The following is a 72,089-nucleotide window of genomic DNA, read 5'->3' as shown; positions in this document are numbered from 1 at the left end:
CTATTTATGATATGATCAGAGCTTGTGACACTGATAGAGCTTGTCTTCACTTGATATATGATACGTGGGATTCAGTGATTGTGAAAGTGAAGAAAGCTGTATACCATAAAGAGGGGAAGAGGATGGAAGAGAGCTCCTCTTTTTATGATGTGGTGCATCGCATTCTTGTGGATCGTTGGACAAAAAATTCAACTCCACTACACTGTTTGGCACATGCTTTGAATCCCAAGTAAGTTTTTAAATATGATTCAGTTTAAAATTAATACTCCTCATCACAGATAATTTGACAATTTTTTGATTTTTTTTTTTTTTTGGTTTCTCTTTTAGATACTATAGTCAACAATGGCTTCAGGAAGATTCTAGTCGAGTTCCTCCACACATGGATTTAGAGCTTACTCAAGAGCGACAAAAATGTTTAAGGAGATTCTTTCCTAGCATGGAGGACCGAAGCCGGATTAGTTTGGAGTATGCAGATTTTACTAGCAATAGTGGAACCTTTGGCGATTTTGATGCCATCAATACTCAATACACTATGGATCCGAAATCTTGGTGGCTACTTTATGGTACTTTTACACCGATGCTTCAAAAAATAGCATTGAGACTTGTGCAACAACCTTCGTCTTCATCATGTGCTGAACGCAATTGGAGTACTTATTCTTTTGTGCATTCCATCAAGAGGAATAAAATCACTCCAAAACGTGCTGAAGACTTGGTTTATGTGCATAGCAATCTTCGACTCTTATCAAGAAAGACTCCTAGTTATGCACAAGGACAAAATCAGATGTGGGATATTGCTGGAGATACATTCGATTCACTTGATGATGTTGGAGATCTTCAATTTGCTAGTCTTTCACTTGATGAGCCAGAGATAGAGGCCATGATTATTCAAGATGGAGATGAAAATAATTAAACTTGTGAGTGGTCTACACTCTACACATTACACTCTTGGGATGTTCTATTATTTTTGTTTCATATTTATGTTATAGAATTTGAATATTTGATTATTTATATGACTTATTATGAGTTGATATATGTATTAAATATAAACTATACTATATATATTAAAAATATTATTTAATATCAAAACGTGTCCCAACGTGTCGAAATTTAGCATTTTTTAGAATTAACGTGTCGGAGTGTCGTGTCGTGTCGTGTCCCGTGTCCCGTGTCGGTGTCGGTGCATCATTGACTTTACAACAATTATCGCAAGAAGCCAATTTATTTGAATAAGAAACAAATGGAAGCAAGCCTAAATAATTCCTGGAGGGATGCCCCAATCTTCGATGCCACACGTCAGAAGAAGACTCTCCATGAACTTTATTTGCAGAAATAATTTGTTGAAGCACATACACCCCTTCATGTTCAACACCCTTGCCAATCGTCTTCCTCGTCTGTAGGTCCTGTAATATACAAGTAGAATCAGTGAATAAAGCAATGCATTGGTTGCAGCGGATGAGTTGAGATATAGAGAGTAAATTGCATGTGAGAGATGGCACATATAAAACATTTGTAAGTAACAATGTAGAAGATAATCGCACGTCCCCACACTGGGTTGCTAGTGTACGAGTTCCATTTGGTAATCCGACGGAACAAGGGGAAATAACGTGAATATTATGAAAGAAGGAGATGGTGCCACTCATATGTTGTGAAGCGCCGTTGTCCAGAAGCCAGGGCTGTGTAGAAGGTACTATACCAGATAATTTTTCAGTTGTTTTGGAAGAAACAGCAAGAGACATCAGATGTTGAATCATGTCAGGAGTATAAAAAGGTGATTTGGGATCAGAAATTTTGAGGGTTTGGTTGTGAGAGGTCATGATGATGAAAAAAAAAAAATTCCACAAAGATCGTTAGGCTCTTGATACCATAAAGGAAGTTGCAATTGAATGAATAACTTGTTTCATTAATTTTGTACAAGTCTTTTAAATAGACCAAAGTTACGTACAAGAGAGGGCTAACAAACCTAAAAATAATGGATGTTACACTAGTAAACCCTAAAATAAAGGAAAACAAATAATACAAGTTTACATCGGAAAATAATAACAAACTAAAACAAACTAAGTTGTTTATTGTCATCCTAATAATTCCAATCGGTTCATTACTTTGCAACTAATCTGATTCGGGGTGGGTCCAGGATTAAAGCTTTAAACTCCTCGTAACTTTACTTTATTACTTTATTTATCCCGCACATAGCTAAGCCTGTCTTTAGGCCTAATAGAAAGCCCTTACCCGTACCAATACCAACAATATATTCAAATCACTGTCTCACTTCAAATAAAGGGGCCGCAATAACAGTAGATACTAATACCCACAACTGTTCACAAGTGGACAATGTGAATCAAAATTTGAAGTTGAACATGCAAGTGATGAAATTGTGTGGAATCATGCAGAGTTTTAACCTTTGCACTTGGACGTATAGAAACAACTCATATCATTTTTCTTGTTCAATAAGGAACCACATTCAGCAAGGATCATTGAGTTGGGCTCTTGTTGTGTATAAACAAACTCGGCAAGAAGGAATATACGATCCCGGTGTGGTCCCTCTGTTACTCAAGGCTTGCGATTCTCTTTCCTTCCTTCACTACGTGAAAGCCTTGCACGCAGAATCCATCAAGGTCGGTTCAGACAGTGACGTTTTCATTGGAACCGCATTGGTTGGCACTTATGCCAAATGCGGTGTCGTTTGGTATTCCCGCAAGCTGTTCGATACAATGCCTGAGAGAAATGCTGTGACGTGGAATGCCATGATCATGGGGTATTTGAGACATGGTGACACAGAATCTGCTTCACGTGTGTTTGAGGAGATGCCGGGGAAAACACGGGTAACTTGGAGTCAGATGATTGATGGGTTTGCCAGGAGTGGAGATATTATCGCTGCTAGGAGGTTGTTTGATAAGGTCCCCCATGAGTTGAAGGATGTGGTAACATGGACTGTGATGGTTGATGGGTATGCTAGAAAAGGGGAAATGGAAGCTGCTAGGGAGATCTTTGAGCTGATGCCTATAAGGAATTGCTTTGTGTGGTCATCTATGGTTTGTGGGTACTGCAAGAAGGGCAATGTCACACAGGCTGAGGCTATTTTCAACCGGATTCCAGTCCGGAATTTGGAGATTTGGAATTCAATGATTGCTGGCTATGTCAGGAATGGATATGGTGAGAAAGCACTGCAAGCTTTTGAGGAAATGGAAGCTGAAGGGTTTGAGCCAGATGAGTTCACTGTTGTTAGTGTTTTATCTGCTTGTGCTCAGCTGGGGGTCTTGGATGTTGGTAAGCAAATCCATCACATGATAGAACATAAAGGGATAACTGTGAACCCGTTTGTTTTGAGTGGACTGGTTGACATGTATGCAAAATGTGGGGACTTGGTCAATGCAAGGTTGATATTTGAAGGGTTCACTGAGAGGAACATCTTCTGCTGGAATAGCATGATTTCAGGTTTTGCCATCAACGGAAAATTCAGGGAGGTTCTTGAGTTTTTTGGCAGGATGGAGGATTCAGATATAAGACCTGATGCTATCACCTTTCTTACTGTACTCTCGGCTTGTGCTCATGGGGGTTTGATCAGTGAAGCTTTTGAAGTATTATCTAAAATGGAAGCATATGGAATTGAAATAGGCATCAAGCATTACGGTTGCATGGTTGACCTCCTGGGTAGAGCAGGGAGATTAAAGGAGGCTTTTGACTTAATAAAAAGAATGCCAATGACACCTAATGACACAGTTTTGGGAGCAATGCTTGGTGCATGCCGGATGCATTCAGATATGAAAATGGCAGAACAAGTAATGAAGTTGGTCGATACAGACTCTGTTATAGGTGCTAATTCTCACAATGTGCTCCTGTCAAATATCTATGCAGCTTCTGAAAAATGGGAGAAAGCTGAAAACATAAGGAGGATCATGGTAGATGGAGGGTCTGAAAAGACACCCGGGTGTAGTTCAATCATCTCTAGTGACTCTGTCGGAGATTTAAATGTGAGTAGAGAAACATAGCATCAAAAGGAATGGGCCAAGTGCAATTTACAAGGGAGAAATACCAAAATAAACACTGCTCTATACACGAAATATTCTACATAGGAAAAAGGTGAAAAGGCTTTATTAATCTTTGTCATAATGGTAATAACTCTGAGCCCCACTCCAAGACCAATCCGTGGTTGCTGCCTCCATTAGGGCTAATATTCCAATAGTTCTTAATTACTGAAGCTTTTAGATTTGTGGTGACTGATCAAGATGTTGCCTGAGTTGAGGGAAAGAGACACTGCGTGTTACGTCCCATCTAAACGTTAGACCCAAGAGGGTTAGTAAGCGGCCCACTTATCTGGACCAGTACCATTGTTAGGTGACTGAGCCCATCTAATCGTATTTTGACATTGTTGGTCTATGAAAGCTAATACATAAGCTCCACACGGAATAGTTACTGGAATTCAGTTAGGAAATTGTTAGAATGTATTAAAAACACAGATGGGAAAGGAAAATGGCATGAAAAGTTTGACAATCTCTTCCCTCTTCTGATCTCATCTCTCCTTTTTTCTCTCTCTTCTCTAAATCCTTACAATTTCAAGAATATTCGTAACAATTTGGTGCTTTCATTTCACTCACTTCCCTCCCGAAAATTCATGGCAAAAAACACCCGATTAAAAAATGTTTCAAATCGTATGGATAACCTGCAAATTGAGGTTAACCAACAAATTGATGAATTACAACACCGTCTGGAGATTTCTGAATCAATCCGTGAACAACAATTCCTCAACCTTCAAGAATCCCAATCACAAGTACAAGAAACCCTCACCCGTATTCTAGCCATTCAACAACAGAACTCGGGAAGCACCTCTTCTGCGAGCATTCTAGGAGCTGGACCACACAATCACAATCATCATTCGGGATCAGACACACACAGCTTCCATCAAATCAAGATTGAGTTTCCCAAATTCGCGTCTGGAGATCCTTCCTCTTGGATAACAGCAGCTGAGAGGTACTTTTGATTCTACAATATTCAAGAAAATGAACGGTTATTATTAGCTTCATTCACCTTGAAGATCCAGCAGCTTGTTGGTTTAATGGATTGTTTGATGATAGTAATTTACCTGCATGGCCTGCTTTGTGCATTGCATTACAATACCGTTTTGGTCCTTCAGAATTTGAAGACCAAACAGGTGCATTAGTGAAACTCCAACAAACAGGTTCAGTGAATGAGTATCAAGATCTTTTTGAAAGGCTTGCAAGCAAAGTTTCAGGGATCTCAGTTTCCTTGATGCGTAGCATTTTCATTTCTGGCCTTAAACCAAAGATCTGTCGCCTGGTGCTGACACACAGACCTCGTGATTTCCATGAAGCTTTTGCTCTAGCAAGAGTTTATGAGGATCAATTCACTGATGAAAGATCTCACAAACCATGGGTTACATCAACCAAAACACTATCGTCATCCACTACATTCACAGACCCCAAACCGCTTAGTAACCAACCAAAAACCATACACAATAAACCAATTCCTGCCTTACCTATCCGTCGATTATCTCCAGAAGAAATGCAAGCTAAAAGAGAGAAAAACCTGTGTTACAACTGTGATGAAAGATACGTTTTCGGTCATAAATGCAAAGGCCGAGCCACACTACTATATTTAGAGGGAATGGAAGAAGAACCTGACCCACCTGATGCTAGAGTCACAAATGAATTGCAACCAGAACTAGAGATAGCCCCGGAAATAAGTTTCAATCCTTATTTGGCACTCCCTCAGCCAGATCATTTCGTGTGCAAGGATTGATTGATGGACACTCAACATAGATTTTGATTGATGGAGGTAGTACTCACAATTTCATAACTCCGAGGATGGCTCGTTTCCTTAATTTGCTGCTGCTGTCTATTGTACCTTTCAAAGTACTGTAATGGTGATAATCTCATCTGCTCGGCCAAATACGGTAACACTCCAATATGGATCCAACACCACTTGTTCCACGTTGAATTATATGTTCTGGAACTTAAGGGAGCTGACATTGTCTTGGGAGTCCAATGGCTGGCCACCTTGGGTCCCATTGTCACGGACTATCAAGCTCTCACTATGACCTTCAACCACCAAACAGTTCCAATTACCTTGCATGGGGACAATCCATTCCAAGCCAATCATATTTCTCCTGCCCAACTACACAAACTAGCCACCCAAGATTCAATTGAAGCTTGTCTAATGTGCTTCAATACAGCAAATCAAACAGAACCACCCATACCTAAACCTATACACACGGCAGAAACCCAACAATTACTGTCCCAATTCCCTGACATCTTTGTTGAACCATCTGACTTGCCACCAGACAGAGCCAATAACCACCGTATTATTCTGGAACCTGACACCAAACCAATACAAGTCAGACCTAATCGTTACCCACATTACCAGAAAAATGAGATTGAAAAGTTGGTGCAAGAAATGTTACTTACCGGTGTTATCCATCCCAGCCAATCAGCTTTCAGCTCACTTGTTCTATTGGTTAAAAAGAAAGACGGTACTTGGCGATTTTGCGTTAACTATAGAGCACTAAATGCAGTCAAGGACAAATTCCCAATACCCACCATTGATGAACTCTTAGATGAATTACACGGAGCAATAGTATTTTACAAATTGGATTTGCGTTCGGGTTATCACCAAATCCGAATGGCACCTGAGGATATTCATAAAACAGCTTTCAGGACACAGCATGGCCACTATGAATTTATAGTGATGCCCTTTGGTCTCTCCAATGCTCCTTCCACTTTCCAGGCCACCATGAATGAGGTGTTTTCACCCTATCTTCGTTGTTTTGTGATTATTATTTTTTATGACATTTTGGTGTACAGTCATAACTTGCAGGATCACATCCAACACCTGTCAGTTGTTCTCACTACACTGTGCAGGCATTCTTTTTTTGCCAAGTTGTCAAAGTGCCTTTTTTGTCAGCAGACCATACAGTTCTTGGGGCATCTCATTTCGGGTAAGGGTGTGGCACCGGACCCCCAAAAAACTTCAAGCTATAGCAGAATGGCCTCCTCCAATTAATGCCACCCAAGTGCGTGCATTTTTGGGACTGTCCGGATACTACCGCAGATTCATTAAACATTATGCCCAAATAGCCAGCCCACTGACGGATTTACTGACCAAAGAAGGCTTCCATTGGTCTGCGGAAGCAGCAACAGCCTTTCAAAAACTTAAGAAACAGCTCACTTCAGCCCCAACTCTGGTCCTTCCTAACTTCAAGGAACCTTTTACCATTGAAACTGATGCCTCAGGTGTGGGCATAGGTGCTGTATTATTACAGAAGGGTCATCCCATAGCATTTTACAGCCGCAAATTATCTCCAACCATGCAGGGTAAATCCACTTACATCAGAGTGATGTTTGCAATCACATCCACGGTGGCTAAGTGGAGGCAATATCTTTTGGGAGTTCCCTTCACCATTTGTACTGACCACCAGAGCCTCCATAACTTGATGAATCAGGTTATACAGACACCTGAACAGCAGTAATTCCTCTCCAAACTACTGGGATTCAACTATAACACCATCCACAAGTCTGGCAGGTCCAACAAAGTGGCTGATGCTTTGTCCAGCCACCCCAACACCCAATCAAAGGCAAATTGTGTTCGCTTGGCAGCTTTCACAGCTCCCATCAATAGCTACTGTGAGCTGTTACAGGAAGAACTAAAAAAAGATCTGTATGTTGCCTCGATCTTACAGACCCTTAATCACAACCCAGCATCACTTCCTCAGTGGCATGTTAAAGACAACTTGATGTTTCATCATAGACGCCTCTTTTTACCAGCTGAATCACAGTTGATTCCTCATTTATTGCAAGATCTACACTCCTCTGTACAAGGTGGACACTCAGGTGTCAGAGGCACACTAGCAAGGATCAACCAGAACTTTACCTGGAAATCAATCAGAAAAGATGTTACGCACTTCGTGCAAAATTGCAAAATTTGTCAAAAGATTAAGCCACCCAACCATTACCCATTGAGATTGCTTCAACCCATTTCCCCACCAGACCAAATTTGGACAGATTTAGCAATGGATTTTATTACACACCTGCCTAGTTCATATGGATTCTCAGCAATACTGGTTGTAATTGATCGTTTCTCCAAAGGTGCCCACTTTGCTCCTCTACCGTCCCAGTACACAGCATACAAGGTAGCCCAAGTTTTCTGGAACACGGTTGGGAAGCTCCATAGGATTCCACACTCCATCATATCTGACCGTGATCCCATTTTTTTAAGTAATTTTTGGCGAACTCTTTTTCATCTGCAAGGAACCAGTCTAAAATTCAGCTCAGCATATCACCCACAAACAGACGGAGTCATAGAAAGGTTAAACAGAAGCTTGCAATTGTACCTTCGTGCCTTTGCACATGACTTTCCTGCGTCCTGGGTCAAGCATTTGGCATGGGCTGAGTACCATTACAACACCCCTACTCATAGCTCCACGAGTATGTCCCCTTACCACATCATATTTGGTAAACCTCCACCTAATATGCTGGCATACACATTAGGGTCTTCATAAAATGAGGCAGTAGATTCAGAGCTGACAACACGAGCAGACGTCCTCGCCGGAGTAAAAATTCATCTGATTAGGGCTCAGCAACATATGAAATCAGTTGCGGACAAAAAGAGAAAAGACATTACCTTTGAGGTGGGAGATCGAGTCCTGCTCCGTTTTCATCCATATCGCCAGTTGTCGGTGCAGAGAAGATCATCTCATAAACTGAGCTTGAGGTACTACGGACCCTTCAAAATCATGGAGCGGATAGGTCCAGTAGCATACCGGTTAGACCTCCCTACGTCCTCATGCATACATCCGGTTTTTCATATGGCTTTATTGAGACCCTTCCGTTCAAACCAGACACCTCATATTCATCCACTTCCACAGTTACCTACCGCATTCACACCAATCCATAGACCCAAGGTTGTAGTGGCATCTCGCACAATCCGGCGCAACGAGATACAGGTACCCCAACTCTTGATTCAGTGGGAGGGTCTACCACCAGAAGATTCCACATGGGAAGATGAACGAGAAGCCAGGGAAAACTCTTCCCTTCTGTCCGACATTATAGGCGTGATGGTTCTGCCGGAAAAAGGGCAAAGCTCGGAGCTTTCACCTTCCAAAACCCAAGCCATTCATCCACAGGACCCGAAAGCCACAAGCTCGCGATCTTCATCTTGTCCAGAAGTGCTGATTTCAAATTCCATAGTTGATTATGTCGCGTTGACAGACAACCAGTACCACAACCCTAACCTTCAATCAGAACCACACCCACCAATTTCAATCACGACCGTCAATCTCCCAACCGAACCCACTCATCCAATGGTTGTTAATAATCCCTTTACAGCTGGCCACCAACCCACCGACAAAGTCACACTTGTCACTGTTCTTGACCAAGACAACTCTTATCACAGCCACCTCAGGGACGAGGCGGATTTTCAACAGGGAGGGGATGTTACGGCCCATCTGAACGTTAGACCCAAGAGGGTTAGTAAGCGGCCCACTTATCTGGACCAGTACCATTGTTAGGTGACTGAGCCCATCTAATTGTATTTTGACATTTTTAGTCTATGAAAGCTAATACGTAAGCTCCACAGGGAATAGTTACTGGAATTGAGTTAGTAAATTGTTAGAATGTATTAAAAACACATATGGGAAAGGAAAATGGCATGAAAAGTTTGACAGTCTCTTCCTTCTTTTGATCTCATCTCTCCTTTTTTCTCTCTCTTCTCTAAATCCTTACAATTTCAAGAATATTCGTAACACTGCGCTTTGAAGCCACTTATAAAATGTTGAAAGCCAATGAAGGTTGACTCAATTATAAAGCGTTGAAAGCCAACGAAGGTTGACTCAATTATAAAGCGTTGAAAGCCAACGAAGGTTGACTCAATTGGTAGTATCCAATATCTCCAACAAAGAAGTCCTGAATTCAATTTTTGTTGGTGGTCCTTCATTTATAAGTCATTTGTAAGTAACCATTATAAGCTTTTATTGAGGCTTGTAGCAATGCTCGGACCTACGGATAGAACAATTTCTCCTTCACTTAAACGTTAAATTGTTGCAAATTATGTAACCAAGCTTCTTAATTACCACTGCTTTCATGATCAAGCCTGAAAGAAGAGCATTTGGTGTGTACTTAGAAGGTAGAACAGAAACTACCAAGCAATGTCAACTTCAGAACAGATTATTTACCTCCCACCGAGACTAAGCATAAAAATGTAACTAAACTGCATGGGTATATTGAAGGTACAAAGAATTTACATATATGATCTCTCAATTCACAGAAATCCCAATCAGACAAAGTAGTGGGAAACAACTTCTTTGTTATATAGTACATTACAGATACTGAAAGCTGCATACGTATGATCTCTCAATTCACAGATCATCCCAATTATACAACTCGAAAAGAGTCAGCTATCTTCTTCAAATCTTTGTAGTGTCTCTTCCACTGAAGGCCTGCAATTAAGACAACATTAGATTCTAATCTGTTAATTCTTGTATACTCTTTTTTATACTTTTTTTTTTTTATAGTACATTATATACTTTCTTTATGGTTGTTCAAAACTACTTAGAAGAGGAGAAATATCTATACCACTGCCGGTTACAGCAAACAAGTACAGGCGATTGCCAGCTGCAGTGGCAGTAATAAAAATATGAGGAGGCTCTAGCTCAAACTGGTAGTAAGTTCTTCCTTCATGTTCTGCAACACTTGCACTAAGAACCTTCCCTTCTACATTTTCCCCAATCACTTCTGGACCAAATGCATTGATCACTTTGTCTGGAAGTCCGATTTGTTCTATTTTAGCATCATCGCCAAGGTCTGTATAGTAAAAATGTTATTATCCAAAACTAGTAATACGTGGAAATTCTACCAAGCAGTTTCCATGTTCTTTCTTTATCAATTTTTTTTTTCCTTGTCTCCAGAAAACCAAAATGGATAAAGAAAATTAGGCAAACTCACTATCAGAGAATCTAAGAACAGGAGCAACAATGACAAACAGGCGTCCTTCTTTAGAGCTGGCAAATCTCAAATCTATCTCTGTGCCACCAAGATCCGCTATTGATACCGGTACCTGTTACACAGATGAATGGTGAGGTTTACAGAAGTAGCAAGCAGAAGAACAAAAGGCAGAGATTATGTCCTCCAGATGATCAAATGTTACAACAACATATCTTTCTGATAAAAATATAAGTAAATTGCTCACACAAAAAGAGAAGTAAGTTATTTCATATGCTCATTTAAGGAATTTCCAATGTATGCTTAAAACTTTTTAATACTTGGGACCAGTTGAGACAGAACAGAAATCTTATAGGATTATTTTCAAACTTTAAATAGAAGATATTATTAATCATCACCTCTTCCCATTCTGGAGGCACTGAGAAGGCATATGGGATAATAGGACTCCATCCAACACCATGTCCTCCTGACTTCTCATCTGGCCTACGATATGTCCTCCAACCTGTCTGATCAAATACTTGCCCACATTATGTCACTTATACAGTTATACTTAAAATCTATAACAGAAGAGACAATTGGAACTCGAATTTCAAAACTTGTAAAAGCACAACTTCAATCTAAAAATAAACTAATCCAAAGTACGCACCTAAACACCGCATGCCTTAAGCCTACAAATGGAAGGCAATTTTTATTTTTTATTTCCTAGAATGACCATTTGGTAATTGGTAGCTTGATGAAAAAAATTTACCCTCGTAAAGGGTATTAAGTATTAAACCACAATGTTCAACCAAATAACGAATTCTTTTAAACTAAACAACCATAAATTTTATATTGTAGTAGTATACAACAATTTTGACCATCTTTCATCATGCAACAATTCGCAAATTTCCTTTACCATGGCTTCCATTTGCAATTTATCTTTACTGTGGATTTTATCTTTTCTGTCATGTTAAAAATTCATTTGCTACAGAACAGACTACAGTTACGGACTAGAGAATAGAAATAAGGGTTTTATGTAATATAACATGGTGTCCACATGTTTTTCTTTCTCTTTTATCATTCCACTCTCTCTCTCACTTTTGATGTGAGAGTTGAAAACAACACTTACATCATGTTACACTAATAAAACCCTAGAAATAAATGGTAGAAGGGTTTGTCTCTCCAAATAAATATAATCTTTGATGATCCAAAATAAACGAACCTTGTTCATCTGGCTCGGAGAGACCAGGGATTCTCCCTGCTAGAGGACCTTGTTTTACCACTGCCAAACTCTCTCCCGGAAAACCCAATAAGGAAACCCCAGAAGCCAAAACTGTTCTTCTGTTCACCAACAAAGTGGAACAGTTCTCGCTTTCTCTAGAAATCAAACAACTGTCTTTCGAGACCGAAGCAGCTACAGTTCTTAGAACTCCATTTTGGAGTGAAAAGTGGCAAAGTGATTCTGAAGAGGGTGGCATATGCATGTGTTGCCGATTCCTCCAGCAAAAAACACTGGTTGTGGACAAGGCTGTTGCCATGTCCACGAAGATTTATGTGTTTATTGGTTAAGGATGCGAGAGAAAGGAAAAGAGAATTTGGTCAGCTCAGTGTACAAAACTGCGGAAAATCACATAAAAACTGGGGAAAACATTAATGTAGAAGTTGAGGTCCTGAGGCTAAGGTTACCGAGGTTAAGGATTTTTGTGGACACGGTGTTGTTATGTTTGTGAAGCTCGACTATTTTGTTCCATGTTTCTGCTAACATGTTGCAATTTCTGACCTAACACGTGTCAAATTCGTGCAATTTCTGGCCTTACACTTGCACCGAATACGTTTCTAAGAATAGAACTGATATTTGATCTTTCAAATATTTATGTTAATTATAGGTTAATGATTCAACTAAGAATTTGATCAACTCCATAATGATTTACAGCTCGAGGATTTTTCTACTTAACGAAGGATGTTTATGTAACTCTTTTGTTGTAAGATCGAGATTTATATAATAATCAATCTTTGAGAGTGTTTAAAGCCTACTAGACCAGTCTCTAAGTGATAAATCAATTGGAATATGTTTATCTATATAAAACATGTTTATGATTATTATGGTTTTAGTGCATACATTAGCAATGGTGAAATAACATTTATGTCCTTTGAGTTTCTAACTTGGAAATAAATGTGGTAATATGAGTTGAACTTGATGGATCAATCAGTCAAAACAAGATGGCTTGGGTTATATATCTCAAATTCAATCCATCAACCTGTCTCAACCCGCCCCGCTTAGTTCTAGGTCACAACGGGTTGGCAGCGAGTTTGGGGCTTTCGGTTGGTTGGCCCGCGGGTCATTCTTTTTTTAAACTATTAGGTAGTATTTTATTTGTCATTAAATTTTTATTATATAATTTTTTTATTTTAGTATTCCTCTAGAAAAAATAAAGAAAAAAATTATTTATGACAAAGATTATCCATATATGGAGACAAAATTAAGTTTCTAAAAAATGTCTGACTGAATATTAGCTTATATTTAGACTTGAGATTGGAAAAAAATTAAAGAGAGCGTGAAATAAAAATAAGTAATATTATAAAATTAATAAAATATAATTTATTTTTATTTTTTAAGAGGAGTGGCGGGGCGGGCCAACCCATTTTTAACGAGTTGACAGCGAGTAGGAACAGACTGACTCGTTTTGCCACCTCTACTTGAAACTTTAGCTATTTGCCCCTTAATTTTTTTAAAGTAGATAAAAATTTAAATTAGAGAAAAGTATGTTCATTCAAAGGTTAGAAAAAGTTGCTAACCTCATTGAGGATTTACAATAAAATTATAATATTATCTAGAGAAAAATTCGAAAAATTCCTATGATTTTGCTTCGAATTACTTATTTCCTATGTTTTTTCTTAATCATTTACCCCACTATTTTTATAAAGTTAAAATACTTACCGAAAAGATTAAAAGTACAAAAACAGATAAACAAAAAAATTATAAGAAAAAAAACAAATATGTCTAAATTAAAAAGAAGAAAATAGGTTTACGAAAAAAGAGAGAGAGAAGAAAATAGACCCGCGAGAAATAGAAGAAATTTGAAATTAACGAACACACAACGATTGAGTGTGTCCCTATACCATATCTGTACAAATAGAATATATCATTTATACAGAATGGTATGAGGAAAAAAGAAAAGAAAAAATAAGACCATATATGTTAAAAACTTACAATAGAAACAAAAAGATACTAAAAGTAAACAAATTAAAATAGTCTAAATCAAAAAGAAGAAAATAGACCAAAGATAAAAAATAAACAAGACTAAATATGTTTAAATAAAAAAAAGAATATAGTCTGAAAATAACAAAATAGAAGAAAAAAATAAGACTAAATATGTTAAAATTTTACAAAACTAATTTCTTTTTCTCCTATTTCGTTTTTGTTTAATTTTTTTCTATTACTTTTAACAATGATAGAAAATACTAAAAGTCAAAAAAAAATAAAAATAGAAGGAAAGAAAGACCAAATATATCTAAATAAAAAAAAACAAAATAGACCGGAGATAAAAAAAATGATAAGACCAAATATATCGGCAACTTACAGCACTAATTTTTTTTCTATTTCTTTTTTGTCTTGTTTTTTCTTTTATTTGTTTGTGTCTAGTCTATTTTTTTATTATGATTATTTTTATTTGTTTTATTTTTAGTCTTTTTGTCATTGTTGTAAGTTTCCAATATATTTGGCCTTATTTTTTCTTTTCTTTTTTATTCTCAATCTATTTTCTTCATTTCGATTTAGATATATTTGATTTTTTTTTCTATTTTCATTTTTTTTACTTGTAGTTTTATCGGTAAGTGTTGTAAGTTTTCAACATATTTGGTCTTGTTTTTTAAGTGATTAACAAAGAAAAAACAAATGGAGGTAAATGATTCAAAGCAAAATTATAGGAAAGTTTTTTTTAAAAATTTCCTATTAGTTATTAAAGAAAGAAGGGGATAATTATGTTTACAAACTCTTACAAACTACATTATGTACCTGGGGAGTACACTCATTAGTAATGTATTCGCCAGAGTACAAAATGTAGTATATAAGAGTTTGTAAACAAAAAGTTAATAAATATTACATATTCCAAGAAAGAAACTTAAAAATTGAACTCAACAAGCGAATGACTTATGCTTGTTGAGAATGGTATGGGGGAGCCCAAAATCCTTTGCAAAGGATTCCTCCACCAATGAGTCAAATGACAAACCATAATAACTGGGTCGACACCATATCTCAACTCAAAACCTTAAGGCTATAGGTTTATGGATCTTTTGCACTTATATAGTCCTCATTTGATTTATGTCTAACCAATGTAGAAATTCACACCACTACTCACACTTGAATATTTTCAACATCATTCCCTCAAGTGTGAGGCCCAACATCTTGGTCCCCCTTGGGGACAACTTCTACGAAAATATTTTCTTTTCAAGTATTAGAGTAACACTAGCCTTCTACGGAGGCCCAACAAAACCGTTGCTCTAATACCAATGTTGAGAATGGTATGGGAGAGCCCTAAATCCTTTGCAAATGATTCCTCCACCAATGGATCAAATGACAAACAACAATAAGTGGACCGACACCACATCTCAACTCAAAACCTTAAGATTATAGATTTATGGGTCTTTTACACTTATATGATTCTCACTTGATCTATGTCTAGCCAATATGAAACTTTACACTACATACTCACACTTTAATATTTCCAACAATACTTTTGTTGTTTTAAATTCTTGCAATATCTATACGTTAGTTAGTCATGGCAGTTCATTAATTTCTCAAATTTATAATTTTATATTATAAAGCTATTTGGTATGCTTGACACTTAGACATCCAGTAGGTAATTGATTATTTTGGCAATATGCGAGTGGGATGATATGTCATTGAAACCTTATGGATTGTGAACTATATCCAGTGTTTTAAAACCTCACCCCGTCCCCCGAGTTAACCCGGGTCAACCTTGACCTCTTTCTTATGTAGGTTGGGGTCACAAGTTGGACCTATATGCTCATCGACCCCTCCGACCCCTAAAACCCGGCCGGGTTTCAGTGACTCCCGGATCACAGGGGTCAAAGGGGGTCACTGTATGTTTTTTTTAAAAAAAAAATTCCATGAAACAACTTCGTTTTATTAAAATAAATAAATAAAAATGCTTGCAAACTTAAATCTAATCGTTCTCTTCTCTCCCAGCGACCTATATGTCTTCAATCTTCACCTCGCAGACGTGAATCTTCTAGAAAATGTAAGAATTTTATCTATTCAAATGAAACCCCTACGGTTGTCGATGGAAAACAAAAACTCATTCTTACTTTCTTTACATTTTCCTTTGTCAGGGACCTTCTCCAAAGAGGCAGAACCGGGTCAGCGTATTGATCCATTAGAATATGAGTTTTGTACTTTGGTATCTTGATACTTTAATTAGGTTGTGTAATATTGACTTGTGATTGTAATTAGTGAATTATGTTAAGTATATTTTGAATGTTTGATGATTGGTGGTTTGTTTTTTAATATTTTTATATATGATATATATATATATATATATATATATATATATATATATATATTTTTTAATATATAAAACCGGGTCAGCATAGTGACCCCGTGACCCCCCGGTTAAACACGTGACTTCATGACCCCTGACCTCGGCCGGGTCGATGGTCGGGCCGGGTTTTTAAACACGGACTATATCTGAGATTATAATTATTTTTAGTGGCGGGTTAAAAATTAAAGATTGATTCTTCGTCGTTATAATATGTAACATGAAATTATTCTTTTCTAAATGTATAGACATAGCTCGGGTTTCTACTTTACCAACATGCAAAGAAGTTCAGATGTGTTCTGTCTTGGTCTTGGTGATAGAGATGTCCAGCCGATAGTTGGTATATTTATGTTGGATCTGAATGTCTTCTCTCAAGTATCTATGAGGAAGATACCTCAAATAATCATTGTATACTATTATAGACAGCCAAAGAGTGGGGTGTATGCACAGTGACAATTAAAAGAGAGTTTAGAATGTGTGTACTTGACTGGCTTAACTCTTTATTTATAGGATTTATCTATGGATAGTGGATTTCTGGACCTTTGCAGGCTTTTTTGAAGATCCATGTCCATATTCATAGCTGTCGCATTAGGATTAGCATTTTATTTATCTTATTTTTCTCTTTCAGATGCCCTTTCTTAGGCCTTCCAGAATGTAGACCTCTCACATAGGCCCATAACAAGATGTATAAGAAAAATCCATAAGCCAATGCTTATAGGCAATGTTATTAAACTCGGCCCTGTTATTGATCCGGTCAAGGTACTGGGTCACTGAGTCACCGATTCAATCAGTGGGTCACTGGTTCAACCGCATGACCTAGTAAGTATATGTAAATCTACAATTTATATTAAAAAAACGATAAATATACTTAAATACTTGTAAAAAATATACCAATTTCAAATATTTAATATGAAAATAATAAATTACACATCATTGTCCAACAGAAGATCAATCAAACATATAATATTTGTGATACTAGTGTTTTAGGTTCAGTAAACGATATCTCTAACTATAAATCAAATCAAAATTCCCTGCATATTGCATAATCAAGATAATATTAGTGTTGTAGGTACATAATCTATGTAATTTAATAAGCTACAAATCACTCAAATATTTTCAAAAGAAAACAAACCATTTGTGTTTGAGAATAAAAAAAAGATATTAATTTATGAAAATAAATTAGTTTTTTTTATAGACCGAGCCGGGTCACCGATTTTTACGAAAATCGGTCGGGTCGCACCGGTTCTGTAACATGGCCGGTCCAATATGAAAACCGGACCGGTTCACCGATTTCCGGGTCGACCCGGCCGGGTCGGTCCGATTTTTATAACATTAATTATAGGACTCATCTGAATCTTCAAAAATCTTCATCATGTTAGGAATGTGACTTCCATACTCAAGAGGGGGGTGAATTGAATATTATAATATTTTCACAAAAGCCCCCTTCAAGTTTCTAAATAATCATTTCAAGCAAACTTTGATATGTGAAAAGCTAATCAATACATTCAAATAATCCATAATATACAATATATCATAATTATAGAACTTGTACTAATACATATAAGATATCAAAGAAGCAATTAAAGTGCTAGAAATAAAGAGTTTAGAGTTTAGAGAATTGCAAATATCCTGGTTCGGTCACCACTACTTGTGACCTACGTCAGACTGAAGCCGCTTGATCAACACTTTTACTAATGGTCAAGCTTCACGGGTGTTTGACAAACCTTTACAATCTTCCAAGACTTCGGATTCTTGGATACCTTACAATCTCCAAGTTTACGAGTACTTGGCAACCTTATAATTCACTCCAAATTTAAGGAGGGAAATATTTGAAAATGAATATACACTCTCAAAGTGTGGATATACAACTTGAAGCACAATGGGTATATGGATTTTCAAGATATGAGCTCAAATATGTTTGATCTTTGAAAGATATGAAAAAATATGCAAATGATAGTGTAGAAGCTCTCAAATCATCCTTAAGATGTGTAGGAATAGTGATCAATGCATTTTAGGGTCATAAGGAATGTATTTATAGGGTCATTTTTCTCAAATGATAGTGTAGAAGCTCTCAAATCATCCTTAAGATGTGTAGGAATAGTGATCAATGCATTTTAGGGTCATAAGGAATGTATTTATAGTGATTTTTCTCAAAACTAGTCATTTATAGTCGTTATAGACTTTTTGTCGCAGGGGGAATCCATTCTCATACTTAGGTAATCGATTCTCAACCTTTCCAGGAAGAGGGAATAGATTCCCACATGGTGGTAATCGATTTCCTAGTGAGGAAATCGATTCTCAACCTGTTGGAAGGCTGGAAATTCGACAATAATAACATTATTTCGTATTTTGGGCATAACTTGAGCTATTCTTGTCAGATTGATGTGATCTTAGTCTCGTTGGAAAGATAAATGAAAGATCCACAACTTATATGAAGAACACAAGTGGCTTATTCGGTCCAATTTTAACAAGTGGCTCTTCCATTATTATTTTTACAAAACAAAAACTAATAAATCATTACATGCATATCAAACACAAATAAAGAAAGTGTTATGACAACCAAATACATATATCTATGATCATTGAACAAATGAAATTATAACAAAGTTGTTTGTCATCTTGAGAAAGAGAATGGTTAATACAAGCATGATTTCTATTCCATTTGTTGATAACCCAAATAGTGTAGGTCTCTTGTACATGTACCCTCACCCTTCATGAACAACTGTTATTATGATTTTGACATATTACAATCAATTTAGTAGGGTCACATTTTTAGACAAGGATTGTTTGATATATCTTCATTCAATATTGTTTTATCGCTCTTTGCACATTATACCTGGACTCAAACTCTTAATTTTGATATAACTCTTATTCTAATTGCCAATTGCCCTAATGTTCTCCCTCAAAGCCAAGCCTATCTTGATCTAGGTAAACCCAATTAATATATGTATAACGTACATTATCGGTCGAAAATGAAATATTACTATGACCTACACATTCACATACAGCAGTAAGATGCATAAACTAAATAATACAATTAGGTTCAATAAATGATACATTTCGTACATTTACCTTCCACATGATGTTGATATCCACACACAACACATGGTGATGGAACTTGAGGACATATCACAACATTTATCGGCACATTAGGCATACATGGTTTAACATCAAAATCACCCTTCATGTCGGTATCTGATGAGTCACTAACTGAAATTAGACTTTCATCAGCTTTATCCTCATTCCTGTTTGTGGACCAAGTAAGGTTGAAATTGTCTTTCTCGACTATCATTTGACTTAAAGTTGGTGGAGGTGAAGGTGGAAGTAGAGGGAACATACCTTTGTTAATTTTCATGATATTGAATTGGTTCATTCTCAAGAACTAAAAAATAAACCGATTTTGTCAAATATTATTTTTATCAATTTCTGTTCTTCGAGAATAAAAATTGAAAAAAAATTAATTCTGATAAATTTGCCATGCATGCTTGTCCTGTGTTTGGCATGAAAAAGTGTCTTTTGGTAAACTTAATAACAAGATTTTATATTTAACAAATTAGAAAATAATTTGAAAACGTAACATTTTAATATTTTTTTTTTAATAAATATAACATTTTAATATTTACTTTTGCAAAACATGTTATAATGTTCGGAATCCCTATATGTTACCCAAAGATGAATGATAATAAGAAGTTAAATATAAATAAAAAAGGATAAGCTATACTTATTACCATATTTTCTTATTATCTTTTATTATCGTTAGATCAAAATAAAATTAATAATTATAAAATAATATCGAGTTAGAATTATTGATTTGATTTTGATATATTAATAATAAAATTGGTAGTAAGGAATAAGGATAGTAAAAATATGATAGTAAATATAACTTCCTCGATACAAAAATATTGTAGAAGTATAATTTTTCAATGCAAAATTCTATCCGAACATGTTTTATTTATTTTGGTTTTTGGTAGGAGGTTTTATATTTCCTAGCATTATCATCATAGGTTCAATTTTCTTTTAAATACTTCTGAGCAGTGTTATTAAAATCGAACCGATCTGGCCGGGTCGACCCGTGAACCGGTAAACCGGTCATATAATCGGTTCGGTTCAAGCAACGGATCGGCCATGCATCAAAACCGATGCGACCCGGTCGGTTAACCGGTGACCCGGCCCAATCCCAAAAAAATTCCAAATTTTTTTTCAAAATAAATAAATCATAATAGACATATTTAAATATATTTATTTCTTATTAACTTACATAAGCTATGTACCTACAGCACTAATATTATCTTAATTATGCACAATGCAGAAAATTTCGATTTGATTTATAGTTAGAGATGTCATTTTCTGAACCTAAAGTCCCGTATCACGATCATTATATTTTTATTTGATCCTTTATTGTATAATAATATGTGATTTATTCTTTTTTATATTAAAATATTTGAATTTTTTGTCATTTTTGCTTAAATATTTGAGTATGTTTATAATTTTTTAATACAAATTATAAAATTACATATAATTAACAGATCATTCGGTTGAACTAGTAATTAGTGAAGGAGTGACAATTGACCTAGTACCTCCACCGATCAATCACCGGCCGGTTTTAATTACATTGCTTCTAAGCTTACACGCCGACAAATTGATGGGGGTTAAAAGAGGCAAACGAATTGGATTAGGAAAATTAATACAACCCAAGTCGTCGTCTCTTTTTCTTGTAATTTTACAGTTCATACCATTTTATCTATTCAATCATCTTATTTAATTAATTGGATTTTTACGGCCTTCATTGCTATTTGCTGTCACCATAAAATCTCTTCTAGGCTGCTGGCACGCGCGCATAGCAGCAGCGCTCACATCAGAAGCTTAGGGTTTTCGCCATGAGTCACCGAGGAATGGACCGCGACGACGAGGAGGACGAGGAGTACGAGGAGGATGAGCAGGTTGCCGATTTCGACGAGGATGAAGCGGAGGAGGAGGAGGAAGAAGAGGAGAGAGGAGGCGGCAGGAAGCGTAGGAGATCTAGCTTCATCGACGACGATGCCGAGGAGGTCGACGAGGATGAGGACGAGGAGGACGATGACGAGGATTTCGACGGTCGTGGAAGTGGCCGGAAGCGCCAGCAGTACAGGAAGATGGATGCTAAACATTTTCTCGACATGGAGGCCATGGTCGATTCCGACGATGAAGAGGAAGAGGAAGAAGGCGAGGATGGTGCGTTTTTCCTCCCCCCCCCCCCCCCCTTTTGCTTTTCTCTAATTAGAGGAAAACCAATCCAATTAGATATGAAAGGGAGAGAAATTAGGGTTTCTCCTTCTCAAGTGTCTGTTTTCTTCGTCATTTAGGTTCATTTTTGTTTGAAAATCATCTCGTAGTGTTGGTTATATGAGATGATCCTTTTTTGGTAGGAGATTTGTAATTTGGGGCATACTGTTTTGTGTTAACAGGGGATTGAAATTCACCATTGCTTATAAGTCTTGAAAGTTAGAAATGCTATTTAATCCTGAACTCGCACCGTTTCTTGCTTTTTAATGTAGATGCATTGTCATGTATGTTATTATTGGTGTTTGGATGCAATTATGCAAAATCGGTTGTCGTTCTCAGTTTTTTTTTTTTTGTAAAAAGCCAGGTTCTTATACATTTTCATGTTACTTTTTCAGATGATTCTGCTTGGTTATGGGGGCTTGTTGTAGTTGAGTTTTTATTGATTTGGAGTTTGAAGTGCTACTCTTTGTGAAAATAAAAGGTTGTCAAAACAGAAAAAAAATTATGTGGTAGTCAGTAAATCAATTATGTGAATATAGCTCAAAATCTTTTTCATATAGTTTCTATAATTGTAATTGGTAAGTTAAATTCTTTCCTCCCCTCACCTTCTATAGATTTCAGTTGTTTTATGTCATGAACCTAAACTATGATATATTGAGAGTATCTTAAAACACTAGTTGTTTACAAAGACAGTGTTTATAACCATCCGGAGTTTAATAATAAACAGTAAAATAAGTGTCTCCTTTGCATTCCCTATTTTTTGTTTTTATGTTTGAAGATATCTGAAATTGGTATCTAGTGACTCGAATTGTAGAGTTTTCGTGAATACATCAATTCAGAATACATCGGTTGCTGCAAATCTTCTTTATCTCTGCCTTTTAACATGTTTGTTATGCATGTACATTGTGTTATGATGCTGTATTTTTTACTTTTGTGTGAGACTCAATGCTGGGGAAGGATTGAATTTTCTGTTTTTCTACTGTTTTGCACATGATTGATCAGTTGTCAGAAAATTGTTATGTCTCAGGCTCTCAGGTACTTTGTTTAAAATATGTCAATTATCTATGTGGATAAGTTAACAACCGTCTGAAACATGCAGACTTCATTGTTGAGGGTGGAGCTGATCTGCCTGATGAAGATGATGGTAGAAGAATGCGTGGTAGAAGTATGCTGCCACATCACCAAGACGATCATGACGATCTTGAAGCTGTGGCAAGAGGCATAAAGGAACGATATGGAAGGCGTGTGTCAGATTATGATGAAGAAACCACAGATGTAGAACAACAAGCTCTTTTGCCATCTGTGAGAGATCCAAAGCTGTGGATGGTCAAATGTGCGGTATGATCCTATCAATTTTGTTATAATTTCCTGATTTTGGCAAGGATATAGAAGCATGTCATATCCTTTGGTTTATGTTTCATTAGATTGGTCGAGAACGAGAAACAGCTGTATGCCTTATGCAAAAGTATATAGATAAGGGGTCTGAATTACAAATCAGGTCAGCTATTGCTCTTGATCATCTCAAAAACTATATATATGTGGAAGCGGATAAAGAAGCCCATGTCAGAGAGGTATTGCATTCTAAAATGTCTGTTGTTCATCACACATATCTTTATGGATAAAATTGTGAAGCTTTTTTATTTTGCATATGTTTCAGGCTTGCAAAGGTCTACGCAACATTTTTGGACAAAAAATAACACTTGTTCCAATCAGAGAAATGACTGATGTTCTGTCTGTTGAAAGCAAAGCGATTGATCTTGCCAGAGATACTTGGGTGAGAATGAAGATTGGGACTTATAAAGGGGACCTTGCCAAAGTATGCATCACATTCTAGAAAACTCATGATACCATTCCATTTGCTTTCTTTATTCACCATCAAACATCTCTTCTGTAGGTAGTGGATGTCGATAATGTGCGGCAGAGGGTTACTGTGAAATTAATTCCAAGGATAGACCTACAGGGCCTTGCAAACAAATTGGTATGTAATGTTTCAGTGTCTTGTTCATTATGCTTTATATTTGTCCAGCAGTAGCTTTCTTGAAAGTTAAAATAGCTCGAGTCCCTAATTTTGTGCAAAACACATGTATCATGCAGGAAGGTAGAGAAGTTGCGAAAAAGAAGGCATTTGTTCCTCCTCCTCGTTTTTTGAATGTCGATGAAGCTAGGTAGTTATGATTCTCTCCTTTCTATTATTGAATGTCTTCTATTTCTTGGAAACTTTCCAGTTCCTGGTCTGATAGAATTTATGCTTTCTATTCAGAGAACTGCATATTCACGTGGAGCATAGACGTGATGCATATGGGGAACGATTTGATGCCATCGGAGGCATGATGTTCAAAGATGGATTCTTATATAAAACTGTATCAATAAAATCCATTACTGCTCAGAACATCAAACCTAGTTTTGATGAGCTTGAAAAATTTCGTAAACCGGGTGAGAGTGGAGATAGTGATGTTGCAAGTCTGTCAACTTTGTTTGCGAACAGAAAGAAAGGGCATTTTATGAAAGGAGATGCTGTAATTGTTGTCAAGGGCGATTTAAAGAACCTGAAGGGGTGGGTGGAGAAAGTTGATGAAGATAATGTTCATATAAGACCAGAGATTAAGGGTCTCCCGGTAAGTATGATTTGATTGATAATAGACTGGTTTCCTTCCCTGGAAAATCTTCCAGTTTCGCATGTTGATGATTAGTAATAAATTGTTTTAATGATCTAATTATCTTTCTTTTTTTCCCTCTCATTTTCTAGAAAACTCTAGCTGTAAATGAAAAGGAACTTTGTAAGTATTTTGAGCCTGGAAATCATGTTAAGGTTGTTTCCGGTGCACAAGAGGGTGCTACTGGTATGGTTGTGAAAGTCGAGCAGCATGTTCTGATCTTAATATCTGATACAACAAAAGAACATGTGAGTTAATTTTCCCTTTATTTACTTGGTGAAAGACCTGTGAATTTCTACTTATTTTTAGTGCAGAAATGACATAAAAATATCCTTTCTTCAGATCCGTGTTTTTGCCGATGATGTAGTTGAAAGTTCCGAAGTGACCACTGGAGTCACAAGGATTGGGGATTATGAACTTCGTGATCTTGTATTGCTAGAGTAAGCCTTATGTTGTTTTTGAGATTAGGCATAGCACCTTGCCGTATGCTGTAGTTCAAACTTATCTCACTTCATTGTAACATGGTGCAGTAATTTGAGCTTTGGTGTGATAATACGTGTAGAAAGTGAGGCATTTCAGGTTAGTATCTTAATGAATCAAAATTTTAAGACCTTTTAATTAAAATTTTGAGACCTTTGTTATTATATTTACATCTGTTGCCTTTTTCTAGGTTCTTAAGGGGGTTCCTGACAGACCCGAGGTTGTGCTTGTTAAATTAAGAGAGATCAAGTGTAAGATAGAGAAGAAAATAAGTGTGCAGGATAGGTTTAAGAATACAATATCATCAAAGGATGTTGTGCGGATTGTTGAGGGTTCCTGCAAAGTGAGATTCTGACTTTTGGCTAGATTTATTTCTTTGAAGTTAATATTGTTCTGATTTTGGCTTTCTTATTTTGGGTAGGGCAAACAAGGTCCTGTGGAGCACATATATAGAGGAATCTTGTTCATCTTTGATCGTCATCACCTTGAACATGCAGGCTTTATATGTACTAAGGCCCAATCATGTGTTGTTGTAGGAGGTTCACGCTCCAATGGTGACAGAAATGTAACAATTTTTCCTATTTTAATTCTTTTTTATTTATTGTTTTATCGTTGTGATAGTTTTGTGCTTACATATATTTCTTTTCTTCTCTAGGGTGACGCCTACTCAAGATTCCCGAGCCTTAGAGCTCCTCCTCGTATTCCACAGTCTCCAAGGAGGTTTCCTCGAGGAGGGCCTCCAATTGACTGTATGCTTAAACCTTTTCTTATATTATATGCTGGAACATTGAATCAGTCAATCATTTTAATTTACCACCTTATTTTCTTTTAAGAAAACTGTCTAATGTAATTTATTTGGATGTGGTATAGCTGGAGGAAGGCATAGGGGTGGTAGAGGTCACGATGGTTTGGCAGGTGCAACTGTTAAAGTACGCCAGGGTCCCTATAAAGGTTATCGTGGGCGTGTCATAGAAGTTAAAGGCACATTAGTTCGGGTTGAATTGGAGTCCCAAATGAAGGTTGTGACAGGTAGGTCTTCTAATTTTGGCAAGCCTGAACTGCATGTATTGTTGTACTTGTCTGGTCTCTGACTTGGGTGTTTGCAGTTGACCGCAACCATATATCTGACAATGTAGCTGCAACCCCATCTCGGTAAGTTATATATACATATAATTTGTGATCCTTGTGTGCATCGCAAGGTATTCAACCATCTGATTCTCATGTTTTCTGCTAGTGATACATCTCGATATGGGATGGGAAGTGAAACCCCAATGCATCCTTCTCGAACTCCCTTACATCCATATATGACTCCTATGAGAGATCCTGGAGGTTTGTTTGATTTTATTTTTATAGGATTTTATTTTTATAGGGCTGTCACTTGAGTCTCATTTGACTGAATAGGCATAATTGCTAATATTTGTCAAATGTAATGCTATTTGTAGCAACGCCTATTCATGATGGAATGAGGACACCTATGCGTGACAGAGCATGGAATCCTTATACGCCAATGAGTCCTCCAAGGTTTGTCATAACATCCCCTCTGAGCTAATATATACTGCTCTCTGATTTGGTTTATTTTTCTTAATTTTCTGTTTTAATAGTTGGACTTCTTCCTTCTGATCTGTATGCCTTGCCTTTTATTAGATTTCTTCTTTTATCCAACAGAAAAGGGAAAAGATAGGATAAGATCTAGTTGATCAACTTTTTAATAGGTATCGATGTCCTAAGAAAAGCTAGTAGAGAAAAATGGTTATAAGGAACTTGGTAGTAAAAATCATTTTTACCAGTTTACATTCTGCAGCACTATCAAGTTAGTACCAGTATGTGATATGTGTTTTATGAATTTTGATGGTGAAAATAAAATCAGGGATAACTGGGAAGATGGAAATCCAGGCTCTTGGGGAGCCAGTCCACAGTACCAGGTCAGGAGTTTTAGCCAACTTGAGAATAGTCTGCTGCAACTGCAATTTATCTGAGGAGGAATCATACTGATCTTTCATTGTCTTTTTCTGTCTTTTTAATCTTTTCAGCCAGGAAGCCCTCCTTCGCGGCCATATGAAGCTCCAACTCCGGGTGCAGGTTGGGCTAGCACTCCCGGTGGCAATTATAGTGAGGCCGGGACACCACGGGACATTTCTGCCTATGGTAGCACCACCTCTTACTTGCCTCTTGAAATCAATAGTATATCTGCCGTTTTTATTTTTATGCTAATATTCATTCTATTTTGGGGATGGGGGCTATGTTGCAGCCAATGCTCCAAGCCCATATTTACCATCAACACCTGGTGGACAGCCTATGACACCAAATTCAGCATCTTATCTTCCTGGCACCCCTGGTGGACAGCCTATGACTCCAGGAACTGGTGGTCTGGACATGATGTCCCCAGTTTTAGGTATGCTTTTGTATTTTGTTAATCTGACAGTCAGTGTTAGTATGTTCAATTTCTTGTTTTTGCAGCATGTCTTTATGGTTACATTTATATCATCACATTGCAAATAACAAAGTTATCAAATGTGGATTGCGGCATGTCGCGGCCAACCCTGAAAAACGCTTTAGTGGGTTGCGGTTGCGGAAATAGCGAAATAGATATATGATAGAAATAATGACAAAAAGAAATATTTTTTAAAGGTAGAGATAGCAGAAGTGATAGAGAGACTAAAAAACCCTTAAATATTTTTCGGTTAACGCATTTAAGTTTAGGACAAAATTGAAATTTTGCCTTATGACAGCAATATGGCCGAAATGCAATAGCAATGACCGCTATTGCGATCCGGTGCGGCGCGGTGCTATTGCGGCGCAATTAACTAATATGTGATGTACCTAATTCTCTTCATCTATGATAGCAATTAACTTATGACAAGCATGGTATCTGAAATGGATTAGGGCTAGTGGTAGGCTTACTAGAGATGTATCTCATTGATTGATGTTGTTGATATTATATACCTATTATGGTGCATTTAACACAAAGATGATTAGTACTCCGCACATAGTATTTGGTTTGCCACTTGAATATTTCTGTCTCATTTGAGTACAGGCAACCAGTCAAACATGGTCAAGAATGTAGTGGTTATTATAGTCCGAACACCATCCTATTAATATTTACAAATCTATTAGGATGGTTTTACTTCATAAATTTAGTAAGATGGTTTTACTTTATTAATTTGCAAATCTGAGGATAGTTATAGTTCAAACACCGTATCTCTTGTCTCATATGCAACTATGATGTTGCAAAAGCCCCCCAAAAGACATCCTCATAAGCACAATTGTTTACCTCCATTTCTGTCTAAAGTAGTCTAAGATTTTGTGCTGTTAAGTTGAAGTTTACCAAGCATTTCCTGCATCTATTACTTGGATTACTTATTTGATTGGATCATCAGCAAAGATTTAAAATGGCATTGTGTTTTTTAGTAAGTTTGCTAATTTGGTGTTTTTTTGTTGTAGGTGGGGACCACGAAGGGCCATGGTTTATGCCAGACATATTAGTTAATGTACACAGGCCAGGAGAGGAATCTGTTGGAGTTATAAGAGAGGCTCTTCCGGTACGTTGACCTAGAAGCTTTCTTACATTATGCATGTTTGGTGCTTCAGATTTGTATGCTGGGGATCTTCAAGTCGGGACAAATTATGCCATACTTTTTAATTGGGAATTGTTGGCTTGTTCTTTTTCTTTTTGATCCTTTGTCCTTTTTTTTTTTTTGGGGTGTGGGGAACTGTAGTTATATGCTCTATTTACATTGATTCTGCATGTAGTGTCTTTTCTCATAACTAGCCATTGATATTATTGACATTGGCATTTTTGTTTCTCCAGGATGGCTCTTTCAAGGTAGCTCTTGGTTCCAGTGGGAATGGGGAGACGATAACAGCACTTCCTACTGAAATGGAGGCTGTGGTACCAAGAAAATCAGATAAGATAAAGATTATGGGTGGGGCATTGCGTGGTGCCACGGGTAAATTGATTGGTGTCGATGGCACCGATGGTATTGTAAAGGTAGATGATACATTGGATGTGAAGATCTTAGACTTGGTTATTTTGGCAAAATTAGCTCAACCATGATAAGCTTCTTGTAGGGAAATTACTTATGCATAATTTTATTCTCATCTGTTGCGAGCTCGTTTTCCTCTTTATCGGTCTTTGATATACGTCTCCTGCACCTTTGCCCGCCCAACTTGTTAATTGTAGTTGAATGAGTAAGTTCCAACCATAGATGAATTTTTGCATACACATCCGAAAGAGAGAAAGGAATAAAGAGGGTGGATGTAATTCAAGAACGTAACATAGAAAAGCATCCTTTTGCCTTTAGTGCTGGGTAGGAGCAGCATAGCGCATACGAAGTACCACCTCAATCATTGCTTTCCTTAGAATAAGGTGACCGAAAGAACAGGGATAAAAATCTTTAGGTATCATTATCGAGTATCGATGTATCAATGGTCTTTGAAAATTAAGTTGGAAACTTTGAGAAAATAATGTAGCTCCAGCCAGGGACTCGCGAGGTCTTTTCATTTAAGTTTATGTTAGTTTAATAATGATAAAAAGATTATGAATTATATTTTGATGTTTTTATAATTTCTTTTAAAACATAGTTTTGTGTGTTACTTATAACTTCAGATTTATAATTTGTGTATATGAAGATCTTAATGTTTTACATTAAGGTAAAAAATTTCCGCAAAATGTTTTGAAATTTGTTTAATAAATATTGACTTATATTTATCATAAATGCGCCCTCTTCTCTTGATATTGTCTTTTCATTAATTAGGTCTTTTCATTTATTTCCGCAAAAATAAAACCCTAATCATAATATTCCTTTAATAGTTGTTCAACTAACATAAAGTTAGACTAGCTCATATTAATGTCTAATACTAATTGTAACATTCCGCATACATCCAGTTTGTTATCTCTTTCGTGACAAAACCTAAGTGTTTTCAAGTCTTATGCAAAAGTGGGTATTTCCAAACTTTGGCAACAATGGTGCTCGGCCAAGAGGAAAGAAAGAACACGATGAAGATCATGGAAAAAGAGAAAGGCTAAGTGTTTAAGTCACTTAAACAAAGTTTGACTTTGGTCAAACTTTTCAACATGATTAACTACTCAAATACCCTTCTTGTTAAATCCTTTCAATCCAATAACTTAAAACCTCCAGCATGTGTTTTAAACTCTTACAATTCATGAAATCATACTTCACTACATCATTTTTAAGTTTAAGGTAATTTTTGCAAAATTATATTTTTACCCCAAAACTTTCACTATTTATACTTTTGTTCCGAAAAATGAATTAATTTGCATAATTGAATTCTTCATCTAATTATCTTATTTTACTCCCTAATTAATTCCCAATCACTCAATTTAATCTTCTTGTCAGAGAGATATAAATGATACAAAATAATTAAATAAGTCTCACCTAATACTTTAAGATTTTGGGTTAAAATGATTTTTATCATGGTATTAAAGCTGGAGTGTCATGAGTTGATTCTCATTGCCCACACTATCAGGTAGAATTAAGAAAAGCACAAGGTAAACCAAAAAATGGGTCTATGCAACACAAGGTAGACAAAAAAAATGGGTCTATGTGTTTGAAGCCCAAATGGCTCTTGTGAGAGAGTGTGTTAAAGAGATGCAAAAGATACAAAGTAATTTAATCTTATATAATCCTTAAGGTTTTAAGTTGAAATGACGCTTATGTGTGTTAAGAGATACAAAATAATTAATATATCTTCACCCAATACCTTAAAATTTTTGGTTGAAGTGACGCTTATCATGGTATTAGAGTTAGAATGATCAGGAGATCATGAGTTTGATCTTCACCACCCCCACTTTCAGGTGAAATTAAAAAAAACACAAGATAAACCAAAAAATGGGTCTATGCAGCATAAGGTAGACCAAAAAAAAGGTTGTGTCACATCCACGTTTCAAGCTCAGAGAGATCTTGTTCGAGGGGATGTGTTAGAGAGTTACAAAGGATACAAAATAATTAATTAAGTCTCACCTAATACCTTAAGGTGTTGGGTTGAAATAGTTCTTATCACTTTTAGGTTATTACAATGGCCGGGATGGTGGCAATGTTGGCGACCTATGTTGCACCGACACAGACACGAGACACGACACTACATGATAGGCTAACACGTTAATTTTAAAAAATGTCATATTTTGACACATTGGACACACTTTCATATTAAATAATATTTTTAATATATATATAATATAATTTATATTTAATACATATAACAGCCCATAATAAGTCATATAACCAATAAAATATTCAAATTTCAAAATAAATATAAACAAAAATAATTTTTTGTACCTTGTTAATTTTTCATATCAAATTTCATAACAAAAAAAATTAATTTTTAAATTAATTTTCATATTTAGTTAATAAAATAAAATTTAGACATTAAAAAAAAAGTGTCGGATGCGTGTCGGAGTGTTGACCGCATGTCGGAAAAGCGTGTCAAAATGTGTCAGAATGTTAATCACGTGTCCCAAAATATTGACCACGTGTCAGAACGTGTCGATGTCCGATACGCATCTTTCAAAAAAAATTTGCGTGTCCTTGCTATATAGTTGGTGACCATAGTACTGATAATATAATTGGTTGAGGTTAATATAAATTTAGATTTTAAAAAAAATATTTAACTTTTAATTTCTTTTTTTTAATAAGTTGAAAATTTTATTTTATTTTATTAAAAAGACAGTAGGATTTTGAATTTTTCTCGTGACTTCGATTTTTTAAAAGCTAACACCCAAATACATTTTTATAGCGAATTTTTGTTTTTTAAAAAAAGCTCTTGAAAAAAAATAAAAACTCATCCAAACTTTCTCACAATATCAATTTGGAAATGCATTTCATAAATGCATTCGGAGACGTGATCTTCACCCATCTTCACCGTTCAATTGACCATGAAATTCTTTTCTAATTAAAATGAAGATGTTATGGTCAAAATAGAAAATGCTGAAGCACGCAGCATGTGGAGAACGTAAATGACAAAAAGTATAAGAATTTCCTATTTATAGTAGGGGCAGATTATGTTAGAAATTTTGCTTTTAAAGGTGGGCAATATTAATTAATTAGTTTTCTTGTTTTAAAATTAATCGGGTTAATGGATATTCCAATTGTATTATTTTGATAAGCCCGTTGTGATTATGTTGAGTTGAGCTTTTGGCATCTGTTGGTATTGGGCATAGTTGGGCAGCACAGTCTAAGCATTAATGTTTGATTGAGTTTCTGTAATGGGTAGACCCATTATTAGACACACTATTGATTAGGGTTTTGCTAGGTCCTCTCTCGCCTATTTATGAGATTAAGTCCCATGAGCCGTTATGCTCATCGCTAAAGGATACCATTTTCAGAATAGGTCATAGAGAGGAAGATCTGTAGTTATCCATTAAGGTACGCACAATTCCAAATTAGATTTCATATAATTTGGTGTTTTATAATCATATACGTGATCCAGGATTAAAATAAATCTTACATTTGGTATCAGAACTTTGTGTGTATGATTATAGAATCCATGTTCTTGATGGGAATTAAGAAATTGGGATTTTCTTTTTTTTATAAAGGTTGTTTGTAAATTATCGGGTAATCCGTTCTTTTTAGTTAAATTGTATTTCCATCTATTTTTTTTTTTTTTTTTTGATAACATTAAGGGGCGAAGCCCCAAACAAAAACAAACTAACAACCAGAAACAAAAAATAACTATCCAGGGTCTATATCCCTACAAGAGGAGATTCTCTGAAGATCGTGATCAAATAACTGAGCAAGGTGAAACGGCATAACTCTATGACTCCAGAATCCAGTATCTTTGTGAAGAGCAGACTTGGCTAACCAATCAGCACAGGAATTAGCTTCTCTTGGAATATGAGAAAGCGTTACCTCCCAATCTTGACCGATGAGTGCTTGTATCTTAGCCACTATACGAGGCTGACAAGTTGCATTGCAATCAGCAAGCAAAGAGAATACTTCAGAAGCATCTCCTTCTAGTTTCACCTTCTTAAATCCCAGTTGCCAAACCAATTCCAGACCTTTTAGAGTTCCCCAAAGCTCCGCCATTAAAGGAGTGCAAGCACCAATATGATACTCAAAGCCTCCCAACCAAGAGCCATCATCAGATCTGATAATTCCACCACAAGCAGCCACCTCAATTCCATCTATGTTTTCATTCTGAACGTGAATGAAAGAGGTAATTGGACGTTTGTATGTGTTGATGATGGAAACCCAATTGAGATTATTTATCGTGGACCGGTACCATCATTTTTTAGGTGGTCCTTTAGTGTAAATAGAAGGGTAAAATTGAAAAAGAAAAAAAATAAGAGATAAAAAAAAGAAAAAATTAATAAGATAAGAGAGAGCACCAAAAGATTCAATGATCCTAGAACATATTAAATATTTCCAAGCCAATGACACATAATTACAATTTTTATTGGAATTGGTGTGGATTGCTTTTATTTCAATGTTGATGATTGGTTATTCACATCTCGATTTCTGTGAATTTTTATTCAACCTTTGTGGTCTTTGGATTTATGAGTTTTTTGAACATTCCACATTGTTTACCTTGTTTGTGTATCTAAATTTTATTTCTACCATCGAATGCCAACAAGGTCAAATATAAAGCTTTTATGCAAGAATCGTAGGATCTAAAAAGATGCCTGCACCAAGGGAGCATGGAGCGGTTCATAACTGGTTTTGGCAAAATTCAAACTGAACCGGTTTGAAATGGTTTGGTTTTCAAACCAAACCAGTTTTTTTTTATAAAAAAACCGGTTTTTATTATCAAAACCAGTTTGAAACCGGTTTATGGTTCATAACCGGTTTTGATTTAAAACCGGTTTTAATTCAAAACTGGTTTTAAATCAAAACCGGTTATGAACCATAAACCGGTTATCAAGTTCAAAACCAGTTTTCTAACAAATTCAAAATTGATTTTTGATGGATTGTGCTATTTTTATAAGTAGTCGTTTGTTTCTCCTGGTTATAGGTAGTTGACCAACTATTTCTGGCAAGAATCTTCATTGTTTCGGAACTCTAAGGACAAAATGATTCTTATAGAAATTGTTTCACGTTATTTTTATGGAAAACATTTCCATCAAAAAAAACTTTGTCGAATTTTTTTACGGAATATAAATTTAGTCAAAATATTTCCCTCAAAATATCTCACAAAAAAACATATTCATCAAAATTTTTGACGGAAAATATTTCTATCAAAATTTTTCACGAAACACATTTCCGTCGAAAACTTTTGACGGAAAATAATTTCATCAAAATTCTTTATAGAATTCAAATTCCGTCAAAAGTTTTCGACGAAAACATTTTCGTTAAACTTTTTGACAAAAAAATTTCCGTCAAAATTTTTAACGAAACACATTTCCATCGAAAATTTTCGACGAAAAATATTTCCGTCAAGGTTTTTTCATAAAAAACATTTCCGTCAAAATTTTTCAACGAAACACATTTCTATGAAAAATTTTCGTTGACGAACAATATTTCGATAAAAATTTTGACAAAAATGTTTTTCGTCAAAATGCTTTATAAAAATATTTTTCATCAAAAAATTTGAGGGAAATGATTGGACGGAATTTAGATTCCGTAAAGAACTTTGACAAAAAAAATTTCGTCGGAATTTTTTATAGAAATATTTTTCGTCAAAATTTTTTACGTAAATACTTTTGGTCAAAATTTTCGCTGTAAATGTGTTTTGTTGAAAATTTTGCTGAAAATATTTTTCGTCAATTTTTTTTACGTAAATAATTTTGGTCAAAATTATCGCTGTAAATGCGTTTTATTGAAAATTTTGCTGAAAATATTTTTCGTCAAAATTTTTTACGTAAATATTTTTGGTCAAAATTTTCGCTGTAAATGCGTTTGATGAAAATTTTTCTGGAAATATTTTTCGTCGAAAATTTGGACGGAAATATTTTTTGTAAAAAAATTTGACGAAATTATTTTCTGTCTATTTTTTGTTGGAAATGTGTTTCGTCAAATTTTTTTACAGAATTATTTTTCGTTGAAAAGTTTGACAGAATTGTTTCTGTTGAAAGTTTCGACGGAATTTAGATTCTATCAAGAATTTTGACTGAAATATTTTGTCCCTAAAAAATTTATGTCAGTGATTATGACAAAATCTTGTTTTGTCTCTAGTTTCAACGAAAAAAAGTTTCGTCTCTATTTTTTACGTAATATGATTTTTGTCAAATTTTCGATTATTAAATTAAATATATAATGTGAAATTTTGTAGCCATGTGACCATTAGATTAACGAACAAACATTATATTAAGTTTGTGAATTAATTAAAAAAATAAATAATAAATAAATAAATAAAACATTGGCATCCGAGACATGTATATATCTTCCATCTTCTTTTATGTGTTACTGTTTCACAATTTTGAAAATTGTCTCGTGAAACGTGCCATGACTATTAATGATTTTGTTTTTATTTACTGTTGTTATTGCTTGAACATTTGTTTTTCGTTTTGACCGTGGTTTCATATTCAGATTTTAGAGAATTACTTTTCTTACGTTACATAAAAAAATTATTATTTCTTACACTCATATTTTTTAAATGAGTCACGTAAATTTTTTTTTCTCTCATCTTCAACTTTTTTCTCTCTCCTATTTATTGTTTGGGCATGAGATAATACTTCTCTTATACAACATAAGAGAAGTATTACCCCAGATTTTATTACTATGCATTAGGTTGTTCACTGTTAGGGCTTGTTTGGTGTGACGTATAACGTCTGATAGTATAAGTTTATACTGTAGGTTATGATATTTTTCGTTGTTTGGCGTGACCATCATATAGTATAAGCTTATACAGCAGAATCCCTTAATACATCAAAACGACGTATAACTTAATCCGGCCTAAGGATGAGGGATAAGACCTGATAAAAGGTTGGTGTATTAACATTGTTGACCAGTGTAATGCTCAAAATTTAATATATTATTTTAATATTAATATGTTAAAATAAAAATTAATTTTTTAATATATTAATTTTTAAAATATTGAATATTTTTATTTTTATAAAAATTAATTTATGTTTTGGACATACTGATCAATAAATTTTTATAAAAATTAATATCATATGATATTTTTTGAAGAATTATATAAATTCTTTATTAAAGGATATTTTTACTAAAAATATTTATTTTTATTCTATATAGTATTATACAGTGCATTACCAAATACTAAATGATATTATCTTATATAATATATTATTTTATACAATACCGTACCAAACGCTGGATAGTATTAAAATTCAATCAGGTCTTATATTATCAGGCCTTATACTATCAGGTCTTATTCTATACTATACACCAAACATGTCCTTAGTGACGTGAATTACACTTTTGGTTTCACATTCGATTTTTCACCGCTAGTGAAACGGTAGTTGCAGTTTTTTTTACTGTTATCTTGATTAAAATTCACATCCTTAATGCTTGAGCACATTTTCATTTTATTTTGACTTTTGTTAAATGTGCCTAATTGTGACTTTATTAGAGAAAATTTCTGATTTCACTTTATTGAGTGCATTACTGTTATATTATTATTGTTTTTGTACAATTATGAGTTGATTTATTGTTTTCACACTTATTGTTGCATGGGCAACTAAGCATGGGGCTTAGTGTTCTGATATTTTGGACCTCATTTTCGGATATTGGCATTTTTTTTAGTGTGAATTGGACTCCACTTTCGGTTTTACTTATTATTTTGAAATTATTCTGATGTTATGAATAACAATATTTCATGACTTTATTCACCTTAGTATGAATATTTATATTTATTTTTAAATCCCATAGATGAGTTAGTATTAACATTTATTACTTATTAGTATGTGGAAATTAAGTATCATATTTTGAATTTTATATTTACTGCACATGTGTCTGGAATTATTTATGTCACTTATATAAAATAGTTTTACATGAGTAGGTCCCACAATTCATAAACTTTGAATTTTTGAGGGCATTTTTCGACTGTGCATCTTTTGTGGAATACACTTTCAGAATTGTGTATTTTTAGAATCCTGGTGAATTATTTTATTCAATGCTAACGTGAATTATTTTCTTGGTTATGTTCACTGTTTAACCTAGCACGTAGTTGCTATTGTTTTCGAAAAATCAGTGGTGTTACTGGCAGGATTTATTAGTTTGTTTTGTCTGATTTCTATTTCCGAAATATTTTGGATTGTTAGTGTGAATTTATGGTATTCAGATTTGCGTATTACTATTTAGTGATTCTTGAAATCCATTAAGACTTTTAGTCATAGTTTCACATTTGGGTTTTTAGTGAAACACTTGATTTTGTGAAATCAGTGTATTATTGTTTTCCATTGGATTGAGCCTCTCCTTTTAATGTGGGTTGAAACTTTTGATTGGATCTCTACATTTTAGAATTTTTTGGACCTTAGTACTATTCATGTACTGTTTAAGTTTTGAAATTCCTAAAAATGCTACGGTTGTTGTTCCAACATTTAATTAGTTAACATGAATTCATCATTTTGGTTTTTATGGGAACTATGCAATTTTTGACTTTTGGATTATTTCACTTTTGTGGAATATTACTGATCTATGCTTTAATTTCTCTCATTTGGGATTGTGTAAACTAAATTTTGATTCAGATTTGGTGTTGTTATTAGTTTTGTTTATTGGACTATAATTTGGGCCTATAAATTATGGGTAATACTTCTCTTATGTTGCATAAGAGAAGTATTATCTCATGCTCAAACAATAGTTAGGAGAGAAAAAAAAATTGAAGGTGAGAGAAAAAAAATCTTGTGGGACCCATTTGAAAAATGTGAATGTAGGAGATAATAATTTTTTTATATAACATTAGAAAAGTAATTCCCATAAATTATTGGACATTTGATTTTGATTTTAGTGAAATAAGTGAAAACCGTTTGGACTTCTGCATAGTTTTATGAAATAAGTTCACATGGGGATGTCTCATAATTAATAAACTTTGTCCTTTTGGGGCATTTTACTGGTTATCATATTTCACATTTTGAATTTAGTGAAATTGGTTTGTTACTTCATTTGGCTCTATGATTCTTCAATATTTTATTTAATTGGCACATTTATGACTAGTTCACCGTCATTAGTTTTTGGAATCGCAAAAATGTTGTTGTCATGTTTTTAGTCTCATTGATTGTTGTGTATTGCATTGTGACTTGTGATTCACAATAGAAAAAAATGCAATAATCATATTTTGCATTGAGATTTTTTATTGTAGCTTAACATATAAAAATTAATATTTACTCCATTTGTCGGTGCTACTAAATCATTTTATTGAATAAAAGGGAGTAAAACTACTGTATAATTTGGCATTAATTGCATGATGCAGAAGGAAAGTAAATGGGTATAATGGATTCTGAACCCATAACTGAAGGTTAATATTTATGCACCGTGTGAATTAAATTAGGCAAGTTTTTATGTCATGTATTATAATGATTTGATTGTATGTATTAATTAAAGTTTCCCTATACATACAATATTGAAATGAATAATTTCAATATTTTGGTATTATTGCCTATGATTTGATGCAATAATTTGGGTTTGAAAATTAATGTCAAGTGATCCATATAATTTCATTTAATTTGGGATCAGCCTCAACACCCTTAATTATTTCAATTATATATTGAGAGTCTTTGGATCCCAAAAATGATGTGACATTAGTTGTAATTCATCATACAAATACAATAAAAATTCTTGTATGATTAGTTGTGGCAAAATTTGTTGAATTGACAAATGCAATATAATTTTTGGAAACACATGTTGTGAAGTGTTTCATGTTGTTGGAAACACATGTTGTGAAATGTTTCATGTTGTTGAAAACACATGTTGTTAAGTGTCTCATGTTGTTGGGCATTATTATTGATATATTATTTTGAATTATTATATGTTAATTACCTAACCAAAAGGGGTTGTTACATATAATAATTTGGGAAATTGCATGAAAAAATTATTGATTAGATTATGTGATTTAAAAGTATTTATCTGCCCAAAAGAGATAAACTATTTTTAAATTGCATGTGGTATTATAGAGAAATATGTATAATTTAAAATTTTGTCTACCCAAAGGGGATGTTTAGGGATGAATTTTTATAATTTTATGTAATTCTCCTTGTTGTTCAAATCTTCATGTGATAGAAAATATTTGTATATTCTCTACCCAAAGGGGGTTTATGGTATATAAATTATTTTGTTGTTGCCCAAATTTAATCTTATTGCATTGCGTATGTCAATCAGTTATTTTTTGCCATCAACAACAACATGCTACTGTTGAGTTATTTACTATTTCAAATTATAAGATATGGAGATGGATAATTTATAGAATGTTTTTATTTACTGAGTTGTATGCTTCCGCTTGAACTGTTTAAGTGTAAAACCTTTTTTAGAATTCTATTGTTTTTTAACTCATGATCAGTGAAGGTGTTACACCTTCTTTGGAATACATCATGATTTTGGGCAAAATTTGTAAGAGTTTCTGCGAATTACTATGGTATTACCACTAAAGTGGATTGATTTATTTGTCATGTAAATTTGAGTAATGATTTTGGTTATTTCATGCAATTTCCTACCCAAAGAGGATTATTGTGTGTTTTAATTAGAAGCTTTCCTGTAATAAAGTTATTGGGGGTGCATTGGTCTAGGTGATCTGTTTGCCAAAAGGGGACAGATCTCTGAAGCTATTGTATGCTCATTGATTGATTCATCTGAGGTTTTAACCTTGGTTTAAACCTTGGTATATGCATTTTGCCCAAAGAAAAATGTACTATTTTGTTGGCCTCGTTGTAGTGACTTGCTTTAATTGAAGTTGTATTCTGCCCTATAATTTATTTGGATGCATTCGTTTTGCCTTAACAGTGAATATGTTGGCCTCGTTGTATTTTGCTTAAATATATTTGACAAGTGCATCTACATGAAAGTAAGTAGGAGTAGATATATGTTCTTAGTACTTTATGTAGATGACATTTTAATTTTCAGTAAGATGATGATTTATTGAATGAAATAAAAGTTTTTTTATCTAAAAAGCTTTTATAGGAAATACCTTGAAGTAGCCTCCTTTGTATATATGAGTATTTTAAATTCTTTGATTTCCTTAATTAGTGGAGTTGTACTCGAGGTTTTCTTTTGAATATTTTAAATTCTTTTGATTCCCTTGATTAATGGGACTTATATTCAGTTTGCTTTTTTGGTCATGCAAACTGATGATGATTTTTGTGACTTTTGTTTGAATTTTATTGATGATCATGATTATTATTATTTCTCTTTCGACTGAGAAATATATGTATAAATGTTATCTTTAAGCAGGTTGTGAGCTTAAAGATTCACAAGTTTTGAGATCTCAAGTTGTACTGTAACATGTTGGTTTATTTAAACTAAGCAATTTCATGTTGTTTGGAAATTGCGTTAATTCAATTTCATGTTGTTAAGAAATTGGATTGAAAAGAGGCAATTTCATGTTGTTTAGAAATTGCGGTAATGTGATTTCATGTTGTTGCGGAATTGCATTATGGAGTGTAATTTCATGTTGCTTGAAAATTGCACTAACGTAATTTCATGTTGTTGAGAAATTACATTGAGGACCGATAAAAATTAGTTTGTTATATTGTTGATCACATTTTGACACTAATTTTTACTACACCACTAGGCCTTGATTCATAAAGATGTAATACTCTTTGTATATGATTATGGAAGGTCATATGCTATGATATTTTTGGTATATGATCGCCATATTCCTATGATGGGGTTATGTTGGATTGAATTGTGTTAAGATGCTGGTACTGGAATTGGAATATTATTTTTCAAAATTGTGGCCACGTAAAATGATTTTTTAGTTATTAACTCGATAAAGTCGTTTTCAAAATAAAATAATTTTCAAAATAATATGAAATTAATTGATATAGCCCAAGTGGGAGAATGTTAGAAATTTTCCTTTATGTGGGCAATATTAATTAATTACTTTTCTGTTTTAAAATTAATCGGGTTAATGGATATTCCAATTGTATTATTTTGATAAGCCAGTTGTGATCATGTTGAGTTGGGTTTTTAGCATCTGTTGATATTGGGCTTAGTTGGGCAGCACAATGTAGGCATTAGTGTTTGATTGGGCTTCTGTGATAGGTAGACCCATCAGACACACTGTTGATCAGGGTTTTGCTAGGTCCCCTCTCTAGCTTATTTATATTGGGATTAAGTCTCATGAGTTGTTATGCTTCCATCGCTAAAGGATGCCATTTTCGGAATAGGTCATAGAGAGGAAGATCTGGCATGTAGTTCTCTTCTTTCTTTCGCTTTGTGATGATCCATTAAGGTACGCACAACCCCAATTTAGATTTCATATAATTTGGTGTTTTATGATCATATACATGATCCAGGCTTAAAATAAATCTTATTTATATTTACAAATTTTTTTGTTTACAAACCACACTATCTTCTCCCGAGAGAACACTAGATTTCACTATGTTCTCCCGGGAGAAGTTGGTGTAATTTATAAAAATTTGTCAAAAAAATTTGTAAACGGATCCTTCCCCTTTATAGTATTATTTTTAGTTTTTTCAAACAAAAAATTAGTCAAACATATTTTTATAAAAACTCTTATTTAAATTTTTTTATTTATATTAAAGAAAAAACTAAAAGTTAAAAGCTCCGGAGCTTTTTTTAAGATATATGCCATATTTTTTTAACTTTTCATATTTATTTTACAATTTTACTGTTATTGTAAACTTATATTTATAAATTTTATCATTTAATCTAACTTGACTAGAAATGGAAGGAAGCTTCATGAAGACGACATAGAGGGAAGCTTAATGAAAATGACAGAGAGGGAAAGAATCATAAGCTGAAGGAAGCTTCTTGACTATTTTCTGATTCTAAGACTTAGCCATTAAGGGTGTGCATGACAACCTTATCGGAATTATTTTTTTTTTTAATTTCTGTTCCCGATAACAGAAATGGATAGAAAACTCGTTTGGTAAAATCGATTTATTTTTTTGTTCCCTGGATGAACCGCTTTAATTTTTGTGCTGGGAAATAGAGAAAAGAATCAAAAAAATTCTGTTTTTTTGTTCCCGGGCACAAAATGAGAAACACTTATCTCTCTCAATCACTCTCCACCTCGACCATCATCACCACCACTATCATCATCCCAACACGACCACTGCCACCATCGTCGCCGTACCACTAGTGCCTTCGTCACCACTCCCACCACCACGATCACCACCACCTCCACCTATCACTACCACCATGTCACTGCCACCACCACCACTATCACCGTCACCATCACCACCACCACCACCATTGCAACCACTGCTGTCACCGCCACCATTGCCACCACTACCACCACCACGACGCCACCGCTACCATCACCACCACTGTCACCAACCACCACTATCATTGTCACAGCCACTACTGTCACCACCACCAGCATCATTGCAACCACTGCCGTCACCGCCACCACCACCACCACCACGACGCCACCATTACCATCACCATCATTGTCACCAACCACCACTACCATTGTCGCAGCCACTACTGTCACCGCAGCCGCCGCAGCCACCACCACCACTACTACCACCATGCCATTGCCGCCACCAGCACCATCACCATCGTCATAGCCACTACTGTCACCACCACCACCATCGCTACCATTACAACACCCCCGCCACTACCATCACCATGTCATCGCCATCACCTACCACCACCGCCACCGTCGCAGCCACTGTCACCACCACCATGATGCCATCACAACCAGAACCACCATGCCACAACTACCATTGTCCAGGCCACCAACCACCATCTCCACCACCATTGTCGCAGCCACTGCCGTCACCTCCACCACTATCGTCGCCGCCGCCACCATTACCATCGCCATCGCCGTCATAACCACCACCACTATCATCACCACGTTACTGCCACCACCACTACAGTACCACTGTCGCCACCACTGCAACCGCACCATATGTAAAGGAAAATGATGATCCAAATTTTTTTTTTATTTAATAGGAATTATTTTTTATTATATTATTTGTTGTGTTATCAAACACAATTCTCATTCTTGGGATAAAAATAGAACGTGTTATCAAACACATTTTTTTCTCAGAAATTGTTTCAAGACACATAAATAGAAAAGAATTGTTTCTTTTCAGAAACAGTGCTAGGGAATAGAATGGTTGTCATGCAAACCCTAAGTCATAATTCCATGGAATCAATTCCACACATTTTTTTTTTTGGTAAACATTCCACACTCATTTTAATTACTAAATAATTTTCATTTATATAATTTAATTATTCGGGTTATTGTAGGAAGCAAGATTTATCGACAATGGCAGATGTGGTGGCGGTGATGGTGGAGAAGTTGGTTGAATTTAAGGTTGGGATTATAATGAATTTAAATTTTGAAAATAAATATTTGATTTTTAACTCGTGCTCTTTTTAAAAGTCAAAATTCTTAGCTTAACGAAAAAGGAATTTAATTTTTTTTATGACTTCTATGCCATCCCAACATCAATCAACCCCTATGTCGTTAACGTTGTTGTTGTCACCATCATTACCATCTCACCTTCACTTTCACCATCACCATAATTCCCACAACTACTACCGCCTTTACCCCACCACTACTATTGCTATTTCCATCTCTGCCATCACCATCACCTTGTCACCTCCATAGTTATTATTATCCCCAAATATTATTTTAATAATTTGTTTTTACATATTTTTTTAGTAATTTTATACATAAAAATTACTTTTAATTTTAATATTCAATTTTTTAATTAAAAAATACTTTTTATGTATTACATAAAAAAGCTAATTGAAGTTGTTTCCAAAACAACTAAAAGCTCAACTCGTCACGAGTCTATAGTAAAGTCTTTTCAAACTATTCTCAAGCCCTAACTTAGAGAATTTTTTAATATGCACTGGGACCACCGTGGTCCTTCCATTCAAAAATTGACATCTGTATTAATTTTCTTCTTCTTTTTTCTCTCTCTCCTCTCTTTTCAACTTTTCTCTATATCTCTCACCTCAGTCCCACCCAATTTTTTGAAGTCCCAGAGCATATTAACTTCACTCCTAACTTAGAAGCTGAAATCAATATTAGTTGAATACAAGATTGTTCATTATTTTGCAAATAACGCCTCAAATTAATGTTTATTGTCAATATTAATTCAACCTACTCAACTCGTTGTTCCTTTTTTTTACTGAAAATGTTAGAGGATATTTTGATGAGAAATGTTATATGTACATCCTGACCCTTTCTTAACTATTTAAAATATTTGTTTACCAAATAAAATAAAATAAAATAATTAATATTTTAGTCTTTAAGTAAATACAAAGACGTGTATTAAGTCTAATACAAACGATAATATTGAATAATTTTTTTAATTTTTTTTTGCCTATGGATTTTAATTTTAATTTATTGTATGTATAAATTTTACTCACATTATTATTCATTCATTTGTATGTTGTTATAATATCAAAAAAATTTAATAATAATATTCTTATAAAATAAAAATAAAAATTTTAAATCATAATAGCATATGATTAGAAATAAAAAAATTACACTAATACTAAGTCAAACTCTAAAAGTAAAATTGTATTTTTATAAATAATTTTACATTTCGTTTGAATACATTTTTAGATATATAATCAAACATGTAACCAAGAAAAAAAAATTAAACAATTAAAAGTACACAGAATCAAATTAAAAAAGAAAAGTAGTATCAGGCCATTTTAAAATCTTTCTACATTAAATCTAAATAAGTTATTTACAATCATTTCCAAAACAATATCGTTTTGGGTTAAAAAATTAAAAAATTATAATAAGAAAGACTATTATAATTTTGAAATAAATTTTAATTATAAACTATACTGTTTTCATCTCAAAATAATGTCATTTTGAATTCAATGTAGATAATTTATCTACATTAATAGCAGAAAAGCCAAACCCTTTTAAAAACGTTAAATTCCAAACTAAATATTATTGTGCAAATCACTTTACGTTCACTTTAAGTTAGCTTCTCCCCCGTCATCTCTTTCTCTTTAAACTCTTTTGTATAACTAAAGAAAAAGAAGATAATAATTTAACATAGTAATTACAGTCAAAGTCAATACTAAGGCCGACAACTCCCCTCCCATGATTTGATTTTCTGTGGTTGTTTTTCCGTCTAAAAAGTATCCGTTCAAAATTATAAATCAAATACTATGGTCCGTGACCGGTATAGTATAAAATAATTGAAATTAAATAATCATCTAATTTTTAATTTCTTACACCAAAATGAAAATAAAATAAAAATAAAAATAATCCTCTATTCTTTTTGTACATAATAATTTTGGTAGATAATAAAATCCCACTTTCTTTGTGAAGTTGTTAATTTACACTTTATTAGTTGTCAAAAAAAGAAATTTACACTTTATTTGAATGAGACACACCTAAATACAAATTTGTAAAATTCAAAATACTAATGACACAAATCTTTGCAAAAAAATAATTATTTATATAAAATGCTGATGGTTAAAGGTTGCAAACTGGGTTTGGCCCAGAGGGCCTGCCCGCCCCGACTGCCAACACATTTTTATAATTAAATTAAAATTTCACTATTCTTCTTTTATAATTAAATTCCTAATTCAGATTTCAATTTTTGTAAATATAAATTTATAAAATTCCAAATACTAACGACACAAATCCTGGCAATTTTTTTTTTATTTTGTAAATCTAATTGTAATAAATGAAAGTTCAACTATGAGATAAAATATAAAAATCTAGACGCAACTATAAGAGCCTTTTTTGTGTGGATAAACATAAATATCTATTGCATGATAATAGTTAGAGGTAGCAAACTAGGCTCGCCATCACATTTTTGTAAGTAAATTAAAATTTCATCCTTCTTCTTTTATAATTAAATTCCTAAATCTGATTTTAATTTTTGGAAATATAAATTTATAAAATTCAAAATACTAATGACACAAATCTTTGACAAAAAATAATTGTTTACATAAAATGCTGATGGTTAAAGGTTGCAAACAGGGTTTCGCCCAGAGGGCCTGCCTGTCCGGCCTGCCAACACATTTTTTTAATTAAATTAAAATTTCACTATTCTTCTTTTATATTTAAATTCCTAATTCAGTTTTCAATTTTTGTAAATACAAATTTATAAAATTCCAAATATTAACGACAGAAATTCTTACAAAAAAATAACTATTTATTATTATTTTGTAAATCTAATTGTAATAAATAAAAGTTCATCTCTGAGATAAAATATAAAAATCTAGACGCAACTATAAGAGCCTTTTTTGTGTGGATAAACATAAAAATCTATTACATGCTAATAGTTAGAGTTGACAAAACTGGGCTCGGTCTGGAGGGCCGACCCTACCAACACATTTTTATAAGTAAATTAAAATTTCATCCTTCTTCTTTTATAATTAAATTCCTAAATCTGATTTTAATTTTTGTAAATATAAATTTATAAAATTCAAAATAATAATGACACAAATATTTGCAAAAAAATAATTGTTTACATAAAATGCTGATGGATAAAGGTTGCAAACTGGGCTTGGCACAGAGGGCCTGCCCGCCCGGCTTGCCAACACATTTTTATAATTAAATTAAAGTTTCACTATTCTTCTTTTATAATTAAATTCCTAATTCAGATTTTAATTTTTGTAAATACAAATTTATAAAATTCTAAATATTAACGACAGAAATCTTTTCCAAAAAATAACTATTTATTATTATTTTATAAATCTAATTGTAATAAATGAAAATTCATCTCTGAGATAAAATATAAAAATCTAGACGCAACTATAAGAGCCTTTTTTATGTGGATAAACATAAAAATCTATGACATGCTAATAGTTAGAGGTGGCAAACTGGGCTAGGCCCGGAGGGCCGACCATACCAACACATTTTTATAAATAAATTAAAATTTCATCCTTCTTCTTTTATAATTAAATTCTTAAATCTGATTTTAATTTTTGTAAATATAAAAATGTAAAATTCAAAATACTAATGATACAAATCCTTGCAAGAAAATAATTATTTACATCAAATGCTGATGGTTAAAGGTTACAAACTGGGCTTGGCCCAGAGGGCCTGCCTTCCCCACCTGCCAATATATTTTTATAATTAAATTAAAATTTCACTATTTTTTTTTATAATTAAATTCCTAACTGAGATTTCAAATTTTGTAAATACAAATTTATAAAATTTTAAATATTAACAACACAAATCCTTACAAAAAAAATAACTATTTATTATTATTTTGTAAATATAATTACAATAAATGAAAGTTCTTCTCTGAGATAAAATATAAAAACATAGACGCAACTATGATAGCCTTTTTTGTGGATAAATATAAAAACATATTACATGCTAATAGTTAGAGGTGACAAACTGGGTTCGACCCGGATGGCCGGTCCACCAACACATTTTATAATTAAATTAAAATTTTATCTTTCTTCTTTTATAATTAAATTCCTAAAATAAAATTTCCTAAATATGATTTTAATTTTTGTAAATACAAATTTTTAAAATTTCAAATACAAACGACACAAATTATTGCAAAAAATAATTATTTATTATTATTTTTTAAATCTGATTGTAATGAAGGAAGGTCTATCTCTGATATAAAATATAAAAACCTAATTGTGACTATGGCGTATTTATTTTTTACATAACTCATCGAGTATATGACTATATTTGATTTCATAATATTGATCACTCCGGATAACAGATTTTTGTTTGTGGTTGATATTTGTAAAGTTCTTTGTCAATGCGGTAGTTTTTTCCACCTGAAATATAAAACACGATAAATATTTTATTTTTTTTCCAAGCATCTCAGGGGTAATTCACTAGTATATTATAAAGTTATACTATCACTTTATACATCACATCAAGGCCTATAATCTTTTAAAAAAACAACTTAATATCAAACCACTTGTAATTACGACTTGATGGCCATTGGCCACAGCGCTTAAAGAAAGTTCAAAACCGTCAAACACAACAGCGTGGCTGCGAGCAGTGAACCAAAGGCGCCGCTTGGAAATAAAACAACAGCGGTATCGAATCCTAAGTGGTATTGTCGAACGTTTCGAGAACCTTTGAGTGGTTTCGTTTTCCTGTGTCTGCCACTATATAAGTTAAGTCCACAAGGGCACCGTTTGTTTCACAGTACATTACCAACTCGATCATCAATTCTCAGTTGTCAGTCACAATCGTCATCTATTGATTCATCTTCGTTCTCAGTAACAGTAACTACTAAGCTATGTCGAGCACAGTTGGCAAGGTCATCAAGTGCAGAGGTGAGCCATGCAATCATCACCACTGATACAACCTTCACTGTCGTTTGTTTTGATCTGGCTTGGGTTTTCTCTGTTTTTGTTACCCTGATAAATTAATTGCGTGTTGTTTCTTACTGTTAACTGTAAATAGATTATTCTAGTCTTTTTTTTTTTTTTTCTTAATCTCTTTAGTTAATTGGGTATTAATTTATCGGATTTACATCATGATCAATATCTAATCTTGTTATGATCACTTCAAATTTTAGAAAGAAACCTGGGTCTTAACTTTAAACTTGTAGAATGTTTTGGTGGATTCTGTACCTGGAAATTATAATATTATTTTATTTTGTTATCATATATATTAATTGTTTATTTTTTCTTAATATAACGGATAAAAGTGATGTATACGTTTATGTTTATCTGAAAATTATAATGACTCTTTCTTTCTTCGGATCCTTCTGATGGCCAATTTTGGGTTGTTATTTTCTATTTAAATAAATGTTATTTGCGCACATTGACTAGTTATATTATTTTACAATGGTTAATGATATGCAAGCTTGTTTAAAAAACTAATAATAAATTTTTAACCGGTGTAAATCTGGTTTATCAATTTTGGTATGCATATATAAGAACTGTTTCTTATTTTTGAATATTGGATAAGAAGTCACGTTACTTTGTTGTTTTGTTTGTACGAGTGATAATGTGTATTACTAACTATATGCTTTGATTTGTACTTTGGAAATGTACTAGCTGCGGTTGCTTGGGAGGCAGGCAAACCGCTGGTAATGGAAGAAGTAGAGGTGGCTCCACCACAGGCTGGTGAAGTGCGTTTGAAGATCCTCTACACCTCCCTTTGCCATACTGATGTTTACTTCTGGGAGGCCAAGGTAACAATTTTTTTTATCTCATTTGCAATTTCCTCTATTACCCACCACAATTAATTTAAACTTAGCTGATGTACTTTGATTTGATTAAAAAAAAAAACACTCCCTGTTTAAACCCGACTACGAGGGTGGGGTGGAGGAAATCCTTGTACACAGTCTTACCCTTGCATAATTACAAAGAGGCTGTTTCCTGGATTCGAACCCATCATGAAGGAACAGTTTTACCACTGCTCCGGTTCGCCCTCTTTTAATGTACTTTGATTTGATTACATAAAAAAAATTGGAGTGGTTAGTTTCATACTCAAAATTTATTTTTCTGTAATGTCCTGTTGTTTTGCATCGCAATAATTTAATATGATTTTCTTTTTCCCCCCATTTCAGGGCCAGACTCCATTGTTTCCTCGTATATTTGGTCATGAAGCTGGAGGGTATGTTTCATTTCTAAACATTCTCCACAGAATCACATATTATGAATCTTTGTCTTATATATTTTGATATATTCTTTCATTTTTCTCAAGACTATTATTTGGTTTCTACGTAGACTACTATGGGTTAAATCTTCTGTTTTTCCTAGTATGTTCATTGAATACATGTTAAGGATAATGTTGGCATGATGTTATTCAGGATTGTGGAGAGTGTAGGCGAGGGTGTGACCCATCTGAAACCAGGGGACCATGCACTCCCTGTATTCACTGGGGAGTGCGGGGAATGCTCACATTGTAAGTCAGAAGAGAGCAACATGTGTGATCTGTTAAGGATCAACACTGATAGAGGTGTCATGATCAATGACAACCAGTCAAGATTCTCTATTAAGGGACAACCCGTATATCATTTTGTGGGCACCTCTACATTCAGTGAATACACTGTGTGCCATGCTGGATGTGTTGCAAAGGTCAACCCTGCTGCCCCACTTGACAAAATTTGTGTTCTCAGTTGCGGAATATGCACAGGTATGGAAGATCCTTACCTTTGAAATAGTAGTATATAATGTTAGAAAAAGCAGTTAAACTAGCCAGGTGATTCTATTTTCTCACAATTCAATTTCATTCATGCTTGTAGGTCTTGGTGCTACTATCAATGTTGCAAAACCAAAAGCTGGTTCTTCTGTTGCCATTTTTGGACTTGGTGCTGTTGGCCTTGCTGTATGTTACCCTTAAGCCCTTGTGTGTGTGTGTGTGTGAAGATTTTATAGAAACTGATAAAGGCCAAATTTAACTCCTGTTCTTCTCTTCAATCCAAATTTAGGCTGCTGAAGGGGCAAGAATTTCTGGTGCATCAAGAATCATTGGGATTGATTTAGTTTCCAGCCGATTTGAACAAGGTAAAATACCTTCTTCCATCAAATGTTGGAAGATTCAACTAAACATAAATTAAATGGTTGTTCACATATTGATGGTATTTCTGATTTTATTCTTGTTGGCAGCTAAGAAGTTTGGGGTCAATGAGTTTGTGAACCCAAAAGATCATGACAAACCCGTACAACAGGTTAGTTAGTGGACAATTTAGTATAGTCTATTATATTTCTATTTTCTTAAAGCTATGTTTTTTCAATTTTGAATTTTAAATTCTGATGCTATGAGTAAAAAATGCTGTGTCTTTTTTGGTGGTGTGAGAGATTGAGATGTGAATGTTGATGTACAGGTGATTGCTGAAATGACCAATGGAGGTGTGGATCGTGCTGTTGAATGTACTGGCAGCATCCAGGCCATGATCTCAGCATTCGAATGTGTCCACGATGTACGTAAATCAGAACTCATTTGCTCTACTTGTTGCTAAGAAGTTTATATAAAGCTTGCTAAGGCTGAACTTGATTTCTTATTCTCAGGGTTGGGGTGTTGCTGTACTTGTTGGAGTGCCAAGCAAAGATGATGCATTCAAAACTCATCCTATGAATTTCTTAAATGAGAGGACTCTTAAGGGTACCTTCTATGGTAACTACAAACCCCGCACTGATCTTCCTTCTGTTGTGGAGAAATACATGGCAGGGGTAAGCTTATACGTTGAATTGTGCAGGCTTTTGGAAGAGTCATTGCAGGATGATATTTTATCTGTGTTGCTAATGTTATGTTATGGTGATACTGCAGGGGCTGGAACTGGATAAATTCATCACTCACACAGTTACATTCTCGGAGATTAACAAAGCTTTTGATTACATGCTGAAAGGGGAGTCCATCAGGTGTATCATCCGCATGGAGGAGTAATAATCTGAAACAATGATGCAATAGTCTCCATTGGGGGACAGAGTTCTCTTTCTGGTTGTGAAAAATAAATTTCATATGTAATCCTTTAGGATTATTGTATTTGTGAAGTTGAAGTTTTAATGTAGAGAATGATGGGGCCTTTACTACTGGGATTGTAAAATGTGGTTTTTATATATATATATGGAAAAATATCTATCCTTTTAAATGATATAAGTTTATATCTTTTTAGATCCTAACCGTTGATTTCCGTCCATCAACGGTTATAATCTATTGAGCCAAACTTAATGGGCCAAATTTATTATTAATTAATTAATAATTTTAATCTAATAAAGTATTACCGTTGATGGACGGAAATCAACGGTTATGATCTAAAATGATATAAGTTTATATCCTTTAAAAGGATAAATGTTATTCCCACACATATATATATATGTGTGTGTGTGTGGAAAAAAGAGTGTTCTTTTAACAGTTTTAACTATGTTTTTTGGGGAATGTATAGTTAAAACTCCTAAAAGGACATTTATTAAACCTATATAGAGAGAGAGATAGGATTCTTTGACACTAGTGTCAAATTTGAAATTTGACACCTCATCTGAGAGTTATTAGATCAAAAAACATCAATGGTGTTACATTCTTACAAATTAGAGTCGTTGATCTTTTTTGATATAATAGCTCTTAGATGAGGTGTCAAATTAAATTTGACACTGATGTCAAAGGATCTTACCTCATATATATATATATATCATTTCTCAAGCTGCCGAAGATAAAGTTATTTCCGGCTACTAAATCATAACCGTACAAAGATGGATCAATGGTGATAAAGGAAGATAGAGAAAAGGGAAATCATAACCATTTAAAGGTGAATCAATAAATATAAGGAAATAAATAATCAAAACGACGTAGTTTTGGTATGGTCAGAAATAAATTTATCTCAAGCAGTTTGAGAAATGTTTTTCTCATATATATATATATATATATATATATAGGGGAGGGATCTTTTGACTCTAGAGTAAGATTTACAACTCTTACTCTTCATCTCAACCGTTGATTTCTGTCCATCTAACTGTTATTATTTATTTGAATTTAATAATTAATTAATTGGTATAGATAACCGTTAGATTGACAGAAATAAACGGTTGAGATGAGGAGTAAGAGTTGTAAGTCTTACTCTAAAGTCCAAAGATCCCTCCCCATATATATATATATATATATATTATATATATATATATAAGTAATAAAGTAAGGGAAAATAATTTCTACCTTGGAGGCATATATATATATATATATATATATATATATTAGTGTACTTTTTTAAAGTAATAAAGTAAGGGAAAATAATTTCTACCTTGGTGGCAGACAATATTGCCATTGAGAGAAAAAAAATCATAATTACATGGGTTTTACTCTCTTTATCGGTTTCTCTCTCTGATTTTCTTTTAGTGGTAGATAAATGGGCAAAAACACCGTATTAAGGATGTTTTGGGAAAGATTTTTCTATTAAAAGCACATTTGATAAAAAAATATCAGAGTAATGCAGTCAAATATGTCAAAGAAAATTATGGGACCAATCTCGTAGGATATTGTTACGGTACCATTGGTGTACGAGATAGTTCTCGTAGGAGAAGTTGACGGCACCTAATCCCATTAGGGAGGAACTCTCACAACACTAACCCTTTCTGAAATATTGATGGCACTCCTATCTCATGTCAACTCATGTATTGGTCCCTTACTAATCCCGTCAAACACATTGATGACACTTCCACTATTTTCCTGCCTCTTTTCTATGTATGACCTTCCGTGTACGTAGATAATAGAAGTGAGCACTTTATGTGCCCAATGACTTTGTAATCGAGGATGGTCATACATAATAGAAGTTATGTGCCCAGTATTAAGAATTCTTGGTCCCATATTCATAATTATATCCAACTGCAAGTTTCAAGTTTAGCCATAAAAAGTGAGGCAATTATAATAGTCTGAATACAAAACGTATAAATTTTATGAATTAAGATTGTATATAATAGACAGAGTTTTCTTTCCAACTAAATGTATGATTGAACCACTAAAAATTTAATCGTGGGGACTAAAGAGCATAAGCATGTCCTAGGATGCTTGTTTCTAAATAAAGTTGATTCCAAAGACGGAAAGGTGAGAAAAAATACAGAGGTTTAACCTCAAAAAGCAAAGTTTACAAACAAATGTTTTTAACAGGGGATTAAATTTAAAAAAAAAAGCTTTTAGAGATAAGGAAAACTCAAATAAATCCAATATTTCCCTTTCCATTGCCATTTCAAATATTTTCTTTTTGGTTTCCCCCAAAATATACTTCTAATAATCATTTTCAGCTTGAGCCCTTTGTCCTCTGGATCATGGATGATTGTAAGTTACATAACCCATAGTGACTCACAGCATACGAAGTATAATAAACTGTCATGTTGATATAATTAGTAATATGTCGTGGTGCTTGCGATTTGCATATTTGTAGTACAAGAGTTCTTTATCCAAGTACATGGAAGGTCATACATAGAAAAAAAAAAGGGGGGCAAAGGAAAAATGAGTGTCGTCAATCTGTTTGACGAAATTAGTTGATACGAGTGAAGAAGGAAAGAGAAACAAGATTGAGAAGTGGCTCAATATGGTTTAAGGACTATGTCCAATAGGCCTAAGTGTCTTCTGTATACACTATTGGGTAGTCAATAAGTGTATTATGTATAGGCTATTGGGTAGTTAGTAAGGGTAGTGGGTTATTGGCCAGCGTGGCATGTAATGCAAATATAAGGAACTGATTGGTGTATTGTAAAGGATTTATTGCCTTGAAGAAATAAAACAACGCGTAGTTAGTCACTTTTGTTATAGATACTTCATCTGTATCATTGGTGCTTTCATTGCTGTGGACTCCATCGATCTTCGCGAGATGAAGATTCAAGAGCTTGCAGAAGAATTTCTACAATATCGCGAACAGAATAACCAGTATTTTGAACAGTTATTGGTAACCATGGAGTCTAGGTTCCAAGAATTCCAATCGAACATTCGAGAATTGATGATGCAGGCACCAAGGTCATCCTCAGAAACTTCTTCTCTGAATAATTTTCATCATTAACGCGAAGGTGAGTATTCGATGGGGAACCATGAAGATCCCAGAGCAGTTCTGAAATTTTTGAAGCCAGAAACACCTAAATTGGATGGGAAGGAGCCTAATACATGGATTTTCAAAACAGAGTTTTTTTTAAAATTCAACAAGTTCCAGAAAACTTCAAAGTTGAACTCGCAGGGTTGCGAATGGAAGGGGTGGCTGTAGATTGGTTCTAGTGGATCTTTACTGGTGGAACCATCATATCCTGGGAAACATTTGTGCGGGAAGTGTGTGAACATTTTGGGCCTTCAAATTACAAGGATATTCTAGGAGTATTAGCGAAGTTGATGCAAAAAGGATCATTGGCAGAGTATATGGCAGAGTTCCTGAAATTGATGAATCAAGTGACCAATGTAAGTGATGATATGTTAATGACATTTTTCATTGGTGGGTTGCAACCGGATCTACAAGGTGCTATATAGCTACGTTGGTTAACTTCATTGCATCAAGCTATGCAGTTAGCTATAGCATATGATAGCCATCATGGAGAGTTGCGGTTTTCCTTCACAAACCAGCCAAAGAAGTTCTTTTAGAAGACAAGTTTGGGGGGGGGGGGGGGGGTCTACAGACAAGGTAGGATCTAATGCAATATCAAATTCATCACAAAGTAATGCTAATTTTCCAACTGCAAATGCTTTATTACCTGTGAAGAAATTAACTTCTAAAGATTTACAAAAAAAGAGAGAGTTAGGATTGTGTTATACATGTGATGAAAAATGGGCAAATAAACATTGTTGCAAAGCCAAGATGTTGTTCGTGATTGTGGATGATGAGGAGCCATAAGGGGAATTGGAAGAAGAAATCCTTTGGCATCAGGATGATAACCAAGGGCAAAGGATAAATGCTTCCTTACATTCCTTCTCTAGGCCTGCAGATGCCCAGTCACTGATTTTAATAGCAACAGTAAGCAATCAAAAGGTTCAGGTTTTGATTGATTCTGGTAGTTCCCATAGTTTTATAAGGAGGGAATTGGCTAAGCAACTTCAATTACCAATGGTACGAATGATGAGTCTTCAATTTACTATGTATTAAGGGTCAATATGAGCATGAAATTAATTTAAAAGTAATTAAAAGTTATGAGAATTATAATTAAATTGTTATTTTATTTTCAATAATATTCTCATAAGATTTCTTATATTTTGCAGTAATTTCAGCTCAATAAAGAGATAAATTGAAGATATCAAGTAGAGTTGCTTTGAATTTTTGAATCATTGAAGATCTTATCAAATCTTCCTTTGAATATTTTTAAGGAAAATTTTCCATTAAATTAAAAAAGGGAAGATTAGATTACCAAAAAAGAGAGAGAAGATTTGAAGGATTGGATCAAAGATATGATAGGAGATTCTAGTGAAGATTCCAATGAAGATATTATGAGAAATTAAAAGATATGGTTTCATCCCTATAAAAAGGCAACTATTAGAAACACAGAGGACAATTCGACAGAGGCAACAATATTCAGAGGAGGAGACTCACGCTGGAGATCAAGATTCCGGAGAACTTGAAGATTGAAGACCATTGATCTTTCTTCTTCATTTTTTTCTTTTCTTTCTTTGTTTTGAATTCTTTTTACTATTTTGAATTGTTAAAGCCAGATATGTCTGGCTAATTTATTTTTGTAGTTGGGATCACGAACCCAATGTGAATCTTTTATATTTTCTATATATTTTTTTTAAATTAATTAGTTTAGTTAGTTTTATTCTGTCTGTGTTAATTTTTCCATATCCTTGATAGAATTGATCGCTCTATTATAGAGTTTTGAGGGTTAGGGCTCACAATAGACATATTGGGGTTTTAATATGGACAAGGGTAGAATAACAATCCATGTATGACCTAGATATAGGCTTACATAGATTGCAGACTTTTAATTCATTTGCTTAATGCTTAATTCAAAAGGAATTACTAGGACACTAGGATTCTAATTGGGTTAAAGAGTTGAAATCACTAAGACATTATGGTTTAATTATTTTATAAGGAATAATGAATTGTCTAAGCTAATAAATTAGTTAAATATAATTTAGGAATATAAGGGAGGATCGGAGGTGAAGTGCATCCTGACTGCAGTTGTTTTACAATTTTTAATCACTCTCATATTTTCTTGACGTTCTTCATTTTTTTGCATGCTTTTGAATTTTATTATTTTTAAATTACAATCATAAATATTTTCACAACCAACCGAATTCTTTTCTTCCAATTCAAATGGAATAGTTAAAATTAGTTATTGGTGCATTAATCCTCGTGAGACGATATCTTACTTATCATTTTATTACTTGAAACGAACGGTATACTTGCCGATTTCGCAACAACGAACCACCAAGATGAGAGTTTTCATGGGTAATGGAGAATTCTTATTATGTGAAAAGAAATGTCCTAAGGTGAAATTGTTGATTCAGGGGCACTGTTCTAAAACAAAATTATATGTGGTGGAGCTGTGTGATTTGAATATAGTGTTGGGAATGAAATGGTTGGTGACGTTGGGGAGAGTTACTCATCATTATGAGGAACTCCTGATGGAATTTACTTGCGGGGGAAGTTGATTACATTACATGGAGTGAAGACACATCAAGATAAGCAAATTAATGCAGTAACAGATGCCACATGGAATACTATTGAGGGGCAAGAAAATTACACCAGTGAGGAAGAGGTAAATGCTGATCTTTTAGTTTTAAAAGAGAAGATTCCTGTAATATTATGGCATACCTTAGTCAGCTCTCAGCAAGTATTTGATAAACCAAAGGTCTTACCAACCTTCAAAGACAGAACGCATGCAATTCAGTTGTTGGATAATTCCAAATCTGTGAAGGTCAAGCCTTATAGGTATCCACACCATCACAAGGAGGAAATAAAGAAACAAGTTGCAGAATTGTTGGCTAATGGATGGATTCAACATAGCCATAGTGCCTTCTCTTCTCCTGTGTTACTAGTTAGAAAATATGATCACACTTGGAGAATGTGTGTGGATTATCGGGCTTTAAATGCCATGACCATTAAGGATGCATTTCCTATTCCAATAATAGATGAACTATTGGATGAACTTTTTGATGCCAAGGTGTTTACTTAGTTGGACTTGCGTTCAGGGTATCATCAAATAATTAGGATGAAACCAGATGACATACATAAAACAACTTTTAGAACTCACGATGGTCATTATGAGTTCAAAGTGATGCCTTTTGACCTCACAAATGCACCTGCAACCTTTCAAGCTGCAATGAATGGGTTTTTTCGCCCATTTTTGAAGAAATTCGTTGTGGTATTTTTTGATGGTTTTAATCTATAGTGAATCCTTAGAGTAGCAACGTTAGTCATTTCCAAATAGCCTTGACCTGTCTGCTACAAAATTATTTCTTTGTTAAACTCAGTAAATGTAAGTTCGGGGTTGAGGAGATAGCTTATTTGAGACATGTTATGATAGCAAAAGGTGTCAGAGTAGATCTTCGAAAAATAGCAGCTATGATAGATTGGCCAATTCCCAAATCAATCAAACAATTGGGGGCATTTCTCGATTTAACAGGATACTGTAGGAGATTTGTGAAATGCTATGCATCTTTGGCTCATCCTTTAACAGAATTATTGAAGCAAGACAAGATTATATGGAGCAAGGAGGAAAATTCTGCCTTTTCAGCCTTGAAGGAAGCAATGTCATCCACTCCAATATTACAGTTTCCAGATTTCACATCACCCTTCATAGTTGAATCCGATGCTTCCAATGTAGCAGCTAGTGTAGTGCTGTTACAAAGGGAAAACCAATTTATTTTTTAGCAAGAAGTTTGGTCCAAGAATGGCAGCATCATCAGCATATGTTCGTGAATTGTATGCACTAACTAAGGCAATCAAAAGGTGGCGTCATTATCTCCTTGGGTCCCATTTTGTAATTAAAACGGATTACCAGAGTTTAAGGGAATTTCTTCATCAAACTGTTCATATAGCAGATCAGCAAAAGTATCTTTACAAGTTAATGGGATACCATTTTATCATAGAATACAATCAGGAGCCTCTAATATAGTAGAGGATGCATTATCAAGGCAATTTCCTGAGGATGACAAGGCACTTATATATGCCTTGAGGTCTGAACCAACATTAAATATTTGGGAGAAAATTAAGGAAGAAAACAAACAAGATCAAGAGCTGCTAGAGACTCACAAAGCTTTGAATGAAGGTACATACAGTGATTCTGCATTATCCAGACGCCATGATATCATTTTTCACAATAATAGATGTATATTAGGGTCTAAGTCTTCCCTTAGAGAAACACTGTTAAGTGAAGCACATTGCACACCAGTAGGAGGCCATGCTGGCATCCAACGCATATATTTGCGTTTGTCTGCTTCATTTTTTTGGAAAAAATATGTGTAATGATGTTAAGAGATTCATCAAAGAATGCACAATTTGTCGGCACATCAAAACATCAACCCAACTTCCCTTGGGATTGCTACAACCTTTACCTATTCCTGATTCCATCTTTCATGATTTAACACTTGACTTCATTACATCACTCCCTCATTCCAATGGGTTTACTACAATTCTGGTGGTAGTGGATAGATTATCCAAATATGCCCCTTTTGGCTCTCTTCCATCATCCTATACAGCTGCAACAGTTGCGCAGCTTTTCTGTAAATTAGTGGTTAAACATCATGGTTTTCCTAGATCATTGCTCTCAGATCGTGATGCAGTGTTCATGAGCAAATTTTGGCATCATTTGTTTCAGTTGAGTGATACCAAATTACTTGCAAGTTCAGCATACCATCCCCAAACTGATGGCCAATCAGAAGTAACAAATCGCTATCTTGAGCAATATTTGAGAGCATTTTGCTCTGAGCAAAATTCCAAATGGTCTCAGCCGCTATGTTGGGCAGAATTGCATTATAACACATCAGTGCACTCTGCGATTAACATGTCCCCCTTTCAGGCAGTGTATGGGAAGACTCCAGTGTTAATTCCTTAATATCAAAAAGGTACTGTACAAGTAGAGGCTGTTGATATGATGTTACAGCAGAGACAAGAGGTGTTGAGCTATTTGAAGATTCAATTGAAGAGAGCTCAAGAACGAATGAAACACCAAGCTGACAAGCATAGGCAGGAACACACATTCAAGGTAAGGGATATTGTTTTGGTGAAGTTACAACCATATCGCCAATTGTCTATGGTAAGAAGAGAAAATCATAAATTAGCAAAGAGGTATTTTGAACCTTACAAGGTGGAGAAAGTAATTAGCCCTGTAGCTTACAAACTCACCTCACCAGAAGGCAGCTTGATACATCCTATTTTCCATGTTTCATTGTTGAAACCGTTTTACGGAGCCAATGATGTGAGTTTTGAACCTTTTCCAGAATTAACAGTGCAAAATAAACCTGTTCAACAACCTATTGCACTATTAGCTTCGCGTCAAGTGAAGGTTAGTGGTAGACCAAAACAACAATATTTGGTCCAGTGGTCAGCTACGGTTCTTGAAGATGCATCTTGGGACGATGCTCTTGAGCTGCGCAAAGCTTACCCGAATCTGAACCTTGAGGACAAGGTAGCGTTCGAAGAGAGGGCAGTTGATACGAGTGAAGGAGTTGTGGCTTCGAAGGAAAGCGAAACAAGATTGAGAAGTGGCCCAATATGGTTTAAGGACTATGTCCAATAGGCCTAAGTGTCTTCTGTATATGCTATTAGGTAGTCAATAAGTGTATTCTGTATATGCTATTGGGTAGTTAGTAAGGGTAGTGGGTTATTGGCCAATGTGGCATGTAATGCAAATATAAGGAACTGATTGGTGTATTGTAAAGGATTACTGCATTGAAGAAATAAAACAACACATAGTTAGTTACTTCTGTTACAGATACTTCATCTGTATCATTAGTGTTGAAAAAATTTCTTACGAGACTGATCTTGTCAAGTGGACCTCTTTGACTACATCTTTAGTAGGAAAATCTTTCACAAAACATTCTTAATACAGTGCTTTTGTCCAGATAAATGTTTTCTGGAGAAAGTTATATTTATAAACTTTTTGTTTACAAACTCTTATAAACTACACTATGTCTGATTGGTCATACACTAATCAAGAGTGTATGACCGGTCATACTTAGTGTAATTTGTAAAAAAAAAAATTGTAAACATATCATTCTCAATGTTTTCTGCATAAAAACATAAATCATTTTTTCATAAATTAATAGTAATAGTAAATAAGAAGAAGCAGCTTTTGATTACATGCCGGGCAGTCCATAAGATGTTCTATCCACATGGAAGAGTAAAATCTTAGAACGAAGTGTTTATATCAAATTATTCTGGTGCATGATAAACATCTAGTGGTCTTTCTTTCAAAGGAGCACCTCTTTGTTAAAGATCCAGCTGAAGTTGACATTTATCTTGTTCTTGCGCGCTTGCTCTTCAGCTCGCTCTTGCAGCCTCCTAATTATGGGTGGAAGCCCACACACGAAATCCTGTGCACGCTTTCCCTCACTCGTCAAACCCTTCAGCTTCTCCAATCTCCACCTTACGATCAAGAACTCCATGATATCTGCGTAATCACCGGCAGTGTACACGCCGAGGCGTTGTGCCACCGCAGAGAAGTGATCGAAGAGGTGTGGGTCCCGCCCATCATACACTAAATGCGCTGGCATGGTGATCTTGTGGCGCATCATGTATGCTATGGCCATCATGGCCCCCGTGGGATCCACTTCTAAAAGCTTCTCTACGATCCTCACGTACGCGTTCTCGTGGCGCTTCTCATCCGCAGCGACGGTGCCGCATATGCGCGCAAGCACTGGATCACCACCCTCCTTAGCCAACCGAGCCGTGTTACCGTGTGATACAAAAATGGCTCGCTCTTGAAACGATGTGTAGACAAACCCCATGTATGGGTTATTTTCTGTCCCCAAATCCTACAACAAGCTAGAATCATTTAATTTAAAACATATGTAATAAATTTAATTTACTTAATTACTGTTGTTTATTTAATTCGTAGCAGGAATATATATTACAGTTAGAATTATATTAGGATGCTTTGTAGCTTAAAATAAAACTAGATGTTGGAGGGTTAATTAAAATATAAAAATAAAATAAAATTGTATACCATTATTAATTTCAATATTGACCTATTTATGCAAATATTTACATAAGGTTGCACCTCTTTTCTTTCAAACGAGAGATAGATTACTTGTAAAAAAAACAATTTGTAAAAATATTAATTAATATTAGTGTAAAAATCTTTTACACTAACAGTATCGATCGACCAATTAGATTTCTTTCTTCTTTTGATAAAATTCTTCTCTCATATTTGTGTATAAATGAACAAAAGAATGCATGTCAATAATACAATGAATAAATTAATAAAGGATGTGAAAGTTAAATGGCCTTGAAGGCCAAAGCATGTGAGAGGGAAAAACAATTTTTCAAGCGGAACTACACATGCATTCAAGACTCATGCTTTAAGACAGCATGATGTTACCTTTGTTTGTGATTCAAACAGCAAGGAGATCACTGTCAGGTTTGAAGGGTTCAAACCCTCTAACGTTGATCCACACCACCCAGATCAAGATGCAAGAACACTTTCTTGAAAGCCGCCAATTGACCACCACACCAAGCTTGCTAGGCGTCCAATGTGTGAAGGAGGAGGCTAGGTAAAGGTGTTTAAAAGAGTGAAGTCTTCAACATGAAAACTTCACAAGAGTGGGGCATGGATTGGAGTAGAATTAGGTAGGAGTTTTTGTGAAAACCCTAAGGAGAACTTACCCAAGTTGGCGCACAAGAGAGTGAGGGAATTAGAGAGTTGATTCATATTTTTCACTTTTAATCACATTAAAAGTGGCGCACAACAAGAGGAGATAAATGTGGAGTTGTTGCAATTCAAAATTCCCAACAACCTCCACTTTGAATCCTCATGAGACTAGGTCTTTATCTAGTCAAGATTCTGACCTAATGGTCATCATATGACCATCCTATCTATGCGCACCATTCAGCCCCAAAAGGGGTCCAGATACGTTGAGTAGTTGCATTCAAGTTTGAACCAACTAGCTCACTGATTCTCTCAACAACCAAATCTGATTGGAGCTTGTTTGATTGACAAGATGACACTCATATCCAACCAAAAGTGGCACCCTATTTAGCCTTGGATGATCTCCAAAGATCTCCTTTTGATACAAGGGATTTGTTCCAACAAGATCTCATCTTATCCTTTTGTTATGAAACAACTTTTCACAGCCAATTCAAATTCGAATTCAAACATTTAAATTCAAACGTTCAAACATTTAAATTCTAAATTCAAATTTCAAATTTCAAAACTCAAATTCAAAATTCAAAATTCAAATTTCAAATTTCAAAATTCAAATTTCAAAATTCAAATTTCAAATTCAAAATTCAAAATTTAAATATTTGATAATTAATTTAACCAATTAAATTAATTAGTAATGTCTTGGACCATCCAAGCCCATTACATGATCCATGTGCCCTTTTCCCTTTAGGTGGGCTTCCAAACTTCTTCTTGGGCTAACAACCATTATTAGGCCCAATACCTTTAATGCTAGATCATCGTGACAATAAGGTGTTAGTGTGTGACCCATTAGGTCCAACATAGTCACTGACATAAATGGGCTCAGGCCCAACAAGCCCACAACCTATTTAATGACAACACAGAGCACTAGCAATGTTTTGTTTCCCCAGAGCTAGTTAGATTAATGACTTGATCATCCTATTACACATATTTGGTTGTCGTATATATTTCCTTTCGTCTCGGTTACCTTCCCATTAAACCTAGGGTAAGGAAACGTATTAACCCTTGCGGTTTAGGGTAAGCTTTATTCGAAATAGGGAATCTTCAATTTACTGACTCTAAAGGCAAATCATCTTCAATTCCCGAGTCCCAGTAAATGTCATCCCGATTTCTCCAGTTTACAGATAACCTAATCTCTCACAGAGATTTGACGAATTCCTTCAGCTTATCACCCTAGCCCTGTGCTCTTTCAGGACAAGTCCAACAGTGTACCTATGAGTCTCCATGTTTCAGACAGACGAGGTATACAATCAAAGCATGCCTTCTAGAACACAGTCTAGGTAATAACTTCTGGTCTAAGGAAAGACATACCCAAATATAAAGAGACTACTCTAATGATACTATCTGTGAGATTTCCTCATAGAGTCTCTTTGTGGGTCTGTTCAGTGCGAGCTATACCCTTATAGGTCAACCACGACTTTAGCTAAGACATCTCCATATCTGTATCCAAATACAAGTAGATAAGTTGTGCTAGTCTTACCCGAGATCACTGATTTCCTCATTCTCATTCTCAACCACGACTTTAGCTAAGACATCTTAGTGTGTGCATGATAAAATTCACAAAAATAAATTTTTATTTTTGATCAATGAAAAAATGGTAAAAAAATTGTGCTTCATAAAATCGATTTATTTTTTATTTTAAATAATAAACCCAAAAGCAAAATTTGGAAAAAAAAAATTGATCCTTTGTTCTTGAGTACAGAAATAAAAAAAAAAAATATTTCTATCAAATAACATGGACGAAAAAGAATTATTATGTACACCCTTAATTATTAACTCACTCTATAATTATAAGAATTGGATCAACTTGGTTGGAGTGAAAAATCAGTCATATACATAACTTGTTTAATAAGATATGATACCCATATTTTTTTAAGTTTATTTTATTAATTTTTCTCCAATTATATTAAATCACAATTCCAATCATCAATAAGAGGAGAGAGTAAAGATGAAGGTCGATTGAGTTTATAATATAAAAGTAATGAAAAAAACATATAAAATATACATTAAAAAATATAAGAATAATATCTTATTTTTATTTTAAATTTATATGTTTTTAAAATACACTGTTGTTTTCAACAAAAAATAGACTTTATTTTAAAATTTTAAATTTAAGTGCATATAACTTAAATTAAATGAAATAAATTAGATTTTTTTTATCTTTTTTAAAGTCCAAAAAATATAATTACTTATTATGTATTATTATTATTATTTTGAAGATGGTTCTCGTAATTGTTTTTAATCTATCTAGAAATTATGCGACCATTTACAAGTGTTAAAAGTTTCTCTCTGTTTTTTTTTAAAATAAAAAAGGGAATACATTTTTGTGTGTGCAGTAGGTTAAAAGTTTCAACGTCTGTATCATCCACAATAGTTTAAGGGAGAAGTGTTTATCATTTTAAATGACACAACTTATATCCTTTCACTCTTACAAAGAATTACGCGTTATTCAGTTTTAGAAAATAAGCGAAAGTACAAGCAGAGGGCGAGCGAAATTCGGTCATTAAAACATTCTAGCACTGGCTACTTGTCGTACATCATAAAAAAGACTGTACATTCTAGTACTGGCTACTTATGGTGAACATGACAACTTTCTCGGAATCCATTATTTTTTAATTTCTACTCCCGGGAACAGAAATGGATAGGAAACTCGTTCGGTAAAACTGATTTATTTTTTTATTCCCAGGATGAACTGGTTTAATTTTTGTGCTGGGGAACAGAAAAAAGAATAAAAAATTTTCTGCTTTTTATTCCTGGGCTCAAAATGAGAAACACTTATCTCTCTCAATCACTCTCCACCTCTACCATCATCACCACCACTACCATCATCCTGACACGACTATCGCCACCATCGTCGCCGCCGCCATCGTACCTTTAGTGTCGCCGTCACCACCCCTCACCACTACGATGTCACCGCCACCATTACCACCACCTCCACCCATCACTACCACCATGCCACCATCACCACAACTACCATCGCCGCCACCACCACCACCACCATCACCATCACTATCATCGCCATCAACCACCACCACCATCATCGCAACCATTGCCGTCACCGCCACCACCGCCATCACACGCCAGTGCCACCACCCTCATCGCCATCACTACCACCACCACGACGCCGCCACTACCATCACCACCACTGTCACCAACCACCACTACCATTGTCGTAACACTTACCGTCTTCACCACCGTCGCCACCACCAACCACCACCACCATCGTCACAGCCATTACCGTCATCACCACCATTACACCAACGCCACCACTACCATCACCAAGCCATCGCCACCACCACCACTCTCACCTACCACCACCGCCACAGCCACTGCCACCACCACCACCATGATGTCTTCACAACCACCACCACCGCTACCATTGTTGCCGCCACCAACCACCATACCCACCACCATTGTCGCTTCCTGTAACACCTTGTGTATACCCGGTAGTGTTATCATACTATCGTATTAAGCTGCGCTTAATTAAAAATGCGGAATATCTTTTTCTTTTCAATTATGACGTCATTATACTTAGCCAAGTTGATTACTTAATCAATTTCATAAAATATCGCCTGTATGTAAATTGCAATAAGACATCTAACTGAAATACCTCAAAATATAGATATAATGAGTATCTAAGTCACGACATTACAACACGTAATCCGGACAATATCCTGATACATTAATACAACTCCAAATAGAACAAGACATAAACAAGTCTAAGTGGCATGGACAATCCCCATGCTCACCAAATCAATGACATAATCAACCAAGTCTCAACATAATAATCCATAAACTGAAGCTAAAAGCATAAGACAGTAAACAGGATCCAGCATCAAACATAGCAGCATAAACATGCAACATCTATCAGCTAAGCTCTGGCCTCCTGCCACTAGAGGTCTCAATCCCTGCATTACCTGAACCTGAAATAAGCATTCCCCAAACGTGGGGTGAGATCTCTAAACCAGAAATCTCAGTAAGACAAGGGATCATCAAGGATCTTCCACCCCAAGCTCACTTACATGTGCAAAATAAGTTCTAAAAGCAGTAATATCAATATCAGTTCCAAAACTATGCAGTGCAACAGATATTCATGCCATGTGTGTTTAATACTATTCTACTGGCCAGAGAAATGCAGGAATACGTCTAGACCTACATGTAGTACAAGGAACACCGCTTGCACCTCACCCACAACCTCACCATATTGTATGTACTACATACTCAGGCTTACCGTATAGGTGGAACACCACATGCATATCATAAAGGCACTAGCATATAACAGCTCAATAGCATTTCCAAAACATCAAAAGCATGTAACACAACATGCATATAACCATACCCCCATGGGACATTGTGGAACCACAACATGGCTAAACCGAGGACACAAAAGCTTACCTTGCAAGCTAGCTATCCAAGCCAAGAGTCCACAATCTCAAAGCCCAAACACAGCAGTATCACAATCTGTTATGGACCAATAATACATTAATCAAACTCTACAAGCATACACTTAAAGACAACGTCTTTCCTTTACGTTTTACGTCTTAAGGCTTCTAACAAAGCCACAAGCCCTTAATCACATGATTCTGACTTAGTTCATTAATTACAGAAGTTCAACTTCATCAATCTAGGGTCCACAAACCCCCAATAGCCTACTGTACACACAACACAGCTACTGTTCTACGAAATCCCAGAATATCCGGATATTTCTCGAGGGCATATCCAGATATCCAATATCCGGATATCTCACTGTACATATCCGGATATCAATATCCGGATATCCAGATCCCCATATCCGGATATCCAATATCCGGATATTTCACGATCAGATATTCGGATATTTCACGACAGAATGCAGTTTCTGCATTTCGTGAAGATATCCTCCAAAGGTCCACTTTTTACCAATGAAATGCGTTCAAGACTCCATTTTTAGGTCAATACAGGTTCATACACATGTTAGTTACTTGTTTAACCCATTTACATGCAAAGACACCACCTTTAAGCCATAAAAACTCAAGATCATGTTAAGGTAACTCACCCAAAGCTCAACCAGCCAACAAAAGGTGCTCTTGGAGCTCACAAGACAACTCCAAGGTTCTGACTTCTTCAAGAAACGAAAAAAGACACACCACCAAGGTTCTCTCTTAACAAAGGTTGCTCCTTGAAGCCTCACAAGCAAAGAACAAAGCTCCTCAACACTCAAACCAACAAGGTCAGCCCCCAAACTCAAAACTCAGAAGTTGCACAACCAGAAAAAGGCCATCTCTCACCTTCACAAGGATCACTCACACAATGCACAAGTGTTTAGATGAAGGCACAAGCATCAAAGGTGATTACTTGGTCAAGGAATGGAGAAGAAAGCCAAAGGGACACTATTCAGGTCAGCCTCCACAAAAACTCACGTAGGAAAACTGATTCTAGGGTTGTGTGCCAATCATGAGGGTATATATAGGCCACTTAAGCATTAAACACACAGTATTAACTTTAATTGCTACGCTTAGCATTTTAATCCCAAACTCAAGATTCTTAACCTACTCAATTTTACAAGAAGTCATATTTTTCTTATATTTTTCGGAGCACCTTTTTGGTACGCGCTTTTCATAGCCATTATCAGTTTCTGGCACCAGTTCTCATTATTTTGACTTGAAACTCGTTTTACAAGTCCTATATATTATTTTAGTAATATTCATGCACTTATTATAATTTTCCGGGATACTTTTTCGGTACGCATTTATGCCGACTAGCAGAACCGGTATCTGCACTTTTCTTCTGAAAAGCGACTTTCAGCATTCTTAATAACTTATCATAATTATTAAAGCCTCTTAATAATTATTAGGGTCAATTATGGAATTATTTTCTATTTTCACATAATTAATTAGTTAATTACCTTAATTAACGGTACAGGTTCTTACACTGCCACTGCCGTCACCTCCACCACCACCATCCCCACCACAACCACCATCGCTGCCACCATTATCACTGCCATCGTCGCAGCCACTGCCGTCACAACCACCACCACTATCTTCATCACGTCACTGCCACCACCACTACCGTACCGCCGCCACCGCCACCACCACAACCACACCATATGGAAAGGAAAGAGTTGATCCGAATTTTTTTTATATTTAATAGGAATTATTTTTTATTATATTATTTGTTGTGTTATCTAAAACAATTCTCAAGGCTGGAATAAAAATGGAACATGTTGTCAAACACATTTTTTTCTCAGAAACTGTTCCAAGGCACAAAAATAGAAAACAATTGTTTCTTTTCAGAAACAATGCTCGGGAATAGAATAGTTGTCATGCACACCCTTAATATTTTAATAGTAATAGTAAATAAGAAGCTTTTGATATTCTAGTCCAAACTTGATATTCTAGTCCTAGATATTTTTCTAGGAATATTTATAATTTTATTATAATTTTTTGGGATACTTTATCGGTATACACTTATACCGCGAAGCAACACCGATATCTGCACTTTTCATCTAAATTTCGTCTGAAAAGAGACTTTAAGTATTATTCGACTTTCTAAATATTTATCTTTCCATAATTATGCATAATCTTTATCAAATCCATGCTCCAGCATCAATAATCTTATTTAATTAATTATTTAGCGGTGCAGGTTCTTACAAAGGGCATAAATCAATTTTTCCATAAATTAATAGTAATAGTAAATAAGAAGCTTTTGATTACATGCGGGGAAGTCAATAAGATGTTCTATCCACATGGAGGAGTAAAATCATAAAACGAAGTTTTTATATCAAATTATTCTGGTTTGGTTCATGGTAAACATCTAGTGGTCTTTCTGCTAAAGAATAATATAAATCATTAAAAAGGCTCTCACCTAACGCCTTAAGATTTTGGGTTGAATTGATTCTTTACTTGGTATCATAGTTTCATTGACCACAAGGTCACAGGTTCGATTCTCACCGCCCCCACTTTCGAGTGGAACTAAAATAAACACAAGGTAAAATAAAAAAACATTGGGCCTGCGCAATATCCGCACTTCAATCCCAAAGGGCTCTTGTGTGAGAGAGTGTGTTAGAGAATAATATAAACCATTAAAAAAATTCTCATCTAACACTTTAAAATTTTGTGATGAATTGATTCTTTACACTTTATTTCAAAAGAGCACATCTTTGTTAAAGATCCACTGAATTTTACATTCATCTTATTCTTACACGCACGCTTTTCAGCTCGCTCTTGCAGCCTCTTAATCTTGGGTGGAAGCCCACACACAAACTCCTGTTCACGCTTTCCCTCACTTGTCAAACCCTTCAGCTTCTCCAATCTCCACCGTTCGATCAAGAACTCCATGATGTCTGTGTAATCACCGACAATGTATATGTCGAGGCGCTGTGCCACTGCAGAGAAGTGATCGAAGAGGCGTGGGTCCCGCCCATCATACATTAAATGCGCTGGCATAGTGATCTTGTGGCGCATCATGTATGTTATGGCCATCATTGTCTCTATGGGATCCGCTTTTAGAAGCTCCTCTATGATCCTCACGTACGCATTCTCCTAGCGCTTCTCATCTGCAACGATAGTGCCGCATATGCGTGCAAGCACCGGATCACCACCCTCCTTAGCCGACCGAGCCGTGTTACCGTGTGATACAAAAGTGGCTCGCTCTTTGAACGATGTGTAGACAAACGCCATGTATGGATTGTTTTTTGTCCCCACATCCTACGACATCAAGAATCCATTAATTTAAAATGGGATGGTTGTATTGGGACAGTGACCATTTTGCCATGCCTGGCCAAAATATTTACCAGACTGCCACGTCAACAGTAAGTTTTCTCAGAATGCCACGTGGCATAATTTGCTACACTGGGCAGTGAAATATGCTTGCAAATAATTCACTACACAGTGTAGCGAATTATGCCATGTCAGGGTGCACAGTCAGCAAAAATGACACATGTCAAGCAGGCAATAATTCGCTACACTGTGTAGTGAATTATGCTTGGATGACTGCCTGCTTGACACGTCATTACTGCTGACTGTGCACCCTGACATGGCATAATTCGCTACACTGTGTAGCGAATTATTTGCAAGCATATTTCGCTGCACAGTGGAGCGAATTATGCCACGTGACATTATGGGAAAATTTACTGTTGGCGTGGCAGTCTGGTAAATATTTTGGTCAGGCGTGGCAAAATGGTCACTATTCCGGTTATATTGACAAACTTTTTTTCTTACAAACTACACTATGTATGACTAGTCAGGCTTCAATCAAGAGGGTAGTGTATGACTGGTCAGACTTAGTGTAGTTTGTAATTTTGTAAGAAAAAATAACCTTCCCCATTTAAAACATATGTCATAAATTTAATTTACTTAATTACTATTGTTTATTAAATTTGTAACAGGAATTATATTACAGTAAGAAATAGATCCTTTCTAGCTTAAAATAAAGGGAAATATTTTATCTTTTTAAAGGACACAAGTTGTGTCCTTTTAACTGTTTATAACTATATATTAAAGATAATACATGATTATAATATTAAAATTATACTTTTTTTCTTGGGCTTTGGCCTTCCTGTGTATCTTAAAAAAAAGTTATATTTTTTTTCACTTTCCACGTTAAACGACAGATTCTAAAGAGAAAAACAAAATACTACTTTAATATTATAACTATGTACTTTCAAAGTACATAATGTTAGAATTTGAGTATAAAAAACTCTATGGGTTATGGATGAGAAGTGTAACACCTCGTATATATCCGGTAATATTATCATACCATCGTATTAAACTGTGCTTAATTAAAAATTGTGGAATATCTTTTTCTTTTCAATTATGATGTCATTATCATTACCAACTTGCTTACTAATCAATTAATAAAACATCGCCTGTATGCAATTGCAATAAAACAGCTAACTGAAATACCTCATAATTAAAATAACATAATGTATGTCTCTAGTCACGGAACTACAACACGTAGACCGGATCAACTATCAGTTTATACAACTCAACTCATAAGTACTAACAACATAGTGGCATGGACAACTCCCATGCTCACCCAAACAAGGCAACAAAGCCCAACATAAGTCTCAACATCAACAACATAATAATAATGCGAAAAACATAAACAGCATCCAGTCCAGTCATGCTAGCAAATAAGCAGTAATATCATAATCAGCTAAGCTCTAGCCTCCTGCCGCCAGAGGCATCAGTCACCATACTACCTGAACCTGAAATAAGCATTCCCCAAACGTGGGGTGAGATCTCTACACAAGAAATCTCAGTAAGACGAGGGGTCCTCAAGGATCTTCCACCCCAAGCTCACTTACATGTGCAATATAAGTTTAAAAGCAGTTCATCAATATCATTTCTAAAACAGTGCAATGCAGCAGATAATCATGTCATGTGTGTCAATACTATTCTACTGGCCAAAGAAATGTAGGAATAAGTATACGTCTATTACCCACAATTAGTGCAAGATGCCACTTGCATTCACCCCGGTTCACCATATCGTATGACGCCACATACTCAGGCTTACCGTCAAGATGAAACAACATATGCATATTAAAAGCCATTACACACAAAGCTCAACAGCATTTCAAATATTCAAAGCATGTAACACAGCATGCATATAACCATACCCCCATGGGACATGGTAGAACCATAACATGGCTAAACCGAGGACACGAAAGCTTACCTTGCAAGCTAACACCCAAAGCCAAGAGTCCACAGCTCAAAATCCAAGCACAGCAGATTCACAATCTGTTAAGGACCAATAACATATCAATAAACATGCACCGCAAGCATACAATATTAAGGCAACGCCTCTCCATTACGTTTTACGTCTTAAGGCTTCACACAAGCCATAAGCCCTTAATCGAATGATTCTGACTTATATCAATTAATTACAGAAGTTCAACTTCCTCAAACTAGGGTCCACAAACCCATAGATCAGTTCTGGATGAACAGTACGCTACTGTTCCTCGCAAACCCAGAATATCCGGATATTCCTCGGGGACATATCCGGATA

The 72,089-nt window shown here is 34.9% G+C and overlaps 6 protein-coding genes and 1 pseudogene across 6 annotated transcripts in view; 4 read left to right on the top strand and 3 right to left on the bottom strand.

Annotated features, from left to right (window-relative positions):
* The window catches only part of LOC133293575 (uncharacterized), a 2,313-nt gene extending 1,403 nt beyond the window's left edge, over window positions 1–910 (top strand). The window contains exons 2-3 of the mRNA XM_061492164.1: window positions 1–229; window positions 328–910. The exon at window positions 1–229 is cut by the window's left edge and continues 530 nt beyond it. Of these exons, the coding sequence (XP_061348148.1) occupies window positions 1–229; window positions 328–910 (812 nt within the window). The remainder of the gene's footprint in view (window positions 230–327) is intronic.
* Window positions 911–2,354: 1,444 nt separating this feature from the next.
* LOC133293574 (pentatricopeptide repeat-containing protein At3g21470) lies at window positions 2,355–3,986 on the top strand. Its single transcript, XM_061492163.1, has one exon. The coding sequence runs from the start codon at window positions 2,355–2,357 to the stop codon at window positions 3,984–3,986; it is 1,632 nt and encodes a 543-aa protein (XP_061348147.1).
* Window positions 3,987–10,207: 6,221 nt separating this feature from the next.
* LOC133293553 (psbP domain-containing protein 4, chloroplastic) lies at window positions 10,208–12,631 on the bottom strand. The gene is made up of 5 exons (XM_061492140.1): window positions 12,148–12,631; window positions 11,345–11,448; window positions 10,950–11,061; window positions 10,581–10,808; window positions 10,208–10,444 (listed from the first exon to the last, which is right to left on the bottom strand). The coding sequence occupies exons 1-5, from the start codon at window positions 12,461–12,463 to the stop codon at window positions 10,380–10,382; spliced, it is 825 nt and encodes a 274-aa protein (XP_061348124.1). The 5' UTR covers window positions 12,464–12,631; the 3' UTR covers window positions 10,208–10,379.
* An 8,555-nt stretch (window positions 12,632–21,186) lies between these two features.
* On the top strand, window positions 21,187–28,983 carry LOC133293542 (putative transcription elongation factor SPT5 homolog 1). Its single transcript, XM_061492118.1, has 22 exons — window positions 21,187–21,694; window positions 22,845–23,083; window positions 23,170–23,316; window positions 23,403–23,561; window positions 23,640–23,723; window positions 23,840–23,910; window positions 24,006–24,360; window positions 24,492–24,647; window positions 24,742–24,839; window positions 24,930–24,978; window positions 25,070–25,222; window positions 25,301–25,444; window positions 25,535–25,628; window positions 25,750–25,908; window positions 25,986–26,031; window positions 26,114–26,208; window positions 26,322–26,400; window positions 26,747–26,801; window positions 26,910–27,024; window positions 27,128–27,271; window positions 28,321–28,418; window positions 28,688–28,983. Exons 1-22 carry the CDS (start codon window positions 21,361–21,363, stop codon window positions 28,931–28,933), a joined length of 3,120 nt encoding a protein of 1,039 aa, XP_061348102.1. The 5' UTR covers window positions 21,187–21,360; the 3' UTR covers window positions 28,934–28,983.
* An 18,905-nt stretch (window positions 28,984–47,888) lies between these two features.
* Window positions 47,889–51,479, top strand: LOC133293592 (alcohol dehydrogenase 1). The gene is made up of 10 exons (XM_061492183.1): window positions 47,889–48,161; window positions 48,891–49,027; window positions 49,406–49,452; window positions 49,649–49,974; window positions 50,084–50,166; window positions 50,270–50,345; window positions 50,448–50,509; window positions 50,666–50,761; window positions 50,850–51,011; window positions 51,109–51,479. The coding sequence occupies exons 1-10, from the start codon at window positions 48,125–48,127 to the stop codon at window positions 51,223–51,225; spliced, it is 1,143 nt and encodes a 380-aa protein (XP_061348167.1). The 5' UTR covers window positions 47,889–48,124; the 3' UTR covers window positions 51,226–51,479.
* Window positions 51,480–60,651: 9,172 nt separating this feature from the next.
* On the bottom strand, window positions 60,652–64,969 carry LOC133293573 (stearoyl-[acyl-carrier-protein] 9-desaturase 6, chloroplastic-like). Its single transcript, XM_061492162.1, has 2 exons — window positions 64,952–64,969; window positions 60,652–61,215 (listed from the first exon to the last, which is right to left on the bottom strand). The coding sequence occupies exons 1-2, from the start codon at window positions 64,967–64,969 to the stop codon at window positions 60,652–60,654; spliced, it is 582 nt and encodes a 193-aa protein (XP_061348146.1).
* A 3,925-nt stretch (window positions 64,970–68,894) lies between these two features.
* On the bottom strand, window positions 68,895–70,406 carry LOC133293571 (stearoyl-[acyl-carrier-protein] 9-desaturase 6, chloroplastic-like; annotated as a pseudogene).
* Window positions 70,407–72,089: the final 1,683 nt, after the last annotated feature.

Source organism: Gastrolobium bilobum, unplaced genomic scaffold, assembly GCF_033153095.1.
Source record: "Gastrolobium bilobum isolate Gb01-03AN ecotype WA unplaced genomic scaffold, APGP_CSIRO_Gbil_v1 utg1090, whole genome shotgun sequence".
NCBI classification, from domain to species: Eukaryota; Viridiplantae; Streptophyta; class Magnoliopsida; order Fabales; family Fabaceae; genus Gastrolobium; species Gastrolobium bilobum.
The sequence above is the reverse complement of the archived record's forward strand: the minus strand, read 5'-3'. Positions and strand labels throughout refer to the sequence as shown.

What these genes read in the sequence shown, in the direction of transcription:
- LOC133293574 (XM_061492163.1), top strand. Translation starts at nt 2,355, where the DNA reads ATGCAAGTGATGAAATTGTGTGGAATCATGCAGAGTTTTAACCTTTGC.
- LOC133293553 (XM_061492140.1), bottom strand. Translation starts at nt 12,463, where the DNA reads ATGGCAACAGCCTTGTCCACAACCAGTGTTTTTTGCTGGAGGAATCGG. An exon ending in TGTTCTTAGATTCTCTGATA is followed by an intron (nt 10,809 to 10,949) that starts GTGAGTTTGCCT and finishes TTTACTATACAG; the next exon opens with ACCTTGGCGATGATGCTAAA. An exon ending in GTTTGCTGTAACCGGCAGTG is followed by an intron (nt 10,445 to 10,580) that starts GTATAGATATTT and finishes TCTTAATTGCAG; the next exon opens with GCCTTCAGTGGAAGAGACAC.
- LOC133293542 (XM_061492118.1), top strand. Translation starts at nt 21,361, where the DNA reads ATGAGTCACCGAGGAATGGACCGCGACGACGAGGAGGACGAGGAGTAC. An exon ending in CAGAGATTAAGGGTCTCCCG is followed by an intron (nt 24,361 to 24,491) that starts GTAAGTATGATT and finishes CTCATTTTCTAG; the next exon opens with AAAACTCTAGCTGTAAATGA. An exon ending in AGGAGGGCCTCCAATTGACT is followed by an intron (nt 25,629 to 25,749) that starts GTATGCTTAAAC and finishes GATGTGGTATAG; the next exon opens with CTGGAGGAAGGCATAGGGGT.
- LOC133293592 (XM_061492183.1), top strand. Translation starts at nt 48,125, where the DNA reads ATGTCGAGCACAGTTGGCAAGGTCATCAAGTGCAGAG. An exon ending in TTGGTGCTGTTGGCCTTGCT is followed by an intron (nt 50,167 to 50,269) that starts GTATGTTACCCT and finishes ATCCAAATTTAG; the next exon opens with GCTGCTGAAGGGGCAAGAAT. An exon ending in CATTCGAATGTGTCCACGAT is followed by an intron (nt 50,762 to 50,849) that starts GTACGTAAATCA and finishes TCTTATTCTCAG; the next exon opens with GGTTGGGGTGTTGCTGTACT.